Genomic DNA, 72,089 nt, shown 5'->3' with positions numbered 1-72,089 from the left:
ATACTAAGAGACAATGGAGACAACATGTAATGAATGACAGAAAATGTGTAAAAGTTCTGTGGTGAATAAATTAAAGCCTTTAGTCATAAGGCTAATAATAGGAGAAGTGAGAAATTAAGAAGTATAAGCAAGGGAGGCAAAACATCTAGCAGAACAAATGGATATAATAATTTTCAAACATGTCAGCTCGAATCAACTAAGGTAAACATTTGGAGCCTCAGTGCATGCCTAGACTAGGCAAACTTTGCCACTGAGTACTATAAAATGGAAAGGAGTCATAAACTGTTGGAGAACAGAACAGGAGTATGTGTCTGACCATTTATAATCTTTTAATCAAACATGGAGCTCATATCTTGAAGTCTGGTAGCTTTGGAGAGTACTTTGTCTGTGTATTCATACACCATTCATAATGCAGTGAGCCATAAAATGCTCTCTCACTTTCTTGCTTCAGCAGTTTCAACACCTTCCTCTGGGACAAATTTCTCTAATAACAAGAAGTAATTCAATTTTGCTCTTGCTCAGTTCTAAACAAACAGTTCTGACTGTTGTGACTTACCAGATTTGTGGAGGTTGTACAGGGAAGACAGCAAAACCATTCAAAGTTATCAGGTGTCCTGTCAGATTGTAAATTGAGTGTTGTAGGGACTGGCATGGATATTGATGCTTTAAAGACCTAAAGTTGCTGTGCTTTGTGGCATGCTGCAACTGGTACATGCTTTTGTTGTGCATGGCAGCGACAGTGCGAGGAAGGGGCTCTAGAGGGGCAGCACCACTTCCCTGCCTTCGTCTCCCACCTGCTACCCTGCTACTTATGGTCCTATCACTAAATGTATGCTTTGCTGATTTTAGGATCTAACAAACAGGTAAGATGAAGAACACTCTCTTTTCATTCCAACAGTTGCATTTCTGCCACAGGTATAAGGCTTCAGCCAGTAGTAGTGCAATTCAGAGGACAATTTGGCTGGCTGAGGCTTTACACTTTAGTTTGGATTTTGTACACCTCTTAAAATTTTCAAGTTGGGAAGTTAATTTAATTTGTAAAACTGTTGAGTTTGTGAAGTATTCCTTGAAATGTTTTCCTTATCCATTTATTTAAGATTTTGTCTTATAGCTGCTTTAGAGTGAAATTATACGTATCTCTGTTTTTATTAATAATGAGCACCTACAGACTTGAATTTATATTGCTGCAGAGAAAATGCAAATAAATCAAGGGCATGAAAATTGATTTAGAAATGGAATAAACTTTTATTTTATTCTGTAAGATACGAACTGATTTATTTGGGTTAGTTTAAAAAACAAACAATAAAACCCTCAGCGGATGGGTTTTCTTTGTAAAGTTTCTTGTGCCTTCCGCTGAAGTACCTTGTATTTTTAGAAAGGCTACTAGTGAGATTTGTCTTGTCAAATCAAGCATTTTCTTTCTGTAGCTCTTTTTCTCTCTAAACCTATTAATTTGAGGCTCATCTGCAGGTCTTGTAGTGATTGGAGGTCTCCCTTCATGTGACAAAAAGCATCCTTACTGCTCCTGAGGATTTTCTGGTTGAAGAAGTTGTGAACATTTCACCAAATAGAATTTTTATTTTGACATTCCAAAGCAACTGTGTTCATGTAATATTTTCCTATATTTTCCTTTTTTCTGCTCTAGATGGCAATGTAGCACTTTTCCTTCCACTGGGAGCCTCATGTTTCTGTAGTATTTATATAAATCCAGTAAGCTAGCAATAGGTATATCTTATTATGTATATTATGTGTATACACTGCTAGCTGTAATGGTTCCCCTGCCACTCAGCTGTGACTCTCACCCCATCGCTTGTATCCACCTTCCTTCCTTGTCTTCCTTCTGTCCTCACCTCACAGGCTCCATCTCCTGCTCCTGCCACTCTTATTCCACCACCTTAATTTTTTGCCTGCGTTGAATGAGAATAACTGTGCATGAGACAGCCTTGACTTTTGTGTTTTTCACCCTTTTTGTGCCACTGGCCCAAATCTGGGCTTTTACAGTCTTACATTTGCACTGGTTCTTTCATGTCCCATCTCCTCTTTGTGTCTTCTTTTATTTATTTATTTATTTTCTGGAAAAAGAACACTATTTGTATAAAAACTCACTCATGGTGCACTGATAAAAAAAGAGCTCTTCCAACTGAGCAGGCCCTCCTATTTTGCTCGTGAAGTAGAACGTGCTATACTGCCAATCTACAGTACTGAAATTAGGAACAGGCTAATAGCATGTATTTCCAGTTATTTAAAGGCAGTGGCACTGCGTCAGATAACATCTACCTATTATTCTACCTTAATAGTGTGAATGGTGAGGGAAAGAATGTTACACAAGTGGTATATAAACTCCCTTCAGGTGGCACTTGAGAATTTAAAGATTCCTTGAGTCAAAGGTTGCTTTGTTTGCATCTAATCATTTTGATGGAGATTTCTTCTCTGAGTGGTGGAGTTTGTTCCATATCAAATTTCGAGTTTGATTATGGAACCTATGTAGACAGTTCTTAATTTTCAGATGCTTTAAACCTTCTTTTTGATAATAAGGTGTCCTTGATTTCTGGGTTATAAGACATTGTGAATAATTGTCCTTAATTTCGGGGGGATGAGGTACAGTAGAGTGCACACAATGTAACAGAGTTATGTAATGATGTTGCTTGTTTTTTCATTTTTCCTCTCCTATTGATCCCCAGTGGTCTTTTCTATTTTTAAATTTGCTGCTGAGCATGAAGATGATGTTTTTTTGAGATGATTGCAAGACCTCTTTGTAAGTGATAATAGTTAATTTGGAATGCATTGGTGTGTCCACATTGTGTGGTTATTTTCCTCTCTTGCTCTTTGCTTTGTGTTTACTGACAGGGGATTTCATTTGGTGTGTTATTACCTCTTCACTTTGAAACACGTATCTCCTCCAGTTCTTCACAGTCAGTTCACAAGTGAGTGATTTTGAATAATCAGAAAACTTGAACAACCTGTTCATGAATATGCTGAGGAGTACTAGTTTTAGCACAGTAAACCATCACTGGTTACCTTCCTGAAATATGAGAATTGACCATTTATTATATTATTAATTTTATAGCCCTTAACTAGTAATTAATTCTTGATATCTTGAGGGGACCTTCCTTTGTATCCCAGGAGAGGTGTTTGAGAGTTGCATGTGGGGAATTGTGTGAAGGGGCAGGGGAGAAGGTGTTTTCTGGAGTATATTTTTTCATATGCTTTTTAACACTTTAGGAGCATTCCAATAGGTTTCTGGGTCATGACTTCCCTGGAAATCTTGCTTACTACCCCATTAAATTTGCCTATGTGTCTGAGTTGACTCCTACTGTAATTTCAAGCAATTGCTGATCTAAAGTTTGTCACAATTGTAAGTGACAAACTTTTGATTCAGAAAAATGGTAAAAGCAATGGAAGAAGTAATTAACAGATACAAAATTACTGTTTGAGACATTGGAAACTGGAGAGTGACTTGAACCAGAACCACCACAAAAGTGGTAGCATCTATGTAGGAAGGGTAGGAAGAAGATGAGCAAGAAAACACATCTTTTAAAAAGTCCTAGCCAGAATTCTTTGGGCCCTTTCTGGTCAGTGTTTATTCTGAACTTTACCAGTGTTCTGAACTTGGTGTTATCATGAAGCTGGGAGGCACTGCAAGTCCTCTGGAGGACAAAGTTGGAATTCAAAATTATCTCAGTGAAATGATGAAATAGTTTCTAATAAAAACCTGTAAATCAATAGGGATATTCAGTTAGGCAGTGATAATCACCTACACAAATATGGGATGGGAAACAACTGATTAAGCAACAGTCCTTCAGGAAAGAGTCTGTGAATATAGTGATAACAACCTGAACATGAGTCAACAATGTCTTGCTGTTACACAAGGACAAACTTTATAGTGAGAACTATAAGCTAAAGGAAGTTTGCAAGTCATGTGACATAATCTTTTTGCTCTACTTAGCCTTGGTAAGGACTCACTGGAGAAGTATGAGTATGAACTTGTCTAGAGTACCTCATTTCATGATAAATGTGGGATTATGACAATAAACTTGTAAGATGTGAAAGCCTTCTTTGAGGGAGTAACATGTTCTCTGCATTCATGGAGCGGTCAGTAGTAGGAACTGCAGCAGGACTGGTTCATGTTAGGTTTAAGTTCCTGACAGAAGGGAGTCTGGATCACCTGGACAGAGTGCTTTCCTAATGCCATAGAAGCCATGTCTTTGGAGGCTTTCCCACCACATCTGTCAAGGATGATCTGATGTATTAGAAATGACCCATTCATGAGGTGAGATGGACTGGTAACACTTCCAGTCCTGTTCACTCTTTTCTCTTGCTTTGCCTCTTTCCACTAGCTGCTGTGTTTTCATCACTTATAAACTGCTTGCCGTCTGCTTCAAGACCCTCTGCTTCCTGTCCCAGGTTTATTATTCTTGAATTTACCATGGAGAGCCAAGAAGGCCAGTGTCAGAGTTGGTCAGACCTCACTATTCTTTTACTTTCATTCATTAGTTTATTGAACCACATTGGTCCCAGCATTGATTTTTGAGGTACTTGTGCTGGCAGATTCCCCACCTTCTGAGAAGGAATCATTTATTCCAACCTGTTGTTTCCTGTCTTCCAAACTACTATTAATCCCTGAAAGGTCTTCTCTCTTATATTGTGCCACCGTAATTTATCTTCATAACTGTTGCTGAAGGACCTCATTTAAAGCCTGTGTTTGGGCTTGCTTTTATTTTGAATGCATGCTGCATTATACCTACTGGAACGCTGTTTTCTCACTATGTCCTTTAAGTCTCTTTCTCTTGAATTATATAAATGATGTTGATTCTGCCCCAGCATGTTGCAGTTATTCATATGCTCACCTGTTCTAGCTTCTATTATATTTTATGCTAATTAGGAGGCAAATGAATTTTCTGGTGTGTTAATCAGACTCATTAGTCTGTAATTTCCAAAATTGCCTCTGTGGCCCCTTACAAAGCTTGATCTGATATTTGTCTTTTGTCACTCTGCTGGAAAGTAATAGAACTTTCAGTAAGCAGAAGGGGATATACTTCTGTACTTTATTTTCCAGTTTCACAACTAAATTTCTTTAAAACTTTAGGTGAGTATGACCTGGCCCTGAGTGGTATATTGTTAATTTCTTGGGGAGTATGATTTAAAATCTCCATTGTTGCTTATCTTTCTCCTAACCAAGTTCAAAGCCATCAAAAAATTGCTCCTTAAGACTGCTCAGATTTTGACTTCTGTTAATGCTGATGAAAACATATATTTTCTTATGTGTGTTACTTTTCTTAAGTATGCCTCTTTCTCTTTGAGTGTCATTTTGCCCAAGTGTCTAGTTAATTTTTTAGAAAAAAGGTGTATGTTATACCCTTATGGTTTGTCTTCCCTCCTGTTTGATCCTTGAAGGCAGCCTTTGGGGAATAATTTCCAAAAATTAAAAATAAGCTGACTAGGGAGAAGAATATGGATGCCTTTAATGGCATCCTCTGAGTACCTATGGCATTAACTGTTTTCTCTTTAAATGTATTCTTTGCTAAAAATGCAAAATCAATTAGCATTAGTTAATCAGAACCAGGCAGTGCACTAGCACTTGTTGGAGCACTATTTATTGGTGTATTGCTACACTACAGTAGAGTACTAGGCTGCAGATAGAGCTTTAATCCACTCTACTACTGTTATTCTTACTGTTTTTAATAATTCCAGCAAGAAAGGTGTGGAAATTCTGTCCTTCCGAAACCAGGTAATTTTTAAAAAATATCTAAAGAAACATATTTAAAGAAAGACATGGACCTATTAAAGCAGACCCAGATGAGGGCTATGAAAATGATCAGAGGGTTGGAACCTCTGGTTTGAAGACAGACTGAGTCAGCTAGTGTTGTCCAGCACGGAGAAGAGAAGGCTCTGGAGACACCTTATTGGGGAGACTTTCAATACCTAATGGGACTTACCAGAAAGAAAGAGAGAAACTTTTTATGAGGGCCTGTAGTGACATGACAATGAATAATGGTTTAAAACTGAAAGAGGGTAGATTTAAACTGGACATAAGGAAGAAAATTTTAGTCAGCATGGCTCACTGAAACAGATTTCCCAGAGTAGTTGTGCACGTCCCCTCCCTGAAAGTGTTTGAGGTGAGGTTGGACAAAACTTTGAGCAACCTGAACTACTAAAAGGTGTCCTCGCCCATGTCAGGGAGTTTGGACTGGGTGATCTTTAAAGGTCTCTTCTAATCCAAACCAGTCTATAATTCTGTGACTTCAGCTGGAACTTTTTCACCTCATTAACATTGTCCACATGAAAATGCACATTCATAAAATGACAAAATATGAGTACGTAAGCCATGACCTTGGAAAACGGGGACATGAATAGTTCCAAATATCAATTACCTGTAATGAATTTGGATCTCTTGATCAGAGTATCACAAAGGCAATGAGTCCATCAGAAAGTGATGGTATAATGTAATAGGCCCTTGAGTGAAGGATCTCGTTGGTAGAGTTTAACTTTCTAAAGTCATCAGTGATTTGATCTCAGACCTGCTTTACTCTTTCTGTTCCTCCTATATGACAGATGCCAGAAGGAAAAATAACCATAATATAGAAAAAACATTTCACCTGAGTTTTCTTCTCTCTAATTAAGGATAATCGTAATGGTGCAGTGCAAATCTAAAAATTTTGGAGAGAAGTAGGGGTACCTTTGCTCATGGTGATATGAACAAAGGAGATTCAGGAAGATGTATAGCTCCATATATATGGAGTGGTTTTCAGTCACTGATCAACTACTGTACAGTGAGAATATCAGAAGGGAAAATTCTGCATGTTAGATCTTCTCCAAAAGATAAAGTGAAGCACAAAAAGTATTTGTGAAGCAAATACTCCAAAAAAATTTGAATTGAGGATCAATTCTGCAATTTTGTGTCTAATTAATTCATTCCAAAATACTACAGAGCAATTGGAAAGATGACTGTCCTATGACTGCTGACCTAGCTACAGCTGCTGGATTTAACATGAAAGAAATAATGTGAAATTTCCATACTTTATTGGGGACAGGCTGTGACTCTGGTATATCTGATGATTGTCTTGAATTGCACATACTGATATCACCCCACTGATTTTTATTGCTTCAGCAAAGCAAAGCAAGTGTAAACTCATATTAACTACACAACTAAGGTAGTTTTCTGACCATTTCATGTCAAGGGAGTGGAAAAGCAGACAGACTCTGCTGTTTTTTTTGTCCTACCCATGTAGACTGGCTGGTCAAAAGGAGGACCAGCTTTTTAGGATTAGAAAAATCTGAGGCTTTTTTTTTCATTGCTTTGCTCAAAAGGGAATGTTGTGATGCTTAAGTGCTCTGCTGTACCAGTAGACAGTAGGGGATGAACAACTTTTAAGTTGTGACAGCAATTTCCTTCCAAAAAGTGAACCTTTGAATGCCCCGTATCAAGTCTCATCTTGAGGAGTTTCCCCTAAACTAGTTCTTTCCCTTTTCTTCAGTTTTTTTTTATAATTTCTCCATTGCTAGATATTATACATCCTTCAAAGTAATTTTTTTCAGCAGATTTATGCTGATACACTATTAAAGATAAATATTTCAAGTGATGCAAAGGTCCCTCAACTTTTTTTGAACTGTATTTTTAATACCTAGGAAAGTTGATGTTTCAAATCATCCCTGATCTTAGTACCCTAGGGCTTGAAAAACATTCCCAGTATTAATGAATGTGTTCTGAGTACAACATTTGTCAGAGAGAGCTGGGAAAGGGACCATGAAAAACGTATTACGTAGACTGGAGCAAAATGGTTAGCCTTCTGATTATAAATCTAAAGTATTAAAATAATGAATTCACAGAACCCTATTAGACATCAAAGCTTGTGTCTTATTGGGGTATGCTTTTAATTTATGTGCCCTCTTTCAGGCCAAAAGCAAACCTGATAAATTGAACAGTGAATTCCTGACCTGATTGAAAAAACCTGACTCTGGATCGTTGCTGTCAGTAGAAGGGAGAGTGTGCAAGCTGAACTCTACTCAAGTAGATGCCTGTGGTATATTTTAATGGCACATTTTCAAACCTTACAACCTTTAAATACAGAGCTAAACTTTAAAGCAGCAACTTGGTAGCCGTTATGCTCTTTGCTCTTTTATTTCAGTTTTCTTTGTTTCAGAAGTCTGCAGCAGGGGCAGCTGTAGGAAGAGAATTTAAGTGCTTTCAGTTGGCAAGAGCAACTGTGTTAGCGCTAGTAAACATTATGTCTTTTTCCCCCTTTTTCCAAAGTCGTGAGGAATGCAGTGAAATGAATATGCAGGCAGTTCATAGTCTATACATTCCTCTAACCCAAATCTCAGTTTAGGAATATTTAAGCACTTTTTATTACATAGCCTTTTGATTTTAAAAGTGTGAAGGTTTTGTTATATTCTGCCTAGGAACACATAAGGATTTCAGAGATGACAAATAAATAAATGGATAAAGAATGTTAAATGTCGGTAACGGACACACAGGATGAGAGAAGATGAGTGATTATGGTGCTAATGTGAGATATGGGAGACCTGCTTTCAATTCCCTTATCCACCACAAGCTGCCTCTCTGACCTCAAGCAAATTTGTCTCTCAGGTTTAAATTTACCAACGTCTTTAGGCACATTACTTTCTCTGTTTAAACAAATACACTGCTGATGAAATAAGTGGTAAATTATTGATAGGTACATTTGGTTCACCGGGTTTCCATTTTTGCTCTGCAGAACTGGGGGTCATGTTGCTACATTATCTTGTGTAGGGAACATAAATAGCTCACTAGGCTCTTGGGATGCTGATTTTCCAACTCTAGGAAGCTTCAGAATATCTCATATGATTATGCCCCTGTGTGAATTCATGTTGACTTCCTTTCTGCTATTGTATTTAGTTCTGATCAACCCATCTCAAAAAGCCTGCAGCAAACCCAAAGAAGGGCTATGGAAATGATCAAAGGCATGTAATACTCTCTGTACATGGAGAGGTTGAATAGACTAACACTCTTCATCCTGAAGCAGAGGTGTCTGAATGGGGATGTGATGGCAAGCAATGCAGTTGTGAATAGGGAGCAATTACTGAGTTTCTCGCTATATAATTGCCGTAGACATAGTTTTTTACCTAACATACAATTAAACTGCAGGAACCTTTTCCAAGGGGAGCATGGGTGAGAAAAGTTAGATGGTTGTAAAATACATAATAGAAAAAATTCTGGATGAAACATCCATTCTGGATTATGGAACACAAAGAAATGACCTTGAGTTTAAGAAATTCTATAAGCTCAGGCTGAAGAAAGCTGTGGGGAACTGCTACCTCCTGTTTATCCTAGTATATTTTGGACCCTTTTGCTACTGACTACATCAGAGAACATTCTAAGATAGATGGACCTTTCGTCTTTCCTGATACAGACATTCTTATATCCTCACTTTCCAAAGGGAAACAAATACAGACAAATATATTCTTCTATGTGCTTTGTTGTGTTTCATTGATTCAATGACAGATGCTAGGCATGCCCTTTGCTGAGACAGCTGAAGGGAAAGGGATGAAAATTTATTTTTGCATTTATATTTTATCTTCTTTCCCTGGAATGAGGAGGAAGGGATTCCCTTTGAAGAGCAGGTTCTCCTTCAGTGACTGAATGTTTAGTATTAAGAGAAGGTCAAACATACTGACAACCATCATAGCAATGGACCACAGAATCAGCTGTGACAACCTTCCACCACACACCATCTTTGCTTTAGCGAGCGACTAAACTACTACCTTCACATGACGGCTTTCATCCTTCTCTTACCCGTGTCCAGTTGACAGGTTGATAAGAGAAAGAAGGCCCTATCCATCTGTGGCTCTTGGTTGTGGGTAAAACCTGAGAAGTCAGCAAAACATCCCTAATTTTCCTATGTAAACCAGTTGGTATCACAATCTCAGAAGAGAAGAAGGGAAGGTACTCATTTTGGAGACACTCAGTAGTAAAGGGAGGGATGATTTAATCTAGCCTTGAGTGTTTTGAGTGTTTTGCTCCTGAGGCAGGCTGTGGAGTTCTGGGGAAAGGTGGGACACCATTTGAATTTGTACATCCCCATGGCAATGAGCAGCGCCATCTGGTAGCTACCAGGTGTCTATTTCCTTACAAGAGAGGAAAGTATTTCCTGATTTCTCCCCACCCCCAGCACTCTTCCTTGAGAAAACCCTCTTTGTAGCAAGGCATCCTTCTAGGTGAACCAATAGACATGCATCTCTGCCTCTGAGGTTTGCTAACACGCCTTACCATGTGGTAACAGGGCATACGCAGCAGCAAAACATGGCACTTTCCTCCAGTATGACTGGAATACAGCTTCCAGGCTTGCCATAGACCCAGCAATCCTGGGAGTGAGGAACTGACATGAAACAGTTTATTTGCAAAACAGAAAGCTGTATCGCTAGCAATGAACTGAAGAACAAACAGAAGACTTTACACAAATGTGGCACTTGCTCTTTTCAAATTACAGCTGTTGTATTTTTACTACAGATGAAAAACAAACAAGCTGCTCTGTCTTGTCTCTCCCAGCTTGTTTAGAGACTCAGCTCAGCTTGGCTGCATGTAGATCAATTTATTTCAAGAGATCAGCATTTCCTTTTTAACCTTTTGAACTGTACATCCCCATAGGATTGTGATGTTTTCATCAATTATATATTTTCATTTTGTACTGGTAATCAATAGCACTTTAGAACACTAATGTCATACTTCAGCTTTGTCTTAGGCTACCAAATGAACAATAACTAAATAATGCATTTCAAACAAGAGAGCAAGTGAATATTCTCCCTCCAGTGCACAAAGAAACATGCAAAAAGAAATCTCTGAACAATGGGACATTGATTTTTGTGGCTCCAAACTTTCCAGCTGCAGGCAGAAAAGACCAGAACGGAGTTTTAGTGTTATATCTTGCTCCTGAAGTTGCATCTGAAACTTCGAGATGTATCTCATTTTCTGAGCATTACGACTGGGTAAAGGTTTGATGCAGACCATGGTAATACTGAGAATTCACAGTAATAGAAACCTTTGGAAAGCAAAAGGAAATGCTTTCAGTCCAGCTTTGTTGGCAGGGCCTCTTCTAATGCTATGTGTTCTCAACAGACGAAGCTTCCAAGCAATTGTTTTCTGGAAAACAAGGCTACATCTCTACGAGCAGGCCAGAGATGGTCAGGGAATAGCCTCAGGCTCTGGTTTGGGACCGTATATGCTGTTGCATTGTTAGCAGAGGTTTTGTCAGAATTTTGGCTGGTGCTAAGGAGCATTCTCCCAAGCAACACTGGACTGTATGTAGGTTGGGAATTAGTGCTCTTGGCAAACAGCTTGAACATGAATTCCCTATTTTGGGTACAAGAACTTGGCTGTGCAGATCGGAACCATGCTGTGTCAGTTGGCCTTGAGGCCAAGGAGCAGTCTATCTCTTATTTCATTTGCTAATGGAGATATGGCCAATGGGGTACTAGCTGTGTTTGATAACCCTGCTACCAGCTGGAGAAAGAGCATCTCATGGCTAAAGGCTCGGACTGGGACTGGAGAGATTCAGTTCCTACACATTGCACAGATTTTCAGCATAGCTTGAGGTCACTTAGACCCTCTGTGTTTCTTGTTTCACATATAAATTGGAGATAACAGAAGCCTTTAAGTACTGTGACAGTGTTATGTGGAAAGATAGATGGATTGTAACAAATTTAATAGAGCAAATACCTCTTACTAGAATTGTCTAGAATAATGGGGAATACATCTGACTGGGAAAAGTTTCCACTCCTCTTTCTTTCCCTCACTGTTTATTTCTCCATATCACACTGTTTAGTTCAAACACTGAAGACGCTGGAGGCTCTGGAATCTGGCTGGGTTATTTTTGTCTTCTGTGAATTCAGCCCACCAATGTACTAGTAAGGGCTGAACCCCTGCTTGGAGTTTGTCAAAATATATTTTGAGCCTGAAATCTTTTGAAGACAACAGGTATATGACATTTTCTAAGTAAAGTTTGTGACACTGGAACCCAGCTGTTAGTGATATTAGGTGATACAGTGCTGCACAATTATAATGAAAATAATAACAGCAACAGCAGAGAACAGTCAAAAACTGATAAAGATGCACAAAAGAAGATATAGGTTATTTTTCACCCTGATTCAGGACAGTGCTTAAACTTATCTTAGTGTTAAGCACACTTAAGCGCCTTTCTCAAATAAATACTCTTACAGTCTGATTTTGGCAAGAGTAGCGCATGATGCTAGACAGCTGTTATGTCCAGAATGAGATCTAAACCAAAATTATTCACTTGAAAAAGTTTCTCTCATGAAATTGATTGTCAACCTGGTAATAGCACTGCTGGAGTTTGCCTTCCTTGAATTTAACATACTGCTTTTTATCGGTCCTGTGGTTCCTTTTCTCCTGTTTGTCTTCTCAAGAGGCAAGCTCCAAGGTTTCTCTTGAGCATTCCCCAATATATGCTAGTGTATTGATGTAAGTACTGGTAAAATTATTCTGGCAAATCAGTGTAAGCTTGCAGGTGCAAGTTTAGGCATGTTGCATTTCTTATAGAGGCAGTGATGCATTTGAATGAAATGCCTCTGTCTTACTCTAAACAGACTCTTACAGCATGGCAGACCGTGTTTGTTAGCATGATGACTGAGTTGTTGGGAGTATGTATGCTGAACATGGACAGGCTGTTACACAACAATATTTTAACTTATTGCAATGGCCTGTCATGCGTTCCTTCTCTCAGCCAAGTTACACTCTCCTGCAGCAATGGAATGAATAAAGAACCTCCCCTTGGGATATGCTCACAAATATTAATATGCATCTGAAATCCTTTGGCTTGATTCCTTATCATAGGACAAGAGGCCTCCATGTTATTCTTGCTTTACCTGGATATGCTTTTTCTGATGACTTTGTGGCATTTCATTACTCTTTTACATTTCACATTCTTTTTTATGTTTTGCAAAATGAGCTAATTCTGAAAATGCAAATGAAGAAACTTCTGTCTGTCTCAAGGTATATTAAAATGGAACAGTTAAAATGATTTTACAAAATCTGTCTCTTTTTTATCTAGAAGATTAAATGTAATTTTAACAACTGGTCAGCAACAAATGGCTGATGCTTTAGGAATGGAGAATATCTTCTCTGTTTTCATGCATTAAAATTTCTAAGATCTAGACAACCCCTTTTTTTTATATATCTACTCAAATAATTAGGACGTGGAGTAGCATGTTTAATTTGGCTAAAAATCCTTTCTTTTTCAGCTTCTTGCACTTATCTCAAGTCTCTGTCAGTGTAAAGTGTTGTGTTGAGTCTTTCTCAAGACTGCCCTTTAGCTTAAGGCAGTCCTTGGCTGCTGGAGAGCTTTCTGCCCCAAAAGATTTATCTGTTCCTTCTATCACCTCAGACCTGCATGCCAGCACAGGTATGAATTGAAGAAGTTTTCAGACTTTCCTGTTAAACTTTCCATACAAAACCCATTAAGATTTCTGTGCAGATGAGGGTAGAGAGGGGACCTGTTGAAGTGGGTATGCTTCTTTTAATCTTGACTGCAATACAATCAGATTTTTCTACTGATCTTTGATCTGAAGTACAAAACGTCCCTTAAGCCATGGGAATTCAATGTATCTATTGAATTATCTGTCTATCGAGCAACAGTAGAGTCAATTTTTAGAAATACATATTCGCTTACTGTATCATTTTAATTATATTATGTGAGTATCTGACATATATCTTTGGTTTTCAAAAGTTTGAAGAAAATTCTGTCTTCACAGGTGTATGCACAGTGGAGTTACTTTTTTACTCTGGAGTTAAATTTTATCCTTAACACTTATATGATCTCAATTCATCCTACTGATGTAACTAAGAGTCTTTAACTTCAGTGGGAGTTTGATCAGGCCCTAAAGAAAGTTGGCATCAGCCACAAAAGCCAACAAAGGACCATGTCTAAGGAGAAATTCAATCAAAATATCCCTCTTCATGATTTAGAAAAGGCACATTGGAAAGATTTGAAGAAACTAGCTAAAATTATGTAATTAAGTGTATAATATTCTCAGGCAACAGAAGGTTATAGAGTTCTAGATTATTTTATTTCTTTTATTTATTCTTTGTACTATGGAACTTAGCAAAGGTGATGCACCCATATAAGTGAATAACATATTTATTGTAGGTTATAACATAAATTTTTCCAGTAATGAAACCCTCATGACTGACAAGGCCAGAATAAGTAGAAACTTCTAAAATTTCTTCTTCCCTATTTGATTTCAAAGTTCCCAGAAGACTAAAAAATAACTCCCCAGGATGCTCCAGGGCCCAGCTTTCCTGGTCTTTCACAAACATTTCCACCCAGGATACTCTCTGAAGAAAACCAACTGTTTGTGGCCATATTCACATGGGGGTTTGAGAATATTCTACCTTGTGGGCAACATGGGTAAGACTAAAGAGGCTTTGGATTTCACCTCTCTGTGGACTTCCAGCACCATCCCAGAAGGTCTGTTGTGCTCAGACCTCTTTGTTCTCCCCCATGACACACTTTGACATGTGTAGCATACTCACCACACTATAAAACCTTTCTTTGGGAAAACCATAATGTAGCCATTCTATCATTTCAGACATTTTGACCTGAAGAAGTAAACCCCAAAACCACAGTATACTATTGGCATGCACCCTCCGGGGCTCATGGGAGGGCTGTGAGGAGACCAAGGAAAAGTACTGTGTGTTAAAAATGCAGCCAACCTGCTCCAGCAGCAGCTGGGTGTGGAAAGCATAGATGATAACTAATAAGCTGCACTTCACCTACAGGCCAGAGGTCTTTGTCTGGACTGGACTTCAAGTTTTCCAGATGGTGATCAACAGGCACAACTGACTGATTACATGAGTTTTTGATTTATTTATTGTGATAATAAGGCAGTTCAATTTTTAGAGCTTGCTGAAGTTTATGCTTCCTTAGCAAATTGATGGTGGATATAAATGATGACTAGGAAGCAGTTTTTTTCTTCTTGGTGGTTTTAAAATTCTTTTTTTGTGTAAACAGGAGCTAATTTTTCCTATATTCATGAGCAGAAAGTAACAGTGAAGTCACTGTTTAAGAGGTGCAACTGTACAGCAATGACAGTGAAGCGCTGTTTGATGTTCTGGATACTGAATTGTTTTGAGGGCCTGTTTTGAGAACCAAGTCATCTCCCATTGGTACTTGATTTATTATTTACATTCATTTGAGAAATGAGCCCTCAGGAGGTTGAAATATAATTATCTAGTTACTTGTTCTTAGTGGGGGGGGAAAAAAGAAAAGACAAAAAACTTCCACAGGAAACAGCACAATATATTATCAAATAATTTGAAAAAAATGTTTCCTTAATTTTCAGTGAACATTGACATTTACAGAATCGCTCAGTATGGGCATATGAACTGTTTGAGAAGAAAATATAGATAAATAGCTGATTTGATATTTCATTGTGTGTCTGAATGGGCATATGAGGTGTTTGAGAAGGAAATATAGATAAGTAGCTGATTTGATATTTCAGTGTGTTTCCCTGCCTGTTTTTGGTTTTGAGTGGAAGAGGATTAAAAGGAGAAACAGAATATGTTCTGGGAGAGGCAGAGAGCAAAAAACGGTAGAACATTGCAATATCTCGGCAGTAATTGCTTGAGATCAGTTGTATCAGCAGTAATGTAGAATAGTTTGCATCCTGTTATTGCCTATGTAAGAAAGATGATCTATTCTTCAAAGCTGTGAGCACACCATCTGTGGCAGTAATGTGGGAATGAAGCTTGTAAGAAGACATCATGTTTCCATCTGTTTTCAGAGAGGCTTAAACAATGGCCAGATCCACCAGAAAGCTTCTGCTGTGTGAACTTGTGAAGTGGTTTACAAAATTTTATGGCTTCTGCCTCTGAACTTATGCATGCAAGTCCAGAACGACTATCTGTCAAGAGCAACTGCCTTTGCACATGGATGTGTCTGCACTGGAGGGCACAGGCAGCATCAAAGCTCTGCTGTGGCAGCTGACTTTCATGTTGGTCATGTACAAGATACTATATGTGCTGAAGCAGAGAGCAACTTAATTCTTTGTCAGACTCTTCCATTTCTGAATGTTGGCTTCAGGAGATTTCAGATATTTTAGGGTGTTCAGATATTCTAAAGAATAAAATGTGATAGTGCCAAGTTATCATCTTGTGGTACCTTTATCTGGTTTTGTGTCAGTAAGCTGTCTTGCGGCACTTGTGATTTTTTTCCCAAAAAGTCATACTGTCTCCAGTTTGTCTGACTAACTGGGTAATTTAACACCAACCTGTGCAGTTATTTTTCATGCTTGCTTTGCTGTCTCCCTCACTGTGGTGTTGGCTTTCAGAGAATCTCAGGAGGGCATACTTTTTTAGGGACGAAGTTTGGCTAAAGAGCAGCAGAGACTAACTGTTAAAAGGTGAGGCCATTTATCTCTGATGTTCATTAGTCTGGAAATTATACTTTCTTTTGATATTATGTTGGCCAGTCATTGCTTGATAAATAAATGAAAACGAAAGGGTATTTTTTTTTCTCATGGAAATGAACTCAGAATTTCAACAGACCCTGAAGTTCAATGCCTTTGGCCAACTCTGCGATTTACCTGCAGCCTGGCTGAACATCTGTCAAGTGTAACAGGACTTTGGAGCAGGTGGTAATACAGATAATTTCTGGAATATGTCTTCTTTTAAAAGCCCATTATTTTTCCAGTAATCTTTGCTGATATATCATACTGCAGCTAGGCACTCCTTTAAATTAGTGCCTGTGAGCTAGTGAGTGAAATCCTCCTTGGAGACATCAGTTTATCATCTTGGAGAGCATCCCCCCCAAGCCCAGTAGCCAGGAGGGGTACAGTGTGAGTTCCAGTACAGTAGTTCTGCACCAGCAGGAGATTTCTCTCATGAAAGGGAAATCCTCAGGAGAGAGATGGAAAAAAGGATTTGAATCCTAAATCACCTGTGAATCCTTGGGAGGCTTGTGTGAGAAGCTTGCTGTGTTCTCCTGTGTGCACTGCAGAGGCAGACTTAGAGAAGCTATCCCAGCCATCGCTCATAACACAGTTTCAGCAGCACGCTTCGACCAGGCATCAGAACAGGGCTTCTCTGTTTGCTGAACTGGGAGTGGGACGTCAAATTTCATTTTTGTTTTATTAAAAACTATATATCTGTGGTTTTCACCTCTAAAACTCACTGACAATAAAAAGTTTTGATTGGAAGGCATGTATGTTTTATCTAGTAAATCCAAAGAGAAATTTTAAAAAATGTAGTCTCAAGTGAATGAGAAGAATAAATGGTAATATTGTGGTCTTGTAAAGGTAAGAGTGAAAAAAAAAAGAAACTCTGAAACACTATACAGTGCTTATGCCATTTTCTCTTCCTTTTTCAGGATATATGAGGGGAAGAAATCTGGGCAAAAGAATACTTAGAAACAAAGAAAAACTTACATGAAATAACCTTCCAGACTAATGGGAATAGACCTCTTGTGATTTTAAATGTATTCCAGTACTATGCTAACATTTGCAAAGGATGAAGGAAACAACTTACAAATGGAGAGAGCGTCAAATTTGCAAATCAAGACAGAATAATTCATCCTAAGAGATAATTTATGCCGACTAAGCTGTCTGAGGCTTTGGAGATCAGCTTTTGGCATGTGTTCCTCTACAGCTTGCACAGTGGACCACAACATACTGTATAGATGATTCATGGGCTGGAGACTTTCTACACATGCGGGGTCCAAGGTGGGTTGGCTCAGCTACAGAACAATTTTTAAAATTCCTTTGCACCTTATGTCTTGGGCTTCTTTTCTGTGGTTTCTGACTCCTACTTCTCAATAGCTGAACAAGATATTAACAGGATAAATTACTCACTCATAGCATGGAAGCAAATTTCAGGAGAGATGTGACTTATGAAAGCAGTTGTATCTCTTAGATGCTTAGGCTCCAGCTATAATGCTGGTAAAGATGACAGTAACAATATTAATAGTGAGAATATGTAGCCATTAAATAGACTGCAACCATATCTTTACTATCAAAGCTGTGCTTTGCCAGTACTGTCTGTTCCCTCTCTTCCCTGTAAAAGAGGTTGGGGAGGGGGAGAAAGTAAAAAGAGAAAAACAGAAAATGCAGAGGATTCTAGCCAAGATGGACAGAGAGAGGCAAGTAATGTTGTGACTCTTTCCTGTCATCAAGGGTACAGGGGAACACTAGGAAACTTTTAAAAATAATATTTTCAATTTTTAAAATAACATTTTAAATGACTTAAAATTAATTTACATAGTTCATATAACTTTGCAGAAAGACTTCAGTAACTCTTTGGATTAGTGGTATTAAAAATCAGATGGAAAAAATGACAGTATCCCTCTATACCAGTAAAAGCAGAGGCTGAACTTTTAAAAGCTTGTTGCCATTAAAGTCTGCAGTGTTTGAAATATCTAATAAGCTTATGATGATAATTCTCCATCCACTGCAGCTCTTTCTTTTTTTAATCCATTTTTGCTTTCCCTGACTGTTTGACTTTCCGAATGATGGTAAAATTTATGGGAAGGTCAAAAAGTCATAGGGGCCCATATGAGACAAAGCAACACAAATGAATATAGGATATCTAGGCAAAATCAACGATTTCTAAAGGCTACTTTATACTGAGCAAAACACACCCAGGCTGTTTATAAGAAGGGTAGATGGAAGTTTGCTTTATACATATTAAAGGTGCTTTTTATAGTCTTATGGGGAAAAACTTTGTTTGCAAGCTTCACATTCCAGGACCTGTAACCAAATGCCAAGACTTTTTGGATCTGCCAAGTTCAAAATCTAGGATTTCAGGTTCACTTGCCAGATCACATTTTCCATTTGGCAGCAGCATTCTCTCCAGCCCTGCCAGTAGCTGGCCTCTGAGATGCCTCCTTACGAGGTGTGGGATTTAATTTAAATTTTTGTTTTTTCAAACATTATTGTTCTGTGAACATGAAAGTCCAAAATTTCAAGATAAACCCAGGCTGAGCAGAACCCATTCTTTCCTGCTGAAATGTCTCCAAGAGAGCGCCTGCTTTGAGAAACCTTGGAAATTATATCTGACTTAGCCAAGGGAGTTTATTTGTTACCTGCAGTGATATTTCTTTGTGAATACACATTTGTCAGGGGAATCCTGTTTCTTTACTTAGTGCAGAATTTTTTAATTCATTTTCTAACTGTGCATGCTTAATTTTCCTTTCTGTTAATGAGAGTTTAATGTGCTCTTTGAAACGAAGAAAAAAATTTCTGTGCAACTGATAAAACAGAGCTTAAAGAGGTAGGGTGACAGCACTTGAGAAGAGGGGGAAAACAGCTTCCTAGCTGTGAGTTTAATGCTTTTCTGCAATAGGAGTCAAACTGCAGAAAATTGGTGTGGATTTTTTTTTTTTGGCTTTTTTTTCTATGAAAACAGTACTTCAAAGGGAGAGACAATAGAGATGGAGTGGTAAAAGAACTGTGAATTTTAACTAGTTGCAGTGTGTGAGCCATGGAGTGATTCCCTAAAATAAATAAAATTAAACTATTCAAGACAGGATAATGGAAAAAGTGGGTTGCATAAATTGTACTGACATTTCTTCGGAGCTCATCCTATTTCTGTGTTGTGTTTTCATTTTGGTGGTGACCTTTCAGGCCAGACCTGGACAATTTAAATCAAAAGAATGTTTTTCCTTGTTGTGATGCCCTCTAGTAGTCTGTTCATTCAAACTTCAAGGAAATTTTGTGGCAACAAATCACGATGACATGCTTATTCCTGCAATCCCCCTTGTCCACCCTTAGAGAAGATCCATGGCTTAGCATATGAAATGGATTACCTTTCACCCCAATTAATGTTTTTATAATGAGTACCAAAGGAAGTAATAATGTTTTGCCACTTATTATCGAGTGTTACTGGGGCAATCTCTGAAACTCAAGACTCAGGTCATTGATAGCACTGACATGATGGCAATCATGTTGCTGAGGTTTAAGCCCTACTACAGTGATGAATAAATTGGTCAATTTAATTGCCAGTACTATCAGTTTGAAGCTTTAAGTAACAGAATGAGATAGATACAAATGTCCAGGGGTTTTGAAGATTTGGCAGGGGTTAGACTTGAAATTCCATCCACTTCTGAGCTTATTCAAATGTTAATTAAAGGAGAAACAATGAAGTAGTAAAATAAGGAATTATAGTTGTGTTTTGTCTGGGAACTAGAACTACATAATTTTTAACTACAGTGATAAATATTTTTATACTATATATGATAAGACATGATATTGTACAATAAGTTAGATTTTGCAGCTTGTCAGTAAGTTGATTGTATTGCACAGCTTTCTAACTGGCAAAATTCAGCTATATTGGTTTTAAAGAATGAGAACCATCTGAGATGTTATTGAACAGCCTGATCCTACCTGCCTTTCACTATCTTTTAGAAGAGTGTAGTAATGCTTAAACATACTTTAAGAATGCCAGACAAAGAAGCAACAGTTGATAGCTGCCTGACAGAAATAACATTTCTGGGTTGTTCCTTGGATTTCTCATATAGGTAAAATTAGACAGTTTCTATGTTTTAACAACAAGAAGAAATGCCTTGCGTAGAACTTTAGCAAGAGGCACACTGGCTTACCTATAAACCTTTTCCACTTGAGTTAGAGTGACTGAGAACATTGGATGGCCATGCACATGCCATTTATATGAAGAATTCCCTTCTTACAGTCTATTTCTCTTTTCTCTTTTCTTATTAAAATTACAAAAAGTTATTTATGGCAACAGCCAGTTACACCCCACCTCAGGATAGCTTTCTATAACATGTAAATAAAGGCAAAGAGCAGGAGAACAACTGTCTATGTAGGTGTGTGTTTTATGACTTTTCTCCCATTATCTTAGGTAATAATGCCATTTGATACTGTTCATTCATTTCTCAACCCCTTCTTTACATTAGAGATTTACCCCTTCTCCATTGAAAAAGCTTCATTAACCTCTTTTTATCATGATGGTTGAGCAAATATCTCTTGAAGGTCCTCCCACAGGGAAAACCAGGGTGTGTGGGGGGTTTGGTATTTTGTCATATTAATTGACAGAAAGGTGTCCTCGGGAGAGGAGGGACTTCCCTCCAGTCCTTGTGTTACAGAGGGCAGCCACTCAGACCGTGCTTAATTATTAGCTGGGAAGTGCTTGCCTGGCATTTGGGATCCCAATGAGCATTGCAGCTGCTTTTGACTGCCCTCCAATATGGCTGAGACCAGGGCTGCAGCAAAAGGCTTCCCTGCAGCACGGAGATTCCCTGGCACACGGAAGACGCAGGAGCCAGTGTTCCTCAAATGGTTGGTGGACCTGTAATATCCCAGGACTGACAATGTGAGTCCTTATTTGTCTCATCCAGCTGGGTAAGATTGGATATAGATTTTAGTCTCCATGTTTCAGTTTCCTTCCCTATAAAAAGTAACATTTACTTTGTCTCTCAGTATTTTCATTCAGTTTTAATTATTTGACTTCAGAAACATTTTTGCATTGATAACGTTAGACAGAGAGATTATGTAAAGGCAAAATACTGTGTTGTTACAAAATGTCTCGTCTTGAAGAGGTTATTTCAAGGATGACAGTTGTAAAATTTTAATATCTGTCAAAAATTAATTATTTATTAAACTAATGTGCTGTCCTAACACATAAACAATTACAAGGAGAAGAGTGGTTTTCTCCATGGTTGCATGTGGAGATGTGACATGCCACCTCTTTACTGTGTGTCTACTTGTGTGTCTGTTTTTGCTGCAGGTAGGCTTTGAGATACATCAAGAGTTGGCCACTTTTATGCTCAGATATCTGGAAGCTCATACTCATTTATCTTTCCAGAGCAGGGAGGGTGGCGTGGCTGCATCTTCCTGTGAGCAAAACCAGAGGAAACTGAGTCAGGATGATTTTAGGAAACACTAGTTGTGACACTCGCATTTTAAAGCCTTAGTGTTCACAGATACACATTGCATCTGAAGCCCTGGGGGCAAATTTCTGTTCCTTTTTGTCCGGCATAATGAGAAACTTGGGTTCATTCTTTGGTTCTCTAACTGTTTTACAGGTCTCTGAAATCCATCCAGCTTCACAGACCTGCTTCCTACCTGTGCTCATATCAGAAAAGTTGCCGAAACAGCTGAGGGATGAATTATCTATTTATTTATTCATTACAAATGCTTCTTTGACCTGGTGAAATCTGGTGAACTGGAAAAGCCTTTCTTGTCACTCACTCATGTTATCTCTTATCCTCTGCAGGACTCACAGCGGATTTAAAGGTCATTTGAAATGCAGCCTTTTGCTCTTTGACAGCCCTTTCAATATTAGCCTCCAGTTCTGTTTTACAAAGTCATCATTATCAACTGCGTTTGTGGCTATTGCTATTTTCCTGGGATTGCAGAGAAACCTGAGATACTAATTGCAATGAGCTAATTTGGCAATACCATGCAAACTTCCTTAAGGCATTAGTTAAGAATATACTTTCCTTTACACAAAGAGAATTTGAAAGTGGGAACAGACTGCAAATGCAGCAGAAGGTATGCTTTTGTACTCCTATAGTTAAGAGTAGAGGGTATAATTAGCTTACAATGGTAGTTGAATGTATCTCTCAGAATGAGAACATACAGAATTAAACAGTAGCTTTAGCCTAATGATAATCGGTGATAATGATGATAATAATAATAGTACTTAGAACTTTAATGCAGAGATTTGCATCTTGAAAGTGCTATGCTAAACATTGACTTAATTACTGTCACCTCTTCAGGGAAGGTAGGTATTATTGCCCTGACTGAATAGATAGGGAAATAGAGATATAAGAGAATGAAATGACTTGCCAAGGGCTCTGCAAGAGCCTGTAAAGGGATTCAGACTTTACAGGTCCCTTTACTGTATACTCCCTTATACCAGGATAATTATGCATGTTGTAGGGTGCTTTTGAAACTTGAGCCAAAGCCTTTTGAAATTAGAACTGTGTGTAACATGTTTTGAAGGTTGTATTTTTCAATCATACTTTAATATGATTTTCCTTTTTAGGTCAACCTAAAACATATAGTTGGAGGCAAAATTTTCAGTTTTGGTTTTAAGTATATATATTCATTATTCCTTTTAGTAGAAAATGTGTAAAAGGTCAAAATTTTGTACAGGGTAATTCAAGAAACAAAAGCAATTTTTCTGAAATTACTTCATTATTAATTGTGGAGGGATGTATTTGTGTGGCCTGAAGTTTTTTGCCAAAATCTGATTTTACGAAAGCTGTCTCTGACATGCAAATTGCATATTTTTTTGAGTTTGTATCTTGTAGACATATTTTGCCTGGTTCTTGTTAAAATCTCTGTGAATCTTCCTGCCTTAATTATTTCTCCTCACAGAAGGACTGGAGATCAGCCCTGTGATTTGATTACTTGCAGAATATATGGTGAGTAAAATGGTATGAAGCTAACATAAACACTTTTCTGACCACAGCTACAAGTTAAGGTGAGGATGAGATTCTGTAAGACAAATTTTATTTCATAAGTATGAAGTGAAAACATCAGCTTTTAGCTATAATTATTTCCCTGTGTAAAAGACATTAACACCAGACTACAGGAATGAATTTTGCTTTGACTGCATTCACTATGCTTTTAGCATAGATCTTATAGGCACTGCAGCTCTGGTTAATTAAGTCTGAGTCGTAGTTCACTTTGATAAGAAATGTAGTTCTGTATCTGTAAAGCATAAGGCAATAAAAGATGTCAACTTCTGCATTTGTAGGATTTAGAAGGAGCTTTTGATAATTGTTTTCTCTGCCTCCTACCTTCTGTCACCTTTGCTTAACAGCAGATCTGCACACACAAGCTCACGGGCATTTAAAAACTGGATGTGCCGAGTGCCTTTCTGTGGACAGGGTGAAGTGCCCCTCTGCACTGGCAGCTGGTGTCACATTTATGTGTTTCAGTACCTATGATGCACATGGGCATTTGCTGGTGTTCAGAAGAGAGATGACATCCGTAGGTAACAGCTTCATGTAGCATTATTGATTTTTGCATTGTACCAGCAGCCGTTTCTGGGCGTGTGAATCCCTTGCGGAGCCTCTCATGGTAGCCTGAACTAAAGCTTCAGACAGTTTATGTAGACGAACTTGAGGAATGCTTTGTCTGTTTCCAGAACAAGATAGTTGAATTCATTCAGCTAATCAAAACAAACACTTTTATCCTACAGGCTTTAACTGGGGTTTCCATTAACGGCTTTTGCTTTTTTTTTTTTTTAAACTTCTTTTTCTTCATAATGTCACGACTGAATGCAGCAGCAGAAATTAGAAATATTGAGAAAACAGAGGAGGCACTTTCTAAAAGACTACCTCCCTCTTTGCTTTCAACAGACATTTTACACTGAAAGCCAAATGTTTTTCTAACTTTCACAGTTTTCCAGTCAGGTTAAATGTAAAGAAACTATTTCTAAAAAGGTGAAATAGTAGGCCACAAGAGAAGGAGTGGCTAGTGACACAGCTCAAGGATTTTTTTGAAAAACTGAATTTTGTTTTCAAAAAATTGCTTTGAAGGGACAATATCAGCTGAAAATATTCATAGGCATTATTTAGCAAATAATTTCCATGAAGTTCAAGAGAACCACAATCTAACAATGAGCTAACAGAAATGTGAAATGCTCGTTCATATAATTGGTAAGAATTATTCACTGCTCTAATAAAACTAAGTGGCTTTTTGGGAGGTGGAGTATGAATGAAACATTAAATTTGCTTCATCCTGACAGTCCATATTAGAATATCAGAGATGAGTGGTTATCTCCACATAGTTTAACAGACTCCTGTCTTTGAGGAGTACTAAATAAGAGGCGAGACCTAATGGAGTGGAATAAGAAATGTGGACCTGAAAATGAGACTGTGCTGTATTATATGTTGATCACACAAGGTGGCAGAATGAGCTTAGGGCTGTCCCAGAAATAAGAGGCAGTGAAGGAAGCATCATTGCTTTCAGCCCTAGGAATATGCCAAGTTTTTCTGCACATGGAGAGGGATGGAGGAGGGTATTTAATACAGTATTTTTTGATGATTATCCAAGTGCTTCAATTTCATTTGGAGATTTAGTGGAAATTGTTTAAAACTTGTGTCTAACTTTGGAAATTAATAAACATGCACCTGAATCTGCTCACATCTTCAGTTTTATTGAAAACGCAGTTTATTCTCTATTGATACATTGATTCTCTAAGTGGGGCTGAACTCTTCAGATGAAGGACAATTGCAAGCACAGGCACGTAGGGGACATTTTGCTTTTCAATATTGATTTATGGCTAAATTCACTTCTATTGTAAGTGAGTGAAACTCTATTGACTTTCCTTGTGTTGCATTTACTTATATGCTCTGCCTGAGCATGGCAGGCAGGTATATATATGTGGCTGAACCAAGGCCAGCCCAAAGAGGAGAAATTGAAGTGCAAAACAAAGAGAAAGGATTACTCTTTGGCAATCTCCATGCTACTGCTTTGGCCAATGTGTTGGCGATTAGTAGCAACATTTCTTTCTGCACCTGTACAGCTACCAGATGTCCTCCTCAACTTCTGAGCCTGTCCTAATGCTCACTTCCAGGGGCATGGCTGAGCTGCATCACCAAAGGAAGCTTTGGCTGCAGGTTGCAGGTGAGCTTCTACATGTGCTCGCTCTGTTTGCCTCTGTGGAGCTACGAGACAGACAAGTGGTGCACCAAAGTGATGGAGAGTTTCAGCTATGATAAGGGGCTCCTTCCAGTCTTCCTGATGTGAGTTCCACCAGTAAAGCATAAAAGAAGGAGGGGTATTGAGCACAAATAATGGTTGCTTGAAGAAAGAGATATGTCCTTGCAGGGTGCATTTTAAAAGTATCTGGCAACATATTTGCATCTGAATTTACTCCTCTCTGTAAGTGAGTGAAGTAACTGAGAAGGATACTCTTAAAACTAAGGGCTTATCTGTGCATTGCTCCTTATGCAGTATATTTCTGGAAGCTCGTTAGAAGCTATTAAAGATTATTCACCCTTGCAACCCTTTCAGCAGATGTTCAGCTGTTTGTTTTTTCCTTCACTGCCTTAAGATATTTGGCTAAGCATTGGTACAAGATTGGAACAGGTCAGGAAAGTATTTATTTTCCAGAAAAATAAATTAACTAGTAAAATAGATGGCAATTAATAAAATAAGTCATCTGTAACATAGTAATGAGAACTGGAAAATCAAAATTGAAAGTTTGAAATTTAGAGCTAAAGCAGACACTGGAATGGCAATGTTTCTCTTTGCATAGAGAGAAGGTTACAAAATGATAAAGAAGAAAAGGAAGAACCAAGAAAAAAAGGCAAAGAAAAAAATTAATTCTGAGTTCTGGAAAACTCCTTTTGCCTCTGCTGCATTTGCCTTTGGCGTGTTGGTCATCAGGGGAGTTGCAGTCTTGTGAGGCTCATGAGACTACTTGAATGACTTATGGTCATGTCTAAGAGAGTTTTATTTTGGCCCATACCTTAATGTTGAGCCTCAGGCCTGAGAATTCCCTGATCCCTTTTTATGGTGTCCAGCTCCTTCCATAGTCATGTCCTGACTTTCAGCTGTCAGCTTCTGGTTCTCAGCTGAGCCTCAGCATTTGTGTGACATTTTGTTCACCGCCCAGTGCAAAACCAGGGAAGCTGTTTTTAATTGTCAGTGGTTTTAGCTAACCTTCTTGAATGTACACTGCACAGGCTTGAGTCACTCACACACTTCTCAGCCTAGATGAGGTGACTGAGTGGAGACAGCTTCTCAAAATACCTCTCTGCCGTGACTGCCTGTAAGTCCTCCCTCTTTTCAGTACAAAGTCAGGCTCTAACAACCTAAACCACTGCAGGGGATGCTTTGAGTTAAACTGCTAGCCTTGCACAGAAATGGGCAAAAATCCCTTATACCAGCTCTCTACCACCTCTCAGTCACTAATTACTGCCTTTCAGTCTGATCTGTCTTGTGCAGCCTGCTGCCATTGATGGGGTGTGTCTAAGAGAACCGGAGTTCCTCAGGGCGCTGTGGGGTGGCAAAGGGTACTGGTGGGGATGGCTATTGAGCTGGGGCACAGGGCTGGGCTCAGATGGGCATTTTGGGTGCCACCTCTCACAGCATTCCATTCAAATGGTCCAAAGCTGCAGTGCAGTGTGAGAGAGGACAGCAGGACTGAATTCACTGAATATACACAAGTAATAGGCAGCAACCTTTATATATAACAAGTAATTATTTCATGTCTGGAAAGGCATTGGAGGCTGTCTGCACTCTGAGAGAGTAGCTTGGCAGTGAGACAGCCATAACTGAACCAGAGCAGAAATGCAGAGCTCTTCTCCTAAGAGCGGGTGATGTGGGGCTGATCCCTTTGTCACTTTCTAAAATAATTTCACAAAGTAATGTCTTCATATTGGTTAAATAAGTGGCAAATGATTGAGTTTCAGTCAATGTCTAAGAGTCTCAGCAGCCTTAGCCAGTGCCCCTGGAAAGCAGAAAGCAAGCAGACGCTCAGAGAACAATAGCTGGAGACCTGGCACTGAGAGCACTGTGGTGTGTCAAAGTAATAATGGCAGTGACACAGATGCTCACATAGATGCTGTCCTGTTAAATGCAGGTGTCAGTCACACCTGCACAGCACACATGGAAGCAGAACACACTGTCTCTGGACACCTATGCACATACATATCCACAGGTATGCTATCAAAGTGTAGTGATGTGTGGTTAAACAAAGCAGATGGGGGGAGAACATGCTCTAGGGTTCATGCGGTCACTGAAAGTGTTCTCATTTGAGTGTGCTGCTGAAAAGCTTGCAGGCCAAATGCATATGGATGACTCCAGTGTCTGGAAAAACGTGCTGTGGCACTGCTGTATTGTACTTGAAGCTACAGATGGTCCCTGACAGCCTTTGTAAAGTGATATGAAGCAAAATGCCTGTGAGAGTGAGGAGGTAATTCTGTTGATTAATGCCAGTCTTGTTGGTATTGATGATTTAGCTGCCTGTATGAAACAAATGTGGGCAATCAGTTCATCTTGACAAAACTTGTGCAACTGAATAAAGGAAGTTGTTGCCTAATCTATTTTATACTAATTGCTCCATGCCACAAATTCAAGGCCTGATCCAATATGAATTGACATGGAAGAGAGATAGTCCATTCACTGCAGTAGTCTTTGGATCAAGGCTTCATTTTAAAGCGAGCAAATACTGCGTGCTTAATTAGCATTCATCTGAGTTGTCACTATCTGTTTCTTGAGAAGCAGACAGGCTTGATATTCTCTGTGTAGCCAAATGAGTGTTAGCACTTACATGCTGGATTGCAAGGCTGCAGAGCCAACCTGAGCACACCAAAGTTTTGGTAAGAGCCAGGGCACTGTGGGCTGCTGCCTGTGACAGACTGCCTCAGTCAGGTGTTTGACACGGGGCTCCCGCTGCTGTGCTGCCGCACAGAGTCATTTACCACCAACAAACACTTAGTGCTTATGAGGCATTTTTCAAAAATCTCACTGGGGCCATACCTGGGGCTTTAGCTAGTTAAACATCTTAAAAAATCTGTCCCTTGAGAGGATTTAACTCGGCAGGATTTAGGCTGCTAAGGCTCACATCATCAAAGAGACCAAAGTGTCAATCCATCTCTTCTCACGCCTAAGGACATAATAGTATCATGCCCCCTCCCATGAGGGGGTACTGCAGAGAAATTTCCAAGCTCTCAGCACCCAAACTAGCTAGCTCTGGAAGCAGATGGAGTATAATTATAGCAGCGTTGAGCTGCACCTGAACTAATTAGCTCTGCTGAGAAACAGGGATTGAATTTAATAATGCATGTTCTGCCATACCAAAAAGGCTAGGCTGCCTTTGAGACCTGTGCGACTGTCTCTGCATGGTGCTGTGCTGAACTCTGTGGATGTACTGTGAAAGTCAGCTCAGAGCTTTTCTGTCATCATAATCTGCTGCACAATGTAGGCATCACCTTGTCCCAACATTCATGTACCATTGGCATAATTACTCCTCAGCTGTCACTTACCTCCTCACTATTAGTTTAGCATGTTAAGTTTTGCATACGCTCAAGATTTTGCTGTCCAAACTCACCTAAATATTGAGATCTACTTCAAGGACTGCTGTGGCTAAAACCTTGAAGCCTTCAAAATGGGACTGTCTTTGCTGAGGACCTGATGTTACCATCATGGTCACAACATGCTCAAAGTAAATGTAGATGTGAGAAAAAGGTAGAAGAGCCAGGTTCAGATCCCTGCTCTGGAGCAGCGATACCTATCAGATGTAGAGCCAAACACCCAATTTGGATACGTTTCCTAGTTGCTGGGGTTAAAGACACTCTTTCTTACCTCAGTCCTTTGCATATCAAATTATTTCTATGAGGAGGAAAAACTCTTGTGTTGGTGTCTGAGAGAATTTTTCCACCCCAGGGAAAGCTGAGTGTTGGGATTCTGTCTTGGGGTGCTGGCTTGAACTCAAGCTCAAGCTGTGGTTTGGGCAGAAGGAGCAGTTGGACCCTGTCCTCCACAGCCTCACAGGGTGACCTAACTCCAAAGCTCTCACTTCTCCTAGGCTGCCACTACCTCTTTAAAAATGTAGATCTGGTGTTTTGTATCATACAAGTGGCTGAGATTATTTAGGAGCTTAATGGCTCTGAAGAGAGACTTTGTCCTCTGGACAGGTATGAGCACTGTTCCTCTTAGCTGAAATTTATTTCTTGTTACTTTGATCCATGCCCTTCTCAGCAGGTTCCAGTTGCCCCCATACTTATGTGCCTATCCATGGAAAATTTGTGTGAGTATTGTAAGAGGTAGGAATATGAGCAAGATGTTGCATTGCTTAATTCTGTTAAGTGTTGTTACTACTTAGGGAGTACAAATTTTAAAGTCTTTTGAAAATTTAAGGCATGTTCATAACTTCTGATGATTTTTTAATGTAGTATCTTTAGACAAATTTAATGAATCTGTGTAGTGCAGACAACATATTACAGCTATTGGATGACACGCACGCAAATCCAGATGTAAATCTTTCAATTGATTCTTCCATTTTGAAAAATGCAGGCTTCAATGTTTTGGGCCACAGGATATATTGGTAGCTACAGAGGCATCTTACTAGGTCTGCTGTTGCAGAGGTAAGTAGTTCATCAGAAACTCAAAACACTTTTGACTTCATTTCAAAACCATTCTTTTTCCTGCCATTCTGCTGATAGGGTCTGAAATAAAATCCCTTAACTAGTAAAAGATCTTATTTAGGAGATTTGTAATACCTATGTTGAAACCAGCCACCTATGCAGGAAACATGTTTCCTCTCCTCTTCCTCTATTTTCTCATCAACATATTTGGCTCAAACAACCTGAAAATATCAGTGGTAAGTGGATGAGCAGAGGCAGTAGAAGCAATACTGCATTTGTAATAAGGGGAAAGGGAGAGATGCAGGAAGGAGAGAGACAGGAAGGAAAATTCAAAATCCGAGCTCCTCCTTACATTTATCCTGGCATGGTGCAGAGGCAGGCTGCCTCTTGTATGTGGAGAAGAGTAGAAGTGCAACCTCTCCCTAAATAATTAAATGAATACTTAACCTGCAGGTTTAAAACTTACAGCATATTATAAAACAATTATGTATCCTTTGCATGAAAAAGCCGAATTGCTGTTCAGCTTCTTTTGTCATCTCTATGCATGAGTTTGGAGCAATTAGCATGAATATATTACAGGTGGAGTGTCTCAGGAAATTGCAAGAAGCTGTGCTGTATTTTTATACCATACTGAAGTGCCAGAGCTATAACTCTTGGAAGAGCTGAAAACTGGGGAGATGTGAGGATCTAAAGTGTGATTTTATAATCATAACAAGCACCAATAGCCGCCTATATAATAGCCATGAAATAAATGCCGTATTTTCTTAGATTGTTCCACTACTCCTTTAATTTAACTGGATACTGAAAACTATTTAATTTTAGATTTTGGATTACCTTTCTTATGTGCCCAGTTTATCTTTTTAACTGCAGATAAAGTTTTTTTGAATGGTAACAGCAGCGGTATTGTGTTAGCTTTGATGTTATCTCCAGACAATCTCTTATGCCAGTGAAACACCTTTTTGCACATCCTTTAAGATAAATTACCTGGCAATTCAAGAGCCCTGAATTTTGTTTGGTACAGTTTTGTCACATTTAATTGTTCATGTAACGCTGATCCTTTTTCCTGACTCTCAGATGCAATTTAATGTTTAATGCAGGTTCCTCATAAGTTCAGATGAGAACAGTAAGATAAATGCTTCCTAAACCGAATCTCAAAGAGGCATTAATGGTGACCTTTTTTTTTTTTCACTAGAGTGATAGTGATTCACATCTGCTGCGGATCTCACCCTTAGAGTTACCTGACCTGATAATAATTTCTGCTGATGTTCCATTTATATGAGTAGAACAGAGGGACCTCAAAGACCACAGCAATTATTCATATATGGTTTGATGCCCTTTTATTCCACCACAGAGGCTCAAGGGAACCACTGTGGTAATAAGATTCATACCCACCATTTTACCTTCACGAAGTCACTGATTTGATGAATGATACTGATATGGAACTTTGCCTTCTTTACAGGTATGAAAGGAAAAATTAATCCTGGGGTCTTCAAAACAAAACCCAGTGACCTCAGTCAAAACTATTTGCACATAGAAAAAAATCCTGAAAAGCAGTGTCGCACACACAGAATGACACATGGACGTGTCCACTTACTTTGACTTTTGGGAAGTGGCAAAGAAGGAGGAAAAGTGAGTACCAGATCAAAAAAGCTGTCTTCATGTTGTCAGCATGGTGAGTCATCGGCACAGTGTTTCCACAAATATGACAACATCAGTGACTACCCCTCACTTAAAGCTGCAGTGACACATCAGCATTTTAGTGAAGTGGGAGGAGGTAAAAGAGCTTACTCTGAAATGGAAATGGCAGGAGAAGGATATCACATGAAATAAACTCTGAGAGCAGGGAATACTTGTGACAAGATAAAGATTATGCATTCTGTAGATAGCAATCCTAGAAACACAGTTGCTTGGTGGCTTTTTATAGGAGAAAAAGATCTGTATTAAAGCTCAGCATTGTCCTGCATGATGCACCAATGTTTTAGTGTTAGTTTGAATGCTGGAGAATAGAAAACTTTCAACTGCCCTCTTCTAAAGTTACAATACCAATAACAACCTATTTTTCATATCATCTTCATCTGAGAACCTCCCCTCCTCTGTTATTTTTTTATATGGTTTATGAAATACGAATATTTGTGGACTCCGAGGCACCACCTAACTCCTCTGTCTCTGGGTTCTCTGGGTGAGTCTATAGCTAAAGTGGTGACACCTGTCCTATACTTCAAGTGTAACAGGTGGCCTTTTGAGCAAACCATCATTCAGAAAAGAGCTAGGATTACACAGTCCCCTATGGCTCTGGGATATTTTAATGCAGTTGTAGAATAATCCCCTCATCATTGCTTCATAGAGCACGGAGAACAAATTCCCTCACCTCCAAGGAAGAAGTCAAATGTTCTCAGAGGGAAACCTCAGACAATTTTTCCCTCCCTCTTGGGTAGAGTTTTCTATGGGAATGACTTAGGATTGACCCTATGGAAACAAGAATTTGAGAAGACTTATTATAAAATTGATTTTATTTCTTTGTCATTGTGAAGCTGTTCCCTATAGCATGGTCTCTAATGATTTATCCAGGAGTTTCAAGCATAAGTACCAGTGGTTCTGTATTTCCCTGGCCTGTCTCACTGACAGATGGCACAGAGATGGGGATTGCAAGCCACAGCAGAGATGAAAAGAGAGATAACCAAATAAGATAAAGATTAAATTTCGTTTTTACTGTAGGAGTAAACTGCCTGGGAGGATCAGGAGTGAGACCAGTGGCACTTGCCGTGTATATTCTGAGTGAAACAGCAGTTGAGATCTAGGCTGTGTTTAAAGACAATGAAATTTGTTTCAGACGCCAAGTCCCAACACTTATAAAATTATCTCCCTTTAAATCTATTTCACTCTCTTCTTGTAGTATGTTTGTACAAATGAAAGAAGAGCTTCTTGTTCCTCTTCTCTTCCTGCCTGTTCTCTTATTAATGCCTCCCTCCATGCAACCCTCTGCACACTTCATGGGATGTGGATGTCAAGTGCTGAAGCAATACATGGTGTGATGTTCTTGAGGGGTCTCTGATCTGCTGAGCAACTTCTTGTGAGATTTACAACTCCAAAGGATTGACCATAAATAAATAAAACCTTTCAACACTTTCTAGCTCCTGGGAAACAAAATCCAAAAGATACTGAGTTTTGCTTACCACTTCCTATTGCCAGTGTTACCAGGGGGTTTGCTATCTATTCAGTCCTGTCATGCCACCTGCCTCTTGCATTCTGCCTCCAGCAACCACAGCAATACCCTGCGTCTTCTGCTACTCATCCATCCAGTACAGCAGTGCATGGGTAATGTAATGCTCAAGGATAATAACCTGGTATGTCTTCTGACTTCTACATGTGAGATTTGGTGTTTGCTACTTCTTTTTCTATTTGGTATTGACTCTGGAAATTCTTATGCAGACAGCAAATGCAGTTGTGAATTCAATCTCCAGATTTCTTTTTTTCTTAGGGCATCTCTTTTCCTTAATTGCTTTTGCTTTGTTTGTTCAAATTAAATATTTATTGTGTTTTAAAGAAGAATGAACTTTTGGTACAAGATAATAAAGGATTTATCTGATGATAAAGCATGTAAATCTTTCCAGAAACTTCAGGAGGATTTTAATATTAATGCAGATCAAATATGGAAATATATGCAACTTGTGAATAGTTTTATAGAAACAGGAAGAACTGTGGTGTTAGTATAGGAGTAATCCTTATTAAGATGAGTTTCTGATATTGGTAAGAACAGAATACAGGATCTCATTTTTTTTCTCTTACTTAAATCTCTCCATTTTTTTTTTGGAAGTTCAGGAAAGAATGACGAGTCCTTTTTTTTTAATAAACTGCTGAATAAATCATTACAGAAGAAACTATAGGGAACAAGTTTTTAGTGACAAGGAAAGAAAATCAGTTGTGTAACAAGTCCTCTCAGTTTCTAATATCCAGAGGGTCAATTACCAGTCTCACCTTATAAAAAAAATTTATAAATTATAGATAATTAGTATTTTGCTCTTTTACTATTTTAATAATCATAGCTGTCCCCCATCATGAGGTGCCCTTAGGGTAACTCTTCCCTTCTCTTTGTATGAATTTAAGTACGAGGGATTTAGTACTCAATATTCCTAACTTAATACAAAATAGCTATTAAATTAATGTTTAAACTACCTAATTTTAAAAATTTCCCACTTACTCTTTCCAAATCATTGAAACCATATAATGTACTTAACAGCAAAAACCACTAGAAATTTTAAGTTTGGAGAAAAGTGAGAGGAGGAAATCGAGAGGTAAGATACAGGTGAATTTTCTACACAGCAAAGTTCTTAGTATCCTTAATAATTTTTAGAATTCTTTTCAGGAGTGAATCATGATATAAGTAGTGAAATGTCATAACCATTATGGAGGACCATGGAACCAGGGGATATTGATGTTCCTGCTTCATGCCTAAATGGAATATTCCCCTTTGGCATTTTCTGATTGCTGTGTTTATCATAGTGACATCCCAGTTTGATTTGGATTTCACACATGCTCAGAATTTGTACCAATCAATTTAATGAGTGTGCATGATTGGAGAGGTTTGTGGTTGTAAAACTCACAAGATCAAGTACTTTATAAAATAAGGTAGGATTTTCAGAAGGTCTCAAAGACCTAAGTCCTTTGCTGTATGAAGTCCAGGGTTCCAATACCCAGAAATATGTTGAGTACAGAGAATTGCAGAGGAGTCACAGAATGCTTTGACTTGTAAGGAATCTTAAAGATCATCTAGTTCCAACTCTCCTGCCACGGATAGGGACACCTTCCACTAGATCAGGTTGCCCAAAGGTCCATGCAATCTGGCCTTGAACACTTCCAGGGATGGGGCATCCACAACTCCCCTGGACAACCAGTTCCAGTGTCTCACCACTCTCAATTCTCAATTTCTTTCCAATATCTAATCTAAACCTGCCCTCTTTCAGTGTAAAGCCATTTTCCCTTGTCCTATCATTACATGTCCTTATAATTAGTCCCTCTTCTGCTTTCTTATAGTCCCCTTCATGTACTGGAAGGCTGCTGCAAGGTGTTCTTGGATCCTTCTCTTCTCCAGGGTGAACAATGCCAACTCTTTCAGTATGACTTCATAGCAGGGGTGCTCCAGAACTGATGAAGTAATCCAGGTGGAATCTCAGGAGAGTGCCATAAAGGAAGGGTCACTCTACAGAGACGCTACTTCTCAGTGTTATGTCTCTTTGCAGACTGTGTCCCCCAGCAGGAAATATTCCAAGATTCATTGTTGTGTTTAGGAGCTTGGAGTAGGTGGGGCACAGCCCAGAGATCCAGAGACCACCTTATTCTTTTAACACCCTTAGTAAAGCTATCTGTTCTCAGTCTTAACATTTCCGTTTTGAATAAGTTTTCATATTTGCCCAACATGATGATTTTGCAAGTCTACATATGAAACTCATTTGTGCTGTCCTCTGAAGTAATTCTGAAAACATCCTGCTCCCATTTATCATTCAGCATGCAGGTTTCTTTCTCTTACTGTGTTCTAGGACGTGCTCTCAGCTAACTAGTGAAAAACCTCTGCAGGGTGTTTTCCTCATTAGAGAAGCAATTTAATGTTAAAGAAATATTTTGCTTTTTATTTCAAAATGTCTTTTTGTATAAATAGTTTACAGATTTTTCTGAGATGTGCTCTGAGCTGCTTAGAAAATGAAGAACAGAGCCTTTCACTGAAATTAATGGGAAGGTTCAGTGAAATTTGGATTAGACTCCAATGATAAAACAATCTGAAACAGAAACATCATTAAAAGATACTGGTAATGGAACTGTGAGCTTATTTGTCTGAAAAACAGCTTGTGAGGTAATAAGTAATGAATTACTACTAAGAAGTACATCTGTCTCTAAAGAGAAAAATGTCTTGTGGAATGCATTGTACATCTGTACTGATGAAATTATTTAAATAAGTATCTTTGAGATAAGAGTATGAGTTATAAAGATGACCAAGTGAACATTGGACTAGGGGGCTTTTATGCTAATTAAATGATGGACACACAATAAGGAGACAAATTGTTAATATATGCTAAACACAGAAAATCTAGAAGACCATCTGATTCATTCTGTCAGAGAGAAAACATGTCTGTTTAATTAAGGGCTGTAATATTGTGTGTATGCTTGCAGGCAGTGATAAGGTAGCTAATCTAGCTTTTCCTGAGGTGCACTCTGTCTTTTTGGTGCTTAAATTTCAGCCTTAAGATACCCCTAATGTTGCTGTTTGTATGGGATTATTTCTCTGTTTCTGGCATGTAACCGATTGCCTGAGAGATAGATGCACCTCCAAATAGCAACTGCTTGTCAGGAAGACAGTTTTTCATACCTGGCTTTAATGCAGACCTTTATTTTACAGACAGGTTTCTCAGAGGCTCACACTGTCTTCTATTTAATGAATAAAAAAAAGGGGGTGAGTGGGAAATGCTGTCACGGTGTTCCAGATGAGACTGGGACAACATCGCATTTGAATAACTGCCCGATGGATCCATCAAGCTGAGCTGAGACATGCCTCAGCAGCCTCGACTCAAAATTAAGCCCTCGCATTGGGAGCAAGACACAGGAGTACCAGCAGCCTGTGTGTGCCTTGGCTCCCCTCTCCGCAGTGCTCCTGCTTGGGAGAGAACTGGCATTGGCAGAGCACCGCCTTACAGAGGAGCTTAATTGCGCCTTTGCTGTATTACGCAGAAACATATGGCTCAAAGCCTACACTAAATATCAGGGATGGAATTTTGCAGCAACAACATAAACATTATTTTGCATGAAGCAAAATCAATATTTGTTGTCTGAGTGCCTTCCCAGGGTTTGAAAGCCACGCGTTGAGAGATTTCACTAAGTTTGGGGTATTTGCTTCCGTTCCCAGTCTATAGTCGTTTTTATGGGGAAGCTGCAATTTTCACGATTGTATTTGTGGACTGCCCCTGGATGTATGTACAGACTGGGGAATGCAGTGCCGTGAAAGAGACCTGGAGGTCCTGGCTGGTGGCAAATTGAATATGAATCAGCAGTGCCCTGGCAGCCAGGAGGGCCACCATTGTCCTGGGGGTGCATAGGCACAGCATCACCAGCCGGCAAGGGAGCGGAGATTGTCCCACTCTGCACTGGGGTGACCTCACCTCGAGTGCTGGGGGCAGTCTTGGGTGCCACAATGTAAGAAAGAAATTAAGTTATTAGAGCAAGTCCAAAGGAGAACTATGGTGAAGGGCTTTGAGGGGAAGCCATATGAGGAGTGGCTGAGGTCCTTCGGTCTATTCAGCCTGGAGACAGAGGAGACTGAGGGGAGACCTCATTGTGGTCTACAACTTCATGAGGGCAAGAGGAAAGGCAGGCACTAATCTCTTCTCTGTGGTGACCAGTGACAGGGCCTGAGGGAATGGCCTGAAGTTGTGTCAGGGGAGGCTTAGGTTGGATATTAGAAAAAGGTTTTTTACCCAGAAGTTGTCTGGGCACTGGAACAGGGTCTCCAGGGCAGTGGTCACAGCCCCAAGCCTGGCAGAGTTCAAGAAGCATTTGGACAATGCTCTCAGGCACATGGTGTAACTCTTGGGGATGGTGCTGTGTGGGACCAGGAGTTGGACTTTAATGATCCTTGTGTGTTCCTTCCAATTCGGCATATTCCATGATTCTGTGATACAAATGTTGCTCCTAATCTTTGCCCATATAAAATGTTGGGCTGGTCAAGTACCATAAATTCAAAACAAAGCTGGCATGTTGTATGCCTTCCTTAAAAAGCTCTCTCAATTATTTTTTTTTAGTTGAGTAGGTCTCAGTAGGACCAAACCAGGCTCCCACAAGCTTTGCAGTGGTAAATCTGTATTAGTAGTGAAATTAGTGCACAATGCACTAGAATTCATTTGTTACTTTCACTTTAAATGTCCAGGTCTCAAAAAGCATGAACTTCTTATTGGTTCTTGGTGAGGACCAGCTTGCATGAGTGAGTGAACCTCCATGTGGGTCCCATGGAAGAGGTCAGAGAGCGGCTCTTGGTGGTGAACTGTCACCAACAAAACAGCAAAACTGATCCGATTCTCTTTGTGCTTGGGCCATACATGTTTTCCCAAACAGATTAGCACTGATTAGCAAAGAATTATCAAGTGTAAAATGAATTTCTTGCCTTCTAGCCGCTGGACACAGAGAAAGAATGTATCTGCAGGAGGAGGAAAATGAGTATCTACGGATGAATAAAATGCTTGGATGTATTTGTTGTTGCAGGTTATTGCCGGCTCAGAGTAAGAGTGGTCATTGTCAGTTTCATTGTCATTTCTCCTTACAGTAAGCATATTGCTTTGTAGAAACAAAAGACTTCTTAAATAAATTCTTTCTGCTTATCTACAGTTTTTGAATTTATTTTTGCTGAATTAGCAGCACAGTATTTGAGCATTTCTGTCATGCAGAAGCAATCTGCTCTTTAGACAGTGATGCTTGCTTAAAATGCTGATGTTGATGATGCTGGAAACATGGGGTGAGGGAAAACTCAGGCCTCATCTTGAACAGGCTTGCAGATGCTGGGCTTCTTTAAGAGAAGGTAAAAGATGTGTTAAACACTTAGAGCATTTAGAGGACAAGTAAGCATTTGGAGTACTTTCCCTCAAGAGAAACATTAATAAAAAGGCACTTGCTTCTGGCAGGTAAAAAAGAGGGAAATTGTTCCACCTGATTATGAAGAAGAAAATGATCAGTAAAGTAGTTGGTCTGTTAGACTGTGGCCTGTGCTCTGAAATAGAAGGACCCCTGCCTTATTTCACTGATAACAGGATGAGGGTGTGAAGCTTCTTTTAGCCAGCAGGAACATGCAAACTGCATCCTCAACCCTTCAGCCAGTTTTCTTTAGTTTTTCTAAGCAGTCTGATGCTAGGCACAATATCTCCACAGTTAACAGGTGTATTATTACTTTAATTATCTCTAACTACTAGACATGCTGTGATACTAGGCATTGAGAGATTCAAATATACAGTACGTCTTATAAAAACTCTTTGTCTTGAATAGATTCAAATGCTTGCTTTTTTGCATAGAAGAGCTAATGTTTGTTACTAGTTTGTCACTCATAATCTTGGCTATATGTGCTAATTTATTTGCCAGCAGTCTTATGGTTGAGATCTGAAAAAAGACCCCAAAAAGTAAAAATATAGATGGATGTCCTGCATTTGCTTACCAAAAGGAGACTTTGATATTTTTAAAAAAGAAAAACCCCCAATATTTTTAAAGGTTGTATGAAACCAGATAAAAAATGGATAAAAGCCCAATTGTGTTTTCTTATGTGATGAACAGAAAGTTGAATGTTTATTTCTTATTTCTGTATCTGTTTGTCTCCAAAGAGAGTACTTGTATGCTAATGAGGCAAAGGTGGGGGAAATGGTTATTCAATACTTTACTTTACTTTTTAAAAAAGAATTTTGCTTTTCCTCTTGTCTTTTGGAAGCAGACATTATAACAGAAACCTCACTGAAAAGCCCAAATTTAAAAAAAAAATTCTAGCAGACTAATGTGTATAATCTAGCACACATTCATTCACTTCTGTTTCTTCCCTTTATGGACTCATTTTCGATGTCTGCCTCCTTTTCCATTTCCCAAATCTTTTCCTTTCTTGGTTTTTTGTTTTTTTTTTCCCCGTTTAGTTTGAAGCTGCTCAGAAATGTGTGTCAGTAGTATTAACTCACATCTTAAAATTCCAGCCTCCTGATGTCTAGTTTTTAAAGGCAATGGACTAATGAGAAAAAGATGCATGGCTTCAGCTTTTTATTTATTTCTAGGCTCACTGTGAATCCTAAGCAATGTGATGCACTTGTGTATGCTGGCTTTACTGTAAGATTCTCAGACAGTTATTGTACTGGTGTGATGTTTCCAGACAAACACATATCTTGCAGGTGTGTAGCCCTGTTTTCTCAGTGGTTTCTTGAGGGGTTGTAAAGAGCATCCATGTTGTGGCAGTGCACCAGTGCTCAGACATTTTTGAAGCATTCAGACATCGGTGGTTAGCCCTCACTTGCTTTTAAGTGAATACATTCCAAGCAATTTGTCATCTCTCTGTTTTCAGCAATATTATAAACACAGCCTTGCACTGATCTCTTGGCATAGGAGAGTGTACTTGGAGCAGTGTGCTTATTGAAGATTTTTTTTCACTCTTCAGCCTAGTGTGGATCTTTAACGACCTGCTATATGCTGCCTCTTTCTCTAATCTTCTGAGAGAGTCAGCAGGCACAAACTGTACTGAGAAAATTATCCTATACCACATTCTGAAACTGTAGGTTTGATTCCAGCCTGTCTGGTGGGACTGCTGCTAAAAGTCAGCATCTAAAGAAGCAGCTCATTTGAATTCTGGATGTATACACAAGTTAATACGAATGTGCTCAGAGACTGAAGGCTGATGTATCAAAGACACCGTTCAACACCACCTCAGGAATGTTCCTAATAGTGCAACCATTTTTTCCTTTCACTTCTGTCAAATTTATCAATGTCTGATGTCATTCTTTCACAAAGAGGCAGCCTATTAATATGTATAAAGTAAAAATAAAAGTTCATCCCTATGCATTAACATTTACTCATGGCAATTATGCCTGAGCTTACTAAATTCATATGTCCCCCTCTTTTTCTTTCTTTCTATTCCACCCCTACAGAAAGTGGTACCAGATCTATCTATTTTTATTAAGCTTTATGTGTATGTGTACCCCTGTACCTGTATTTATATCTGCATTATCTATACATCTCTCTATATATATACTTCAACACTAAGGATTGAAAAGATTTACCCACTTTTTGTATCTTACTGCTAGAGCATTTTCTAAGAAAACTAATGACTGCTTACCTGGAGCTAGACTGAGATATTAGGTAGGCACCTAACTGCATTGCCCCAGGAAGCATACATGAAAGGAATTAGACCTGAGAGCAACATAGTTTGTCTTGCCTCTCCCTCCTCTTTTGTGAAATGAAAAGGTAATTTGCACTTCTCCTTTCTCATGTGCCTTTTCTGGTGCAAGTTAATTTTCCTGTGCAGTGGGGCAGCATGTAAGAGAAGGAACCAGGCAGCTTTCATCTCTCACCACCTCTCTTGTGCCTGCAGTCCCTCTCTCCCAAGCCCAGATCTTCCCCTAGCCTGGGGATGCCCCTGTGCTAGGCTCTGCCAGAGAAGGGACAATTTGATAAATATTATCTCTGCATAGAGACAGCCATAAGGTTAAATGCTGCATGCTTCCTTTCATGAAATATTTGTCTAGATGTTACCCAAGAGGATCATCTCCTTGTCCCTGACCTTTGCCGCTTTGTGCAGGATGGGATGGATCTGCATGCTCTCAGTGTTGGGCATCTGGCTGTCCCTCTGTGGGTTTAGGACATGAGGGTGGGTGGAGAGTGCAGGACCCCACAGAATGTGTGTCAGCACTCTCCCCATCTGCAGCTGGAGGATGCTATGCCACAAACTGGGGTTTGCACTGGTTTTGGTGGAAACCAAGAGTTTAAGTCACTGAATGAGGGACTTTGGTGAAGAGGCCATATGTAGGGTTAGATTTTTCTGCAAAGCAAGGGAGCACCTCAAGGTAGCTTCCTAGAAAGGGGTTGTAACTCCAATTCACATCCTTGGATTCATGCAGCCTGCAACCACCCTCCTTCAGCTGGGCTGGCCACTTTCTGAGGGACTGGAACAGGTGAAGTGAGAAGATGGTGGTCAAAAGATAGAGAAGAGATTATATCTTAATGCGACTTAATTTTCCATGCTCCTCCTCTGGCAGGAATATTTGTAATACAATTAAATTCCCCTTCATCCCCTTCCAGCTCCACATTGGGACCTGACACTTGCAAATAAATGAGTCTTTGTAAGGACTTTATGTTCAGGGATGCAACTGTTTTCTGCTCTCTGAGAGGATGAGACGGGAGACGGAAGACGAAAGACCACGGAAGCTAGACTCCTAATCCAAGGAGTAAATTCAGAGTTACTGGCTCAGCCAGATCAAAAATGAGCTGCTATTGCAGTAATCACTGCAAGTACCTGGAGGCTACAGTCAGGATTGGAAGGATGCCCCTTTGATGTTTTCCTAAAATACATACAAAGATTTTTTACTGTTTTAAGCTGAGTCAACAAAAGAGCAGCTAACTGCTCTGTTAGCCAAAAGATCCCCAGCACTACTTTGGTCACTTTTTCTTCTGCCATGGCTTAAATCACAGTTCAGATATTATCTTCCTTTCTTCTCTTAGAGACTGACTGAAAATTAGAGGCCAGAGGAGAGAAGGGAAGCAGACCCCATGGCTTTAAAAACTGGGTTTTGCTTCCTGTTGACTTGTCTTCAGTCGACTCCTGGCTGCATCCTCAATGCTTGCATTTTCAGTTGCTCACAGTATAATAAGCAAGCAGCCCTTCCTGGCAGGAGGCTTCTCAGAGTGGACTGCTATGTCCCTAGACATCATCCCATTGCCTGGGGACAGCCACATGTGTCTGACAGCTTCATGCTGGTGACTCCTGTGCTACCTTGCCAAGTACTGTTGGCTTTCCTGAATTCTGACTGAGCATCCTGAGATGCTTCAATCCAGCAGCCAACTGTCATCAACAATAACTGTATTTACCATGATTAAAATTAGTTTGTTTTATTCAGAGTAACACTTGTCTATGTGTTTTGGTTCATGTGACTAACAACAGAATTAACTTCTATTTTGTCCACATCTGTACATTTATATGCTGCTGAAGCCCCTGTGAGCTGGGTGATTTATAAGGCCTTTGTGCCACTTGCCTGTCCCACTCAGTAGGAAACTATAATCTAACCCTTTCCCTAATGGCATTAAAAGGTGCAATTAATCAATAAAAGTGGTCAGTTAATATTCTCCACACGTGAGTGCTGAACATCAGAGTAATATGCTGTCTTGTGGTTGGCATCCCATCATTTTGTGGTTTAGTTAAAAAGGAAATTGGCAGGACAACCACAGTGTACACCATGGGATTGCTCCATGGATCTGGGGCAGCTGTTATATCTGCTGCAGAGAAATGTTTTCTCTGCTGAAAGAGTTTTTTTAAAATAAATAGACAAGTTAGTAGGGAGTAAAATTTTCTTTACATGGTTTGAGAAAATTTCTTTCTTTTTACTTCAAAGACTTAAGTGGCATGAGAGAATCCCCTAGCAGCCATAGGCCCTGGGAATTAAATTTTCTCCATCTGTTCCCTATTCCCTGAGCAACATAGCACAAACCCTACTACCATATATCTCTCTAAACAGCCTCCTGTGGGAAGAGGGAAACTTGATTAGTGCATGTGCATGTGATTGCATGCCCACATTTAGAAAACTGGCCACTAAGAGAAATGTTGGCTTGATATCCATTACCATCCTGAAGCTCTCTGCGCTGTATACATGACAAGGTAACATTTCCATTGCAGTAGGCAACGTGGGAAACAAGGATTGAGGTATTATTACCTGAAACCAAATCAAATAATTTGCTCTACAGTTCTCAGAAAGGTTCTTCTCTTAATAAAGGGCTGACCTGGCTTCAGCAAGTTTGAGGCTCTTGCGTTTTACCAGTGCTCTACAGATGACCTGGAATAGTGTGCTGCCAGATGCAATCCTCCTAGGAATACCTTCTGAATACGCCATGTAAATGCTGTTTATAAAGTAGTAATTGTGATTTTTCTAATTGAAGTTGTCTTGAAATTTTTTCTTCAGCTGTTCTTTGAATTGGGAATATTTTTTTCCAGAAAATGCCATTAAAAAGTGAGTTGCTTTGTTCTTTCAGCTTTCTGGTGAGTAATTAAACTAGGCTGTTCAGCTATTTGTGTGTTTTCTGTCTGAAGCTGCCATGAATTTAAGGTAGGTTTTCATCCCAAGCTGTTTTGTCTATGTGTGAATGCTAATGTTTCATTTTGTTTAACAAGCCACTGTTTTTTTCTGGAGCTTAGGCCTTTCTGTTACACTCAGTTTCAAGAGGCCTGGCCTTGTTTATGCTTGAATATGGGTCATATTGTATCTGGCTGAGACCATGTGGTACAGTGGTGGGTTAATTTTAAGATTTTTGGTACTTGTTTAGAAAAAGCTTTGCAGGATATGGCTGCATCCTATGTTCCTTATTCACTCAACTGCTCTTTTTCATTCACCTTTGAATTCCCTATAATGTGGTCCATGTGTGTAGACTATGTTTTATGGATGAAATGGATTGGCAAATCAAGCTACCTGGCTGTGGAATTCAGTTCCTTGAAGTGCAGTTCTGTGTCTCATTCCAGGGCAGAAGGGGGAAATTTATAACAGACGTTAATAGATTTGAGATATGGCAGGGCAGATATTTTTCATCAGAGGTGCCCTAATAATGAAGAGTTTCAAAAAGACCATTTTAGCAGAACTTCACAGTTGCTGTCTGGACATAGGTTGGCCTAACATTTGTTTAGTAGTTCGGGGTTTTTTTAGGGATATGGCTGAACAATAAAAAATGAACTTCATGAACTTCATAAACAACCATTAGAAGTTGAGAATCTGAAGTTGTTTGTACATAAGTTTTCAAAGAGCCTAGTTTGTGAATTTTTAAATTAGTAAATATAATTTTGATCAAGAATGGGATTTTCAAATGGTGTAAATTGTTTATAAATAATTTTCATGTGCAACTGTCTGTATGCTAAATCAAAATTATTTGTTATATTTTATTACAGCAATTTTTATTTTAAAAGTTAATCTAAAATTAAAACACTGGTATTCTAAGCAATGCAACATATGTAATGGCTGTTTTCAGGTAAATCCTGTGCTAAAAAGTAACCAAAATGCCAGTGACTCTAATTACACGCTACTTTCATCTACAAGCTGTTTAGCAGATATATGGCTGGACAACCTTCTGTAAGAGGGATATTCAGAGTGGAGAAGGTGGAGACCTCATTGCAGTCTACAACTTCCTCAGGAGGGGAAGCGGAGGGACAGGCACTGATGTCTCCTCTGGTGACCAGTGACAGGACCCTAGGTAATGGCCTGAAGTTGTGTCAGGGGAGGTTTAGGTTGCATATTAGGAAAAGGTTCTTTACCCAGAGGGTGGTTGAGCACTGGAACAGGGTCTCCAGGGCAGTGGTCACAGCCCCAAGCCTGACAGAGTTCAAGAAGCATTTGGACAATGCTCTCAGGCACATGGTGAGATTCTTGGGGATGGTCTTGTGCAGGGCCAGGATTTTGACTTTAATGATCTTTGTGTGTTCCTTCTAACTCAGTTTATTCTACATTTTATGATTCCATAAATTTTTCCTGTCTTTTTTTTCCATCTGTTACTTCTCTTAATGACAATCCAGCAACCTTTTCCTGAGTGAAAATCAACATATCCATGCTCATCATAATTAGTAGCAGAACTGTAGTGTCTTTGACCTCTAAGAGTTGAAGAGCAGCCCACTGCGCTAAACATTATACAAACACTGCACCTGTGCAAATGTAGCCCTAGAAAGAGCATCCTCACTTCCTCCAAGCAAGTTAAGATCAGGACACTGGCAACAATAAAATAGCTAAACCATTATCTCTCTCCTTTTCTGATAAAGCAAACATTGCTGTCACGAAGATTCATTGTGACTCAGCTGTCCAGTTCTACAGTGCTTGAGTGGCAACAATGGACCTTACCCAGGTCATTGGTGGTAGCTGTACTAGCCTTGAAGTCATCAGAAAAAATATGTTCATTCTTTATGAAACTAGTTTCTTGATTTTCTGGCCTCTTTCCCTCAAAATTTTCAATGAGTTTTTAAAAGAGGATGGCAGTAAAAAATACTTGGATGGATTGTTCTAGTAATAGCTTGTAATATATTTAATGATTCTTTTCATTTACTGAATAACATTTAAGGTAAAATCTCATTCCAGACATACACAATTCTGCTCTTAGTGTCGTTTCTATTTTACAGCAACTTCTTCTTGTAACAAGATCTATTTTATGAGGGTAGCTTCATAAGAGAAGTTAATTTTTCATTTGCTTATTGTTAAATTGTAGCAGTTTCTGCATCTAACTGCTAAGGAATGGGAGCTTTTGATTTGGCTACAGTTTTAGATAAATACATTATTTATGAAAACAAGCATTTCTCCTCATAATGTATCAGGAAATAGTTTGCATAATCCCCAGTTTCTTGTAGAAATCCAAACATGATTCATTCCCTTTTCACAGGTTTTGATGGTGTAAGAACATAAGAAAGCTGATTCAAAATACACCCTCTGAGGCCAAACTTGACCTCTTCTCAGACACTTCTGCTTTGCTCAAAGAGGCTGATCCACAGGGACTGATGTCAAAGGAAGGTGCTCAGGGTCTAGGGTTTGGGATGCTGAATATTGCACTTTCTCAAGGTGAAATGGCAACACAGAAGGAAGATATTTTTCTAAGTAAAAGTACTTGCCTGATTTTCCTGTCACTGCTCAATGACATGCATTTATGTATACTATTTAAAGCTGTGTTAAATGCATAAATATGTGTAGTCTGTGACACTTGGCTCAATAGGTATTAAAAGATCCCGGTCTGTGGTAGTCATTTAACTTGGTCTTTAAGACTTTTGCTACTGTTTCACATTTTCTGTGCCTTTTTAGTGTGTGAGATGAAAGCTGGATTGTGGTGATAGCTCAAAGAGCTATCCTTTTTTTCCCCTGCCCCTTCCTCCCCCCTCACCTTCCTCTTCCCCCTATCCTTCCCCTCCACTTCCCTTCTCTTCTGCTTTTTTAAAGTGAGTAGGACTGGTTATTTTCCTTATTATTTTATACCAGCACTGAGTTGAAAACATTTGTAGTTGTTTAAGTGCTTAAGGAGGATCTACTTCTTACCTCCGGGTAAGACAGTAAATTCTTCCATGTGTTGACTTCATCTGTTATCCCTACCCATTTTCCACATGCCTGAGGGATATTTACTCAGGCAGACTCTCTCTGTACTAGAGAAATCTTCCTCGAAGGTCAGCCAAACAAGCAGCACTTACTCAGGAACAATGTGATGGGTGTGTATGTGTGAACGGCAGGTCAGTGACATGCGTTGAAGAAAGAAAGAGGGAGCAGCCCTTTTCAGCTTCATGACAGTAACCCTGGCTACAGAACTGAAGAGCCTTCCTTGCTCTGCCATCTGCACTCCAAGCAGCAGTGAGAATGAGGTCCTTCCCAAAACTTGGTTTGAGGTGCTCGTTCTCCAAACCTTTGAAACCCTAGTTTTTGCTAATTTAGGAGACTGGGCCAAATCATGCAATGGGGGACGATCTCTCTGGTGGGTTCACTCAAATGCCATGGTGCAGACCTAGAATTTGGCATCCAGCAAGGGGTCTACAGACTGAGGACCCTTGAGGACTGCATCTTCATTTCACTCCTCTCCTGATGTTTGCCTTTTCCTTCCTGAACCAGGCATCAAATTCAGCTGGCAGGTGAACATGGGCCCCTACAAAACTGCATCTGATATGTACAGTCACAAGGCGGGGGGCAGGCTGCAATGGTGAACATATGAGTGTTTTTATGGGGATGAGGGAACCTGACACAGGGAGAAATCGTGCAAATCACGTAAGTCACATTCAGCAAATGAGATTTGCCTTTCCACATGGCCTCTGAGTGCTAGGAAAGCTCTCCCTAACCACAAAGCTCAATATTCAAATGTCAGTCCTTGCCTTACAACTAATTCACCTTAACAGGGTTATATATGTGAATAGTGTCACTGGGATCAAAGGAGTTACTTACCTGCATGCAGTGTCATGCACACACATTCACAGGATCAGGCCCTCCACGCACACAGAAGCTTTCATTGCCCTGTGTGTTGCTAAGTCACAATCTGATGTCAATTAAGGAAAGTGAAGAGAAACATATGCTTACATGGCAAGAGTGCTGCAGAGTGGTTTAAAGTGTAAAAGGTTTAAATCACACCAAGGCTATAAAATCAGCTTTGTTTATGGACTGGTGCAGAGACCTATTGTACTTCATATCGATCAATCCACTGAGCACCTGGTTCAAAATGTTCAATGGAAAGCTGGGGAAAAGTGCTAAATTGAACAATCTAAGTAACCTGTGAACCTGACAGTCATAAATCAATGGAGATGTTACACACAGTTAACCCTAACCAGTTAGCAAGTTGTACCAATTATTAGCTGCGTTGCCTGATTTGGAGCTAGTTCACTGGTTCAGAATTGTACTAACACAGAAAACATCTTTGCGCTGAATGTTCCTCAGTAAACAGTACCAGATTTGCTGGATACTTTCTCCCCTGCTTCTGGGCCAGACAAACTTTGCTTGAATATCACTTTGGAAAAGAGGACATTTGAAATTAAGAGACAGGTTTGCAAAAACTGCGAACTTTGGGGGGTTCAAAAAGTGTGGCTAAAAAAGATGAAGGATCTGCTCTTCAAAGGTGCTTTATTCTGTGTGGAAGATTATTCACATCTGTATGGACTCTGACAGACACTGAATTTTCTGATGCCAGTGCTGTTTGTTACTTTTGTTCTCAGGTTCTTTGCAGACTTGGAAGGACTTTGGTTTGCTGGCCTGTCTTGTCTTTTATAAGCCTGGCAACATTTGCCTTTCTTTCCTTCCTAAGGCCAGTAAATATGCTGAGTTTTTCAGGAAGGCTTACAAGAACTTCTTGTTTCTGCTAAACTATTTTGCTTAGGGTTAATTGCATGCACACCTCTAGCCCTCTATTAGCTTTTACATTATTTTATCCTTTCAGCTCAGGCTGAAAGGGCTTCAATCACCTGGGGTACACATATAACTTAAAAAAATAAAATTGGTGAGATATTGGCTGCTTTTTTTTTTTTTTTTAATGTCCTTCTTGGAACTTCTCCAGTGTTCTCAGACTTAGCAAAAAGCAATATCCATGGTTTGGATTTTTCTTCAGCCAGCTTTTTTAAACCTCTGGGTTGTAAATTATGCAGGTCTGCTGATTTAAATTGCTATTTAACGTTCTCCTGATTTACTGGAATGAACAGCATTGCATTGTCTTATGGCAAAACTGATTTTGTCTGTTTTTTTCTTCAGAGAGAGATCAGATTTATTTACAGAATATACCAGTTTTTGCATACATTATTAAGATGGCTACAGTTGTGTGTAGTCAAGCCCACAAATCTTTCTTGTTATCCTTAACTCTGATGAAAAACCTTACTTCTTGCTTCCATCCTTATTAATTTTCTGTAGTTCTTATCTTCTGTCTAGTTCACAAGACTTCTAATAAATGCCTTTTTTTGTGTAATTATTTTGATTTACATAGCTGTTTTCACTTTTATGCAAGTCAACATTTAGGCTAGCCCAGCTTTCATTCTTTTTTTTAAACCTCTGGTAAAATGTTTTTAAACACTTTCCAATTATTATCTACATTTCCTGTCTAATTTCTTTCTCCCAAATGATTTAGCTCATAATTGTTTTCAGCTTTGTGAAATTGGCTCTTGCAATCCATCAAATATACATATTACTGGTCTGAACTTAATTCTGATTATATATAACAAACAGAGGCAAATCATGATCACTTTTATCTAAACTATTGCTGATTTCTTAAGTCTACATCTATGATATTTTATTTTCATCTGTAAGGATAAAATAATGCTATACAGCATTCCAAAAGTGTTGGATGCAGCACTTTTAAAGGAACTTATAATTTATGGCTTATTCCAAGGATATATTAATTTGGTGGCATGGAAACTCCAAACCATGCTATTCATAGTGAAGTGCTGACACTGCATGGTTTATTTTTCTTCTTGTTTTATGGATACTTACTTAAGGAGATAGTTTTCCTCTTCTTCTGACAATTACTTGCAGAAGGCAGTAATAACACACACACACAAAACCAGTACCTTTTTGTACCTCTTTTGGAAAACACCAATCTACAGATTAAGAATTGCTTATGTCTCTGAGCCTATTTCCTTGTTTTATCATATTTCTTCTACCTTATTTTGATGACTAAATGGAATTTAGAAGGAGAGAACTAGCTTCCCAAGAATCCTTCCCAAGGAAAAAGAATGGATAACAAGTGGAATATGTTTAACAGCTCCACCCCAACTGGTATTTTAAAAAGGGTATGGTGCCTGTCTCAGCTTTTTATGCTTTCTTGTTGCTCTCATCAATAGATTGCCAGATGGTAAGGTGGATTAGAAAGTCAGGCTTCAGTATCACATGTACCCTAGAAACTAGGAAACTGGTTCTTGAGTGGGAGACACTGCTAATTTCGGTGGATCTAGGATTTGGTGCTGAATTGTTACTGTTAACAAAGTTAGAAAAAACAGCCAGCGTTGTGCCTTGAGATAGGGAAAAGGATCTCATTTGGAGCATGTTCTTTGTATTTGTTTCCTGATAGGGCTTTTTTAGAACACTTTGAAGCTACCTCACTTATGATTCTGTTCGTCTTTGGTTTGTTGATGTTAAACACTTAGAATACACTTGTGTATTTTTTAATTTGAAACCCTATTATATTTTTTGTGCAGTTATGATTTCATCTTTCAAATTAGATCAATGTTCAACGAAATTAGTCAGTTTACATTGTCAAAAACATATTTCTCTTCTAAACCCTCTGCTTTTCATAAAATGACCTTTTTCCTTTAGGACTGTCACTATAATTAATAGCAATAAAATGATATTTTTCTGTGGCCTCTAAATGCTCAGGCAAATGCATTTCTTGGAGAATGGAGATTTGTGAAATTACTTTTTTGATGGAAAATATAGGCTCTCTAGTGCCAAATGTTTCATGAATACATGTCAGTCTTTGCCACATTTTACTTCTGTTTCTTTCAAGAAGCTGACTATAAACTGTCCTGCTCCTTCCAAAATAACATGCTTCTATTTATTTGTTTGAAGAAAACTCTTCTCTCTGTAAAATTTTTATACCATCTCTTCCATTAGAAGATTACTGTGTTTAACATTGCCAACTGGATTAACTAAGCAGATAGTAATGTGATACTCTCCTGCTTTCACAAGCATCTGGCCAAGTGAGAACTGGGCAGAGCAGTCATGCTTTTCATGGTGGCAATGTTGTTGTGTCAGCAGGCATGGAGTGATGGACCAGTGGTAGGTGAAAAGATAAAACAGAGAGTGTCAGAAAGGTGAGACAGCCACATGTAACTTGTAGGCAATTGGGCCTGAAAAGCTTTGATGACCCTCACTATACTCGGTGAGGCTCCAAACGGAGGGTGAGAATTTCATACACAGTGCCTTCCCCATATCAAAGGACTGCAACAGGTTTTAAAAGCTAGGGTGACAGCCCTATTAAGTGCATCACTCTGAGGGGCTGCCCTCTGTGCTCAAAGAGGTTTGTAGGAAGCCCTGGGCTGTAGCTGCTTGAGCAAGGAACTGTATTCCCTGCAAAATGATGATGATTAAACTGCAGTTTCAGATGCGGGGCTTCCTCTGGTGATGCAAGAAATCACACTAAGTGGATGACAGAGACTGGCCAGTGGATCAGGAAGCTTCATGGTCACAGTCTTTCTGTTACCGTTGACAGATCACTGAACACAGCCCTTTCCAGCTTCCACGCTCTTGTTGGAGAAAAAAACCTATGGTTCAAATTTTAGCAGAGCAGCCAAAATAAATTACTAAAGGTTATTTCCAGTTAAAGCTTTGCATTATCCTTTTTGCCTCTCCCCTCTGTAGCAGTACAACCTGTGGAAAACAGGGCTTACAGAAATGAAGTTCTGGTGGATCACACTGAGAATAATGACAGTGTACAGGGAGGAGGCCACAAGCTCACTCTTCCTGCACTCATCCATCCCCCTGTACGAGACTGCTGGTTATGCTGCTCACATACCAAATCAAAACTTATTAACCCTCAGAAAATGTGTTAATGCAGTGAGAGATTAATCAGCTGTACTGGGTCTGGGTGAGATGGAGGTAATTTCCCCCACAGCAGCTCTCACAGTTTTGTGCTTTCTATTGGTATCTAGCAAGGTGCTGACAATAGACACCAGTGTTTTGTCGACAGCTCAGCAGTGCTCACACAGCATCAAGTCTATCCAGCATTCTTCCCTGACCAGTAGGTTAGGGATGGGAAAGAATTTAGGAGGGGACACAGCCAGGACAGCTGACTCAAACCTGAGAGTGATACTTCATACCATATGATGCCTGGTCAGCAATAAAAGCTAAGAGAAAAGAGGAGAGGGAGCATTTGTTATCACACTTGTATTCCAAAGCAAACACTACGTGTACTGAAGTCCTACTTCCCAGGAAGTGGCTGGTCATTGCCTGCTCATGGGAAATAGAGAATAAATCTTTTGTTTTCCTTTGTTTCTGTGCATGGCATTTGCTTTATTAAACTGCCTTTGTCTTGATCCATGAAGTTATTTTTCATCTTATGTTTTTCCCCCCTGTGCTGCTGACAAGAGTGTGATAGAATGGCTTGGTGGGCGCCTCACATCCAACCCACCACACCACATCTGCTTGAAACCCACTAAAACACAGTTATTGTGCTATTGTTTGGGTCAGTGCAACCAAAGTTTTAACCAAATCACCTTCCAATGGCTAGGCCTGCTGGCTGCTATCTAATTTACTTCCCCTTGTTGCACTTGTCATTGGATTTAGGACAAGAAGTGATAGAGAGCGCCGTAAAATCAGAGAATAATGCGATTTGAAAATGCAAAATATGTTCCATAAATAATCTGGTTTGTGTAAGAGTCACTCTTGCTATGGGAGTTAATTAACAATCAAGTCATGTCTGTGCTCCTTCCTGGTGCAGTAATCTTCTTGCTTGGTCCAAAGGGCTGAACATAAGTAAGATTGTAACTAAGTGTATGGTGTGAAGGAAAATTTGGCATTTGGGAAAACAAATTTAAAGCAACCCCAGAAGAATCACTGTGAAGTTTTCCTTTTGCAAATGCTGTCACAGTTGGCAGAAAGGAATCAAGAGATATATTTGCAATTTAAATGCAAGCTTGGTCATTGAGGACATTTTTTTCAGAGAAATATGGGCCAAATACGTCCATTGGGTTACAATGGCGAGACCACCCAGGCTTTTGTTAATGCTAGTGTTTACATAAAGAGTTAGAAACAAGCTTCTCTCCAATTAGAAAACCAATATCTAACTAGACACTAACTTGTTATATACCCTGTAGTCTAAATGTTAGTAGCTTTGACCTCTTTCAGTTTAATCTCTTTGACAGAGCAAGTGAACTTTGGGTTATATTTTACCAAATTGTTCCCTTTGTTTTCCTTCCCCCCCTTATGCTTCCAACAGTGAGTATGTCACATATTGCAGACCCAAATGAAAGCCTGTCTTCTTTTTCAATCAGTCATATCGCTAAGTATATGAGCAGGAAAACCCTTGTGATTGACACTGCTTCAACAAAAGCAGATTCAGTTTGCAGACGATAAGAGGCAAAGTCATACAAGCAGTGTTTACAAAGCAGTGAAGGAGAGAAAAAAAATTAATGATAAAAGGACTAATCTTATTGTTTTACTTGATGAGAGAATGGTTCTTTGTGTTTGCTCTAGCAGAAGCTGACAGATTGTCTCCCACCTCCCTTGTACACTTTTGGCAGCAAAATAATTTCCAGATTCTGTATCAAATGCTGGCTGGTGGATAAAAAAAGGGCTCTGGAATGCCTGGGAAGCTTCAGAAAGCAGAGGAGTGCCTGCACACGATAGTGTGGACATGCACTACCTACAGCAATGCTGTATAATTGAATATTACCTCCCTTACAAAGGAGGAATGAGGTATAAGAGCAACAGAATCAAGTGCCTTTAAAGGAAGAAGAAACAAACCTCTATGAAAGCAGCGAACTGGCTGATCTGATGTGTTTTCTGTAGCATGGCAATCTCACTCCTGTCAGGAACATTCTTTGTGATTTCTTCCCTCTGAGGGAGACCAGACCCATGTCAGCTCTAACCAAAAGGAGTCCTGGCCTTCAACCCATGCTTGTGGTGCTGGAGTACTTTTATGGTAATATGGCCAGCACCATTTCCAGTTCTTGGTGCCAGATGCTGGAGGGGGATGACTGGAACAGATTCACAGAGTGGTGGACTAGTTTATGTTGGAAGGGACCTCTGGACATGACATGGCCTGAGCACTTCCCAAAGGAAAGCTGACTTTAAATCCAGATTGCCCAGAGCACTTCTGATATTCAATACTGGAAGGCAGCAGGGTGGCCCACTGTGTCTCAAGATAGCACATCTGTACAGAAATCTGTTTAACCATGTGTAATGGCCACTATTAACTGCACAGGAAGCAGGACAGAGAACTAAAATCCAGGACAATCTCAACAGGAGAAGGACAGGGTAACCTTGCTTTCCAGCTCCTCTGCTGTTCATTAGTTTCATGGCTTAATTCCTATCTCTTGCTAGCAGGGCCGGGCAGCTTTGTCCTTTCAGCAGCTGAAGTCATGCTGTCTCACCACTGTTCACCAAAGGTTGCTGAACAAGTGTTGCCAATTTCTTTCTCTTCAAGATGAAGCCTGCCAGCTCAGTTATGTCCTTCAGTGAGCACGAATATCTAACTGTGAAGTAATCAGTCATTGTAGTCCCTATTGAGATGTGATGTGTTGCTCAGAGAATAGGTGAAGTAATACAAGGCAAGACAAAGCCGTTTTAATGATTCTCTCCTAAAAGTCTCTATGGAGTGTGTTCAGTGTGTTTGTCTAATCTAGCTGTCCCCACAGGCAATATGAGAAGCAGCACCAGCACTGGGGGAATAGCACACACCTCAGGTTTCATTGAAACATTTAATTCCATCCCATTCTGCCCCACTAAAAAGACATTGACACTTTTAAAGAACATTACTTGAGTTAAAGAAGGGACTCTGTTGGGAGAAAAAAAATTGACTTACCAAGTGATGAAACACATGCAATTTCATTCTTATCCAGAACAATTGCAAATAATGGCAAATAATATAGGGAGTTTCAAAGCAAGAAAATCCTAAAATGGCATTCTTGCATGTATTTCTGAGTTGTGTTCAAACATCAGCAGAGACACAGAAACTGTATTTGCATATACCTTTAGCTTATGGAAAATGTGAATATATTTGCTTTATAGTGTGTCTTTCACCGTGTGCTAACATTTTAAATATATATTTATTTGTTTCTAGTAGTGCTTGCATATGGATACATTTAACATACCCACCACCGTTCAAAAGATGTACAGTAATTTGTTAATTTGTAATGTCTTAATTTGTAATGTGGTCAGGTTGCTGAGCTATCTCTCACATTTGTGCTGCTTCACATTCATGACTTATTCTTGCAAACCTCCATGAATTAATAAATAAGGATACTGGCAAACTAGCCCTCAATGATTTTTCCATGGCATCTGCATTGACAAATAAAGCTGTGAGACATTTTGCATTGTCAATTGCTAACGGTTACAGCACTCCTCTGGTACATTAGTTAGAGTAATTTGGGTTTTAGAACAAAAATGAGTTTCTATAACAAAGACACACAAAATGAATATCAGGGAAATCAATCAAAATGTAATAAACTTTTATTAAAAAAAGACATCACTCTCTGGCAATTCATAAAACAAGTCTCCAAATCTGTATAGACAGTACAAATAAACATAAAATGATTCTTTAAGGGCATAATGAAGGGTTCTGTCAACAACAATAAGAAAACAAAGCATAGATGTATGTTTGTGAAGGAAATTGTACATTTTCTCTTTTTCAGAAAGCCTTTGGCATTTCTTTTTGATAAAAAAGGAGTACAAGATGCAAGAAATGAGTTCTCCATCTGAGCAATGTCTTTTTAGTTTCTTCTTTCTATTCTATCAAATTTATCATTGATAATCTGAGCGGGTTTTGATACTCTGTGAGGGCTTTTGAACTTACTGGAGTACTTTAAACTAATCCTAAATGTCTGGGACTTGGCCATGTACCTAAGTTCAGCAGAGCTCCACTCTGTTCCTAGAGTACTATTTCTGTAAGACAGAAGCCTCTGTTCTGCTTAAACAATATATTTCAAGCTAACCCTTTTCCAAAAATTACGGTTTTAATTCTATGAAATGTTGCTGGCATAATGTGTGTTATTAAAATCACTGTTCTGTGTTTTGTTTTCTTTTTGAGTTCATTTTAAGTATAAAGTTACCAAAGCCCTGCATCATATTTGGGTCAAAAGATAATCAGCTGAAAAGGGATGTTTACTTAATAATTATCCTTAGAAAATGAATATGAGGGCAGTAGGGTGAATTGCAGGTCACCTAATCAGAATTTGAGCCTTACATTAATTGAACACTTGGATTTAACTCCTAACTTGCAAAAAGACTTCAACTTTTGAACTAGTAGTACCTTAAATTAAATGGAGTCTGTGCTTTTATCCTAGGAGGTATTTATTTTAGAACAGGTTTAAGAAGTAGGGAAAAAACCCCTCCATAATGAAAGAAAAATTAGAAATACCTGAATGTTTTCTGAAAAAAAAAGGAAAATACAAGTCTCAGAGCCCAACAATACAAAGGTCATCATGGATCTTCCATTGGGATCACTCTGAACTCTGGGCTGCTGAAACGACCTACCTGGTCATCACCTCAGTCTCTCTCAGATACATGGCATTTTCTTACACTCCCTCCCTCTCACCCTCCTTCAATCATTTCTTTCTTCTTTTCCTGTCTTTCTTCCATTGATGCCTCAGGTTTTAACTTTTATATTTTTTAAATCCTGTACTGCTTAGTGTGTAACTCTGAAGTTTCTTGTAGCCTGTTAACTTCTGCTCTCTCATGCTGGTTAGACATAATAAAGCCTCTCTAGGCCTGCTCTCCAAGGACACCCAGATTGTCCTATGTAGTGGGGCGGGTCTCGGGAGCAGGAGAATCCAGCCAGAGTCACGACATGAACACCGATATGATTTGAGCATCGTGCTCTCCTTTATTCTTCACTTATACCAACTTATACCTTTTCAAAGTTCACACCCCTTTCCCATGAGAAAGGCTCTAAGCAGCAGGGGAGCTGACCAGTGTATACCTTTTCCCAAGGCTGTTCAAGGCCGCTGGCTAGCAGGTGCCTTGCAAGCCTATCTTCAGCCTGAAGCCCCTTCAGGGGTACTTCTGCAGCAGCCCTGGGATGCCCAAGCTCTCCTGGGGTATCCTATATTCCACAAGGAATCCCTCTACAGTCCTAGGCCCAAAATGTGTAAACCAACATCTTAAGAGGGGGGTGAGCTTGGGGAAATTGCATAATTAACGGACGTTTTAATTGGAGAATTGATCCTGATATGCAAATGAACCAAACTTATAAAAGTGTGAAGAACTCGTGACTTGGGGCCCATCTTGGGTGTAGCCTTTTTGACTGCCCAGGGTGTGTTTTGAAGGCCCTTCAAATACATACCTACCTTTATTCCCTTATTCTTGTCTAGCCTCTGTTTTTAGGTGGCCACCCCAGGCATCACCATTACCCTGAATATCTTAATTCCCTTCTTTGTCAGGATTCAGACAAGATGGCAATTAAAAGACATTTCCAATGGAAAGAAAAAAAAGACTTTTTCTTCAAACTTGTCTCAGTTGCCTACTCAACTTTTTCTTCTCATCTGTTGTTCCTAGTAACAGCTCTCTGGGTGATTTCAGGCAATTTATTTTCCTTCCCTGTGTTGAAGTCCTTGAGAATTTCCCCCTACTAGCTACATAAGGGTTTCATTTGCTCCCAAATGATTTCAAATTTTTGTTCACATCCTTAAGTTCAGGTACTAATCATCCACCTCACAAATCCCTCCCTTCATCAGACACCTGAAAGTGCAACCTTACTGCTTCAATGGTTATTGTAAAGCCGTGACATCAGTACTCTGTAGTTTATTGAGAAGACTGTTTCTTGTGAGCAGCAAAGGAATAAAAACATTATGCAACAGAAAAATTGTGGTCTGCGTTTCCAAACCTGAGTCTGAAACCATTAAGTGTAAAGTAACTGTTAAATATGTAAACATTAATGTGATTGGCCAACCTTGAAATGTAGAAGATAAAGTACATAAATGCACACCTGTCTGTCTGCATGTTTGTATTGCAACTCAGCTGTTAATAAACCTGGGTTTCTTTCAATAGGAGTTTTTGAAATTTGTGAAACCTAAACACTGGTAACTTTTGAATAGCTGGTTGAGCCATTCTCCTCCTGGTTTGTTTGTTTTTCTTTTAAAATACCACACCCCCTGCTCCTTTTAATGTTATTATTGATATTATTATAAGGGTAAAATTAGTGTTATTATTGAGCACAGTGCAGACATATGCACAAATATATACAAAAGGTTGCCTTTCCTTCAAGGACAGACCCAGAGACCTGAGAAAAAATTAGAAATTCATGCAATCTTCTAAATCGGAATGTTATTTGACATTCATCAGAGCCAAGAGGTACTCAGTACTCTTAAAGTCAAGGTGCCTAAATAAAGAATTAATAGCTCAGTATGAGGCACCTCTTTTGAACACCTGAAGGTTATAAGAAATGAGGACATGGATCTAGAATGCAAATGGTTATGCGGCTGTTGCTGCTGCTGTAATAAGCTAACTTTATTATTATATTTGCCAGGTAACTGCAATCTTTATAGAGACCAAACATATCCAAGGTTTATTTTGTTTATTTATAGTATTAGGAATTAGGAAGTAACATGAGTTAAGATTAAGCACTTTGAGCACTAGATAGGACTGTATGTGGGAGACTTTGGAAGATGATGAATCAGAACTCCTACACTGGAGCTTGCAGAGATAATCTGTGACTTTGGGACTCAAATTTGCCTTTGTTCATTAAAAGGAGAGTGGGACATCAGATCTCCAGCTGTTTTTGGAAGCTGCACTTCCTCCAAGCCATGGTCAGTGACAAGAGCCCAAGAAGACTCATGACCCAATACTGCATGATCCTATACATTGCTGCCTTCATGAATTCTGTTCGTGGCTTGTTTTGGGGGCACATGATCTTCTTGCACCTAGTCTTGGGACAAACCCTCAGCTCTGCTCTGCCCTGCTCCAGTCCAACCTCATACTGCTCAGACCTGGGGACTGCTACTCACGAGACAGCAATGGACAGAACTTTGCGAATTGTGAGGTCCTGCTGGACAAAAAAAGGGAACTGATTTCCTTTTCTCTGTTTAGATATTCCTTTGTGCCAAAATAGGCTTTGGTGTCTGCAGCACAAGTTTGTTTAGAAGAAGCATTTACTTTATCAGTACTGAGTTTTCGCGTGCTAGTTATACTGTTTGGATACTGCAGATTTAGCAATGTGCTTCAAAAAGTAGAACAAGCACCTCAAAGGATTGCATTGAGAGAGCTGAGGAGAGAGATATCAAACACAGGGAGCAGAGCTGGTGACACACGGTTCTTTCCTTGTGGCCGAGGATGGCTGGGTAGGTTACTTAAGCTTCAGATGTGTCTGGAAAAACCACATATTATTTCGCACGGTGACACCTTGACAGCAACAAATTCTTGCTGTTTATTACAAACTGATATTCAGACTAGCTTCTCAGGGGTGACTTTAGAAAACAATGAAGTCAGATGCTGATAAATGAACATGGGAGCCAGGAAAAAGAGCTTTAAATCTCTCTTGGGATATGCTGCATCATGTGAAAGGTGAGAAAAACATACTCCATCTGTGAGGCGAGGAAATAAACATGGCACCGAACTGCTACTGTGAGTCTGTGCATGTGAGAAGTGTCAAATCCTGTCAAGCAAGGGACCTGGTCTTTGTAAAGATGTTCTATTTTGTTGCCTTGCATAAAGTATCTGCCATCATAGTCCCTATTTGAGAAACACTGATCTATTTGTCAATGTTTGAAATCTACAATGAGGATGTGAGAAAATCAGGGATGAGACCCAAGATCTTATTTTTCTTTTATATTAATTATTTTTTATAGTTGTAATTTTAATAATTAGCAAACCTACAAATGTACAGGAACTTGTACATAATGCATTTCATTGCTCTTGATCATTTCTATTCTGCCTCAAGCCTACTCATTGTACTCTTTGAAAAGTGTATAAAACATTGGGGGGATATATGGTCAAATATTTCCTAAATTATAGCATTATTTACTCATAAATTAGCTTATAGTTCATTAGAAGGTCCTGTAAAATGAGTTTAATAAACACCCCATCTCATTTAGAAATGGTGTCAGAGGACAGCACGAAATTAGTAGTGAATTTAAATTATATCTTTAGAAGTTTGAACCCTCATAGAATGAGGAACTGATTAGCCCTCAAATCAGTGGAAAAACAGGGAATGACATTCCATATTTGTGGCCTCTGGGGCACACCTTCCGAAAGGGAATGATTTGAAATGTCATGAAAATGCATCATACCCTCATTTAGTATGAAAGTGTTTTGAAAGTTTTTGATCTAGATCACAAGTGTTTGTATTAGCAATGTCAAACAATGTGTGTATGCACATTTCTGCATTTGTGTACTTGTCCCTTGTAGTACCTGTTTGTTTTTTTTTTTTGTTAGTAAAGCTTGTAACCTGTAGAAGAGAGACACTTCTTGGGGGCTGCTGCATTCCCCTCTTCATTCATACAATGGATTTTATGAGGTGCAAGCAGAGCTTTACCGTTCCTTACACTCATGTGTCCACAGCTTCATTTTCTAAGGCAGAGGGAGCAAAAAAAAATGGTACAAGAAATATGTTCTGCATAGCAGAGAGAAACCTGGAGGCACATCTGCCTTCCATAGCAGTGAGCTGCTCTCCTGCTTGCTTGTGGCAAAGCCATTACTGAGCCCTAAACCAGCCACAGCCATCAGGTTCTTAAAGCCAAGATCTGAATCAAAAGAAATATTAAAATCCCCTCAGACAGTGCTACAGTGTGAATATTAGATGGTCAGTCTAAAATCCTTTGAAGAGCGCTCGCACATTCCAAGGTAGTGGTGTAGCCTAATAACAGTGTCAGAGATGAAAGGTTTGGGAGGTTTGATCCGGCAGCTGGAAAACAAGTTGTACTACGTGAGGCTTAAAGAGTTCAAACTCTTCAGCTTATCTGAGAGGAGACAGAGAGGTGGATTGATCATGGCTAGCTGCTTACACATGGAAAAGAGATCCAATAGCAGGGTGTTTTTGAGCTTGTTGACAAAGACCTGACAAGATCTATTGCAAAGACATAGACAGATTAGGCCTTGAAGTAAATCATAGCTTTCTAGCAGAGAGGCTAATTAAACTAAGTTAACAGTTTCCTAAAAGGGCTGGAGGGGGGACAGGACAGGGATGACTCAACATGGATTTAGATCTTGAAAGAGACACATAATTAAATCCTTCTATGAGATATAATTTAATCTACCTCTGGGCCAAATTCTGTGTCCAGTAAGTCCAGAGACTGAGGTGGAATAGTTTTTTTGGTACTTTCTGACCTTAATGCTTGTAAATGTATGAATCCTTTATTTATGTACTCTTTTTGTGGACCAGGGAAAGGATAATAAATTATGCACAACCCCAAGAATGCCCATAACACCTGGAACTCTGTGTTAAGAAAACCACTGCAACCAAAATTTATCAAGACTTCAGGGGACGAGTGAAGAGAAAATATTTCCTTTATGCACTGGGCAGATGTATTCGCAGGGCTCATGTCTTCATTTGCCTTTATTTTTTTTCATGTCATTCAGAAACATCAGAGGTGGCTGCAGCTGGAGACAGGGCAACAGATGGATAGACTGCAGATGCAGGATTTTATTTTTCATTTATTTACTCAACAGATCTCCAATTTGTATTTTCTAAGTTTAATCAGAAAACACCTTGTTTTATGCTTCTTTTATTTTTGGAGTTAATCTGAAATACTTTAAATATTCCTTTTCACCTCTTTCCTGTCCAAAAGTGCTTGTTTATTGGAAGTCTTTTTTATTCTTTTTGTTTCCTCAAACTAAAAGGCAAGACAGTTAACTAATGAGCCCTTTCACTCTATGTAGAGAAAATTTATGAAAGTCTGCATATCTGTAAGAATGGATTACTTGATAAGGTGAGAAAATGCTGCCAGCACAGCAGAGTCTATTACAAAAAAAAAAAAAAAAAAAAAAAGGAAAATAAAGCAGAACCATCCCCTAGTTTCCCATTTCAATTTCCAGGTAGCTGATCCAGTGCATAGCAGAAAGGAAAAAAAAAAACAAACCCAAACTCCTGAATCCAAAATTACATTGCTCTTTGAGAAACAATTTTCAGAAATGCAAATTGAATCTTAATTTTACCTTCTGCAGTTTATTCTGTAAGAGGCAAATGTGTTATTTGTAGATGTGCTGGCTTTGGGCAGCGACACTTTATCTGTACCTAGTTTACAGCCAGAGACCAGGGCTACACTTTCCTTAGCTGAAAGGAGTCAAGGGACCCCAAAGGGCATCACATTTTGAACCGAATCAAAGCAAATGCGCAAAGAAACACAAAACTGAAATCACTGAACCCAAATCCACAAATTAAGGAAATAGAAGACTCTAGTGCTGTCCCATGCAGTGAACAAATCCAAAATTCATACAAGTGGAAGTTCAGGGTCAGTGACTGCCTTAAAAGAAATAAATTATGTCCAAAAATAAGTAATTTCTACTCCTAGAATTCAATACTTCAGTAATGCTTTAATAAGCAGTGAGCTGCTGCTCAGTTCTGGCTTGCTATGAGTTGCTACTCAGGAGCCCTACTCCTGCATTAAGATTTCAGGATGTCCCAGATTCCCATCACAATTTCCTTTCTCATCAAGAGGAATGCATTCCAGTCTGTGAGGAAAAAGGCCATCCATTTTTCATTTAGCATACTTTTATCTACCTTGCCTCTTAAGTGTCTAAAGTCACACACTCAGGTAAGGTCACTAACCCTGTCTTCTCTTTTGAAAGTCACCCTAAGATGAGAGTCAGTTCTGTCATCATGCTCCTCTGGGAAATCAAACAGTGATGTTAGGCAGCAATAGTTAATAGCATCTTATTTATTATGTATGAAGAACAAAATTTTTAAGAGAAATTGTTAGCATTAAGTGCAAACATTTTGCTTTATTTAACTGACACTTTGACAGTAAAATCTTTTAGGCTCCTTAAGGAAATTCAACCTATAATAATAAATAATGAGAAAAATATTGCTGGAAGATGAAACTTAATAGCCTATTTCTTAAAGACTCAGATTTTATTATAGGAATTTAGATGCAGAGTGCCACATATACCAGACTAATTTTTCTCTTCCATTCTTTTCCTAATCACTGCAGACTAAGAATATAGTGGTAAAATTGGAAAAAAATATGCCACAGATCTGGAATGCTGCAGCAGACATGCCTGTATGTGTACGTTGTAGGAATCCATGTGCATTTTTCCAGGTAATATTTAGAAGGATTATTTGGTCTGTTTGCTGATTGCTCTTTGAAAATTAAAATTCCTTATAAAATATTTAGTCAAAGTAGAGGGAATGGAAGATCTGGGATTCCTGTGATCCTGGAATCATTGGAGAATTAGGGAGTTTTATCTCTGCCAATAAAATAAAGAGTGAAGACTCCTATCAAAGGCACAATATTGGATTTTGGACGGCTGAGGAGGCTAACTAAGGAAAGCTAGCCAATAACTCCCCTAAAAAGAACTTTTAAATCCTTCTTAGTCCACTTAGTGGGCATTTGGTGCACATGAAACATTTGATGTGGCTCCATTTGCAGAGAGTTCAGCCTGAGAACCAGGCATGGGATCTAGTGAACTGGATTAGCATCAGTTGCTTTCTTGCACAGTAAACACCCAAAGACAAAAGAAACGTACATGTATGTGCACACACACATGCACTCCTTAAAAACAAATAATTGTCAATCTGTTGTTATAAAAGCATAAATTTAAATCAAGTTTTTCAAGTGAACCTTCTGGGTCACTCTCCAGTAGCAGTGCAAGTTCCACAGAAGAGGAGGCCTCTGTGATGGCATATCTTGGAAAAAAAGGGAGGAAAGCACCCGTGGGAAATGTTGCATCCCAGAGGGCTGTACTGCACTTTAGACAAAATGTCTATGCTGGGATAACCATGTGTTTTCAGTGCAAGGAGAGGAAGGGTCATAATTAATTTGACATAGGTGAAAAAAACTTGGAAACTCTATTTTATCACAGAATAATTTTGTGAAAAGGCAACATCTCATGCCAATATAAGGAGGCTCAGTGTTGCTGACAAACATATGAATTGAATTAAGGAAAAGGTTGAGTGATAAAATGGAGGTTACTAATTTCCACTCCCAAGGCATTTAGATAAAATAAATGCTAATATAAGACTTTTATTTTATTCAAGCATTCATTAGAGTTTTCAAAGATATGTTGAAAATGCCAGAATGAATCATTTATTTGACTCCAAGGGCTCTGAGAATGTTTAAACCACAGTTTTTTGAACTTATGTTCATAAAAGAGAGTATTTCTTAAGGATAATCATTATTCCATCTCCAAAAGGGGAAATTCTTTCATGTGGAAAATCAAGGCAGAAGGAATAGGTTAAAAGTCTTAGACCCAGCTCTCATGGCAATTAGATTTTATATATATATATCTATAACAAACACAGATAACACATAATGTGCCCATTACTCATATGCTCTAATTCTTCTGTAACATTATATTGAAACCTCTTTTTTCCACTTAGAAGAATAATGGCAATTAGTTGCTATCTGACTGGAAGTACATAAATATGAAAATGTGTTATATCGCTTTTTTGCAGCTATGTTTACAAATTGTGTAGGACACAGCTACATTTATTCAGTAGAGTTAGTGTTGATCACACAGCACAGAGCAGAGGTACTGGCTCAAAGTCGTAGGTCAGCCAAGTCTCTGATCACTCTGTGACTTGGACTGTCCTGCTTTTTTTAGCTTTCTGAGCACTCTTCAGTGCCTCCGCAGCATGGTGATCCACTGCATCATGAAGAAATGCCCAAAGGCAGGGATCAGCAACCTCAAGCTGAGGGACCAAAGCCTTGCTGAAAGCAAATGTCAAATGGCACTCTGCAAGACTGGAACTGAGAGCTGCTTTATCTTGAGAGTGTCATCTGTAAATGTTATCCAGCTCTTGGCTCCTACCATTATTTACACTCAGACAGACACAAGACCCTCTTTCTTACCTGCTGCTTCTCTTCCAGTCTTACCAGAGAGTACTCGGCAGTTCCCTTACTAAAAGACGGTGGCTGTAGTGGTGGGAATGAGCCATTGCAGGGGAGCTCTCTGCCAACCCTGGCCTCCAGAAACCACCTGGATCTGCCTCATGTATACTAGGAGAGCACATGTTGTATAGGGGCTACCCTCTGCTTGGCCATCTGCCCTTGGCAGCCAGTCACTTTGAGGCCATTTCTGAATCTGGAAGGGGTTCGGCAGCCAGGTCACTTCAATTTTCCTGTCTCCAAATGACAGTTCTGGACAAGGTAGACCAGAACTTTATGGAGAGCTTTAAAATTTGCTAGAAAGATGAAGGTTTCGGCTAAAATTGGCAGTGTCTTCTGGGTTTTGTGAGCCAGCATGACCAACAAAAAAGTATGGGTGTGTGACCACAGGTGTGCTGTCAGCATGTATCGATCAGGCCACTGTTCTGGCTGTGATGGCATCACCTGTCCATGCCTGCACCAGTGGGAGCAACAATGCTGGTGCTGATTGCTATTGATGCATGCTAATGCTCAGAGTGCGTTTAAGGGACCTCTTAACAGATACCACCAAAGACAGGATTTTTAGACTTTGGCAGACTGTGCCTGGATTTTTATGTCATGAAGGAAACTGAAGTGTGAGCTGATAATTTTCAGTATAGTTGGCCAGAGGAAAAAAAAAGGGAAATGGAAAACATACAAATGGATGTATCTGCACCCGAATCCATCAAGTGCCTGATTGAAGTCCTTTAATGACTGTCATACTTAGCTTCTTCCCTGGAGGGAGAAAGAGAAAAAAATCTGTCATCTCACCATTTCATCAGATTTAACTGTGTGCATGTAGTAGGTTAATTTAAAAAAATTTAGGATCCCTTATTTTTCCTAGATGCAATTAATTCCATTCAAATAACGTAGAAAGTATTTAATGATCATTTTGAATCCAAATGCCACCAAGTTCAGTAAAATTTCCTTAATTTTCAGAGGGCTGTAAAGCTGTTCTTTACAGCCTTGAAGTTGTAAAGAACCCAAAAGGTGAACCTATATTTTAGTCTAATTTACACCTTATCACCTTATTATGCTTTGTTTTATTCCTGAGGGTACAATTATGTATAAAGAGCCTAACTTTTACCTCTTATGAATCAGTTTTGGATTTGACCCAGAATTGTAATGGGCTCAAATTACATGTGTCATGTTAAATGTCAGAACAGGGTTATAGTATAACCCTTGAAAACTGGTCCTAGTGGGACAGTTGTGTCTTCTGCCCTGGTTATTTATGCTAGTAATAATTTGAAAGATAAGAAAAAACATGGAATTTGAACTGAAACAAAAAGCAAGTTTGGAATAGTATCACAAATCATTTAATGTGTAAGATAGATTCAAAATCTGTTCTCAATATCCATCTTGAAATCACAAAATTTTAAATTTTTTAGGTTTTAGAAGCAGTATTTCCTATCAAGGGTGTCCAGTTTGTTACATTTGTTATGCATCAGAGATATAAATACCACCAAATAGTGGACACACCGTTCAGAATGCTGTATTTGTACGTAGATAGAGTCTTTATTCTGACAGAACTTTTGTTCAGTGAAGACAAGTAGCACTTTAAGAGCAGTGAGGAAAGATTCACAGTGATGTGCACATATGTGTGTTTATACTTTTCTTATTATTTCTATAAATAAATACATGTAAATGTTAACTTTTTTATATCTTCATTTCTCATAGATTTTACTCTTAGCTAAAAAGTCCTTGAACATGTCTCCCATTTCTTCAAATAATGAGATACTTCGTAGTTTTATGCAGGCATCTCTACATGTATTTCATGGGATTTGAGACAGTAAGGATGTTTCCATTTATTGTTAGCACGCTATTTTATTTTGTTTATATGCATTTGAGCATAAGAATTGTGGCTTATTTAAAAAAAAACCTTTAAAAACTATTGTTCAGCCATACCCTATTCTTCTTTAGTCGTAAAACTTCAGCATTCTCAATTGTTGTAGCATCAAAGCATCAGCATTTTAACAACAAGAAGAAAAAAGCCAAAGCAGTAACCACTATAACTCCACATTCTGACAATAAATGCAGATGATAATGAGGGCACTAAATTAAGCAGTCATAGCCAGACTTAGGGGAGTCTGGGGCCATGGTTTGCAGTATCACTCTCAGCAGGTGACACTTGCTAGGCAGGCAGTTCTTCCTATGGAGCTCTGATTTGCCAGATGTACAGACTGAAGCTTCATGTTCCCATAGCTCACATTTCATCCTGTGCAATGTCATCAGCCATCTCTATAAAGCTATGCCAATCCTACAACTGGAGAAAAATTCTAATTGAGCTGTGGGGTTGAGTTAATTCTGTGGAAGCACCATGTTGAGCCCTTTTATCTAAAGGGGCAGAAAATGTTGCCAGGTTTCTTTTCTCTGTGTTTTGCTCTGCAGCTCAACCTTGATTTGAAGAGTCTATGTTCAGTGGTCACTTACTGCTTAATACTTTGGAAGCAGGCAGAACATTGTAAGTGAAATTGAATGGAATAAAGCACTGAAGGGGAAAGGCTGTCAGGAGCAATTTCTTAAAACTAGAAGAATAGACTACTTAAAATAAGATCTTGAAGCTAAAGCATAAGGTAGTTATTTAATTTTTGGCTTACTGTATCAAACTTGTCTTTACCCTTTCAGGAAAAGTCTAAGAAAATTGTTGAGTACATGAAGGTAGAAAAAGTAATTTTATTTGATACAAGATGTTGGCATTGGTAAACAGATACATTCATTCAATGCATCATTAGCCCCAGAAAAGAATGATTGGATTCTGGCCAAAATAGAAGAAAATTCTACTAGGAAAGGGAGCTGATCTCAGCCAGATGAATTAGACCTATTGTCTAAAAAATGGAAACATGTCAATTGTGATAAATTGTCATTTAAGATATTAGTGAGCCTTTAGGAGACATTTATGTATATGGCAATACAAACATAATCACACTAGCCACTGGATAGAGCAGCGGATGTTTGTGTCACAGGTGACAGCTCATACAGGTGATGAGATGCATTCTGCCCTGTGGTGCATCCAACAGAAATGAGAGAGAATGAGAAAGGAAGTAAAGCCAGTGGCTTGCCCAGGTTTAGAGGGAGGCCTTGCCTGTTCTCCCACAGGAGGGCTGTTTTCCAGAGAGCAGGTCTGCTCAGCATAGACAGAGATTTACAGTGGGCAGAAATTGCACCCTACAGCAAAGTTTGGGTGAAAAAAGGGGGATCCTGGGCAATGTGTCGGCCTGCCTTTGAGGCACTGGGAAATAGTGGTGCAGAGTGTAAGGAAGGAAAGACAGGCATGCAAAAAGAAGAGAGATGGAGACAATTCCTGAGAAGTTATAAGACAGCATAGAGCCAGCTACTTGAGACAGTAACAAATTCAACCTAATTTTCAAAAGAAGCAACAAAAGAGTGGATCAGCTTTTGATAAAGCACAGCAGGAAAAGCATATAAGTCATCTGCAATCGATAATTTTGCCATAAGGCTAAGCTACTTCCGTGATAAAGAGCTGGCTTTGATGTCAAAGGGAACAGGTGCCTGTGGGAGGTCAAAGTTTGAAATGAGATTACTCACAAGGATCAGAAGGATAATCAAATCTGCCCACTTCTGTGGCAGTGACATATCAGTACAAAAGACTCAAGTTCTAAATAGCCACAGTTAGGACTGAAAAAGGATAACTTCAAAATCCTGATGAGAGGACAAAAGGGAAGAATGATTTCTGAGAGCAACTCATTTCCGACTGACTTGAAAGGACCAGGCTCACTGGTCTGTTAAATGGTTTTTGCTGTTCAGTTGAGAGGTAACTGGAAGCAAGGACAGTCAGACCCAAATGCACAAAGAAGCATGGGCCTTGGAGGGTTAGCAAGTTTTGCAGTTTTAGGAGTGGAGTACACAGAGCCCAAAAGCACCCACGGCCCTGTGCAATGAATGGAGAAAGTGGACACAGTGACTGGGAGGAAGCCAAAGCTAGTCAGAAGTGAGTGTTCAGAAAGGAGAAAGATGTCTTAACTACCACTTTTCTCATAAAATTAACCGCATCTCAGAATTTAGCACTTATGTAAAACAAAATTCTCCTTCTACTCTGTGGTACTAACATCCTTTTGTGGGTGGTTCACTAGCTCCTTTCCTCTCTTCAGAGACCCAGATAAAGAGCTGTGGATCTTCTACACAGCACCTGACTAGCAAGTGTGACATCTGAGTTTGAGTTTAAAACTGCATATCTTGCACTCTTAAGAGTGTCCTGGTCTTTCACAGTCATGCTCACCTCATTTTGGGGGGAAAAAGAATATGTACTTGCACTGTGTCTCGCCATTTGTCAGCAACCCGTTTAATCTACTGGTATAAAAGGAGCACCAGTGTTCGTGCAAGGCTTGGCCTCCTCACTGGACCTGTGGCTGAGCATAAGCCCATGCACACAGGGGAGATTTCAGAGGAAGTGTAGAGTGGGTGCTGAATATGCTACAGCATTGGAACTGGGTTTGTCCCATACTTATGTTGGCATCCCAGAGGCAAGAAAAGGTGGTCTGGAGGAGTCTGGCTGAGCAATGACAGTACCCATGTCAGCCTACTCAGAGGATAACAGCAAGATAAAGTTCAAGTTAAGAGCATCCCAACTGTCTTTGGCAGCCCAGAATGGTCTGTTTGTAACTTGACAGCTGCCATGAAGCCTGAGAACATCAATAAAAGCTGTATTTCCTTCCCCTTTGTGTACCTTTTTTTCCTTTTGTAACCATGTCTCCCTGTTTTTTTAAAGACAGGAAAAGAAACTATCATTCACAGCTCGTACCTGAACAACAGAACTAACTCTTTCATCCTGATGAAGAAAGATTACTAGACAGAATCAGAGAGTGTATCCAAAATCCTGTCTCTGAAAAAAGCATTTTGATACAGTTTGATTATTCTTTTTTCCCTTCGTGCAGAAACTCTATTTTAGTTTCAGAAGACTCTTTATTTTATTTTGATTCTTTTTCCTTTGTGTATCTGAGTCAATAAATGTCCAGACTTGGGCACTGATTTCTCACTTTGTCATGGCAACTGACTAGTCCTTATTCTTCAGACCCTGAGCCTTATTTCATTATTTGATGCAATCTAGTAATGTAAATACCTTTTTTTGGGCTTAATTATTATGTTAAAATTAATACAATATAGTTTTAGTAACAATTGTACATAATGAATAATCAACGACATTAATACAACTCCAGGCTGTAGATTTGATATCCCTTGTTTCAGCAGAGCTGACCTCTAATAAAAAAGATATATGTATCTTTATCACCTTCATTTTTATATTTATGCGTAAAGAATATGTACAACAAAATATTGGTTTGAATTTTAAAAATTCAGTTGATTTCAGGTGTTTGCTTTGAATGTCTCTATTCTGAAATTTCAATGAGAAATGTATATATTGCAATATATATTTGCCACGTGCTTCTGCAGAGAGTAAGTAGCTCTTGTATTATCCCTGTCTTCTGAAGGAGTTTAGGCCAGTAAGCCAGGCCTGCAAATCAGTTATAAATTCAGCAGCGACACCCATGCCATTTTCTGTCCCACCACTGAGTGTCTTGGTGGAGTTTCCTAGGCCACAAGTCAAGGCTGTGTACTCCTGTGTGGTCCTGTTACAGCCTGCCCCCATTCTCCTTATGTCTTCTGCAGAAGCACAGCTGTTCTCCTGCCTTTGAAGACTCCCGTTCTCAGCCAGTGCACACTTTGTTCTCTAAAATGTTATCCAATTTGTAAGAAAACTACTTCTAGTAAATGATTGCATAGTACAATTTTGCCCCAGTTTCATAAGTCCTTGTGTTACCTTTCTAGATGCCTTCAGTGCCTTCAGTGTTTGTATCTTCCTCACCAAGATTTTCTGCCACCTTGATTTTTTGTGCTTGGCACATATGCAGATATCTATTTAAAATGACATTTTTAGCACAGGGATTTAGCCATCTGATTCCTATTAACAGTAATGGGAACTGCATGGCTAAGTTAATTACCATCTACTATGCTGAACATTTAGCACTTAGTATCTTCCCTTTGTTTTCCCTTTAAGGTGCTTTCTAGCCTTTCTGAAATGAATGCACTGATCTGGAGTAGTGGAGCTGGAATTGGGTCACTAAAAATCCTGATTATATTGATATGTATTTGTTGCTGTGTCCAGTGACAGAAGTGAAAAACCTTTCCTGGTATTGCATGGTTTCAGCAATAGACATTTTGATGCTGTTGCAGATTCATTCACAAAGAAACAGAAGAACAGAGAGACTTGAACTAAGGGTATCGCCACAGGAGAGAACCATGACACCTCAAGTTCAAGTGCCCATTAAGCAGCTAAGCAAGAATACAAATGAGCCTGAGCCCAACTCTGATATAGATGACACAAACAATTTCCTTCTGTCTGCTAGTTTCTCTCACTGACAAGTGCAAATAAAGGTGGGACGGAGTGAATTCAAGAGGGTAAAGCCAAGTTTAGCAGTGATAGGAATAGCTGGCACAGGCTGCAGACATTTGGGAAGATCAATACCGCAGCAGTAGTTAAGCTGTGTGTGGTCTTGACATCTCAACACATGCGTTTTTGCTTGGGGAGGCAGTACTTTTTTGCAAAAAGTGTTTTTGTCTTTTTTCTATCACAGAGACATTGTCCTTTCCATTTAGATAAGGACCTACTTAGTATGACCTATATTTTCATTTTGTCGCTGTAAAGAGAGAACACAACTTCTGTCAGAACAGTCAAAGGGGACAAAGAAAAATAACCAAAACCCCTGTTTTATTTTAATTTCAAAACTGAGATATTTTTATATTTTTATTTTCAAACTATTTTTACAAAGTAAAAAACTGACAAAAAAGTAAAGATGCTTATCATCTCTGTCAGAAACTATTTTATTTTATTAGCTCTGGTTCAAAGCTTCCCAGACATGTAGGCAAAACTGTATGATGGTAAGATAACCTAATTAAAATGAAGAACTGTGAGTAAAATACTAGGTGGGAGAAGAGAAGGAATAAAAACTCCTTCTGTCTCAGTAAAGCAGCTGACGCCTTCCTCAGCAGGAGCAGCAGCAATGAGAGGAGAGGGCTGTGTGGATCAAACATAAGTATTATCTTTTCTTTTCATGCAGTTCGAGGAGCTTGCCCTTGGATTTTATATGCAAAACAGGTGATCTCTTACTCCGGCTTCTCTTACATGTTCTGTTGTCTGT

Source organism: Corvus cornix, chromosome 3 (genome assembly GCF_000738735.6).
Source record: "Corvus cornix cornix isolate S_Up_H32 chromosome 3, ASM73873v5, whole genome shotgun sequence".
Taxonomy (NCBI): Eukaryota; Metazoa; Chordata; class Aves; order Passeriformes; family Corvidae; genus Corvus; species Corvus cornix.
The sequence above is the reverse complement of the archived record's forward strand: the minus strand, read 5'-3'. Positions refer to the sequence as shown.